The 72,089-nt window shown below is 38.1% G+C and overlaps 3 protein-coding genes across 3 annotated transcripts; 2 read left to right on the top strand and 1 right to left on the bottom strand.

Annotated features, from left to right (window-relative positions):
* The first annotated feature begins 16,413 nt into the window (after positions 1 to 16,413).
* On the top strand, positions 16,414 to 20,374 carry LOC145781720 (uncharacterized). Its single transcript, XM_082593389.1, has 4 exons — positions 16,414 to 17,056; positions 17,401 to 18,345; positions 19,002 to 19,234; positions 19,625 to 20,374. The coding sequence occupies exons 1-4, from the start codon at positions 16,414 to 16,416 to the stop codon at positions 20,372 to 20,374; spliced, it is 2,571 nt and encodes an 856-aa protein (XP_082449515.1).
* Positions 20,375 to 25,353: 4,979 nt separating this feature from the next.
* LOC145782250 (protein RER1-like) lies at positions 25,354 to 30,088 on the top strand. Its single transcript, XM_082594034.1, has 4 exons — positions 25,354 to 25,589; positions 26,139 to 26,244; positions 26,390 to 26,604; positions 27,111 to 30,088. The coding sequence occupies exons 1-4, from the start codon at positions 25,434 to 25,436 to the stop codon at positions 27,198 to 27,200; spliced, it is 567 nt and encodes a 188-aa protein (XP_082450160.1). The 5' UTR covers positions 25,354 to 25,433; the 3' UTR covers positions 27,201 to 30,088.
* A 142-nt stretch (positions 30,089 to 30,230) lies between these two features.
* On the bottom strand, positions 30,231 to 42,897 carry LOC145782152 (transmembrane protein 222-like). The gene is made up of 4 exons (XM_082593909.1): positions 42,732 to 42,897; positions 41,421 to 41,625; positions 32,838 to 32,968; positions 30,231 to 31,511 (listed from the first exon to the last, which is right to left on the bottom strand). Exons 1-4 carry the CDS (start codon positions 42,821 to 42,823, stop codon positions 31,430 to 31,432), a joined length of 510 nt encoding a protein of 169 aa, XP_082450035.1. The 5' UTR covers positions 42,824 to 42,897; the 3' UTR covers positions 30,231 to 31,429.
* Positions 42,898 to 72,089: the final 29,192 nt, after the last annotated feature.

Here is a 72,089-nt window from a genome sequence, read left to right as displayed (position 1 = left end):
TCGTTCAAAGACGTTCCTCCCTTAGCAAAGTCCTATAGCCTACGCCAGGGTTACTCAACTAATGTTAATAAAGGTCCAGTGTGACAAATTGAATGCTTTTTGCAGTCCGGTGAATAAATTATTTCACACGCAACCACGAAAGTTAAAGTATCAATGCTGGTAGCCTACCGAACCTTTTTTTAGGTAAAACGCAACTCGACTGGGATTTTTGACAAAGTGTTGGGGGCTCTGGGAAGCTTCGCCCCCAGTTACTAGGATAATCACAGAAAAAAATGCTTCCTCTCAGTAGAAATCTGTTTAAAGAAGCCCTGAAACGTGGCAATGAAATTATTCTTCCGGAAGCCCGAGGTCCACTACTATCAACACTCAGAAGGTCGGGATTCGAACCGCGGTCCGCAAGTTGAGTAGCCCTGGCCTTCGCTATTAATTAGCCTACTCAGTTAAACTTTCTTGCTAATTTCATCATTTTAATAGGTTGCTGTAGCCTACATATGTTTGATCATGCTGTCTATTAGGCCTTATAACCTATAGCTCGAAAATGGGTGTATAGGCTAAATGAGCCAAGGCCTTGCATTCCCATGCACTCGCCTTCGCCTATTATTGCTATCATAAAATAGCTAATAGCAGTAATCACGTAAGAAAACAAAACGTAGCTAAATAGCATATTGTTTCCGTACAGAGCCGTTGAAAGAACATTTCGGGCCCGATTTCAACAAAAATTACGGCTCTCTATTAGTGGAAGATCTAGGGGGCGATTGAGCGATTACCCTCCTAAAACACAGAAAGGTAGGTAACTTTATTCATGGTGTATTTGCAAGGTCAAATTAATGTAGGCTTACACAAACACATCATCGTGTTTCGTTGTAAACGCCCCTCACCACCTAAGGTTAGCCCACGTGCTGGATCCTCACTGGCTTCCATAACAACATAATAAAACGGCACCTCTAAAAAAATAAATTATACTTTTTTTAGTTCCTGCGTCCCTTAGAATAAAATTATCCCAAGTATGGATACAAAAGCACCTTGGATCACCTAGTCAGCGCAACTGATTCTGCAGGAAGCTCAACCTACCATAAAGCCTACGTACGCTACTCTGTCCGCTATTCAACTTGAATCTTTGGTAAATTTAAAAAACTTTATTGCTCTAACTTAGGCTACTCGAATTTGTTGAGACACTGATAGTAAATCTACCGTGAGGAACACAGAAACTACTTTTTGGTAGCCTAAGTGGCAAAGCTCTTTTTTGTATACGAGAAACACGCGCAATTTCTGAGAATAATCATCTTAAAACTCTCCATTTCGAGGAAGAATAATTAGATTTCTTACATTCGTGAAAACGTCTGTTCATATTATGAGCTTAAATTAAAATAGAATATTTCAGAACGTTTATAAACTGTTTTTAATTTTCTGTAGTTTTTTTAGTGTGTAGGCTAAGCTAATATTTTAGTTGGCTGATTTTAGGTTATATGACACAAATAGGCCTGCCTAATCAATTTTTTTCACTTGCAGGCAGCTGCGTTGCAGCAATATTTAAAACAAAAAAGCTCTAAACTTTGAGTTGAAAGCTTTGGCTTACTTCCAACCAACAAAAATTAATAGTCTAATATTGCAGCTCTATCTGTTATTCATTGTTTAATTAACAAAAAGCTTTTTACATTTAAAAACTTTTGAAATTTACTCTTGAGCTTTTAGGTTTAGGTTAAATCTAATCACAAAGCGACGTTTTTAAAATTCTATCATGAGCTTTAAAAAAATCAGAATAGCAAACAAACAAGAATCAGTTATTTGGAAGCAAAGCATGGGCTCCGTTAGAGGGGGGCCGCGGGGGTAATTACCCCCCACCAATCGGAGTGGGGGGGTAACTAATGCAAAATTACCCCCCCACTAATGTCGAGATACAAATTTCATTTTTAATACATTTTTTACTTTTGTGTTTTATTTTCATGTTTTTATTTTGTTGCACAATTTTTGAGGTTTTTGCTTGGAAACTTCGACTCGCAAGACAACGCCAAACTATGTATTCTGTCAAAAATATACGCATCACAATATGTGTGATGTCATAGGTTCTCACTGCTACAAACTGTTTAATTTCGCTTTTACCACTCACGAACGAAACCCACTACAGTTGCATTGTTTCAATGTCTTTATATTTTTGGTTGTTGTAAAAGTTAATGCATTTTGACTTTCATTTTATTTTTTATGCTGAAACTTTTTCTTTCACTGCGGAGTGCGGATGTTATGGCACAGGTTATCGTGCTGTATTCATGCAATTGTAAATGGAGTTATAGAAAGCTTTGACCTTAACGCTTTTGATCTTTTAAATCTAACCATTTAGCGTCTGAAGTGCAAAATTTGGAGCACTTGAGTCAAGGAAGAATACAGAGAGGAATTTTTGCGTACGTCCCCTTTTCCAGTCAAAATTGTCTAAAAACCTCAAAAATGTGGCAAATGTTAAAGAGCTTTTGCTCGCGATTTTAGATTCGTTGAAATAATTTTTCGATTTTAAATCGTGAGGCGCAAAACATGCAGTCTGAGACGCTGTATAAGAAACTGAAGCTTTCAGTAATGCGAAGGAGAGTCTGCGAGGCGATCTCCCAGAAGTATATGTGATGCGCTAATCCAATAAGCCCCCTGTCGATGTCAAAACATCGTTTCTGCCCCTGCTTAAATTACCCCCCCCCCCCCACTTTCAGGAAGTGTCCGGAGCCCCTGAAGCAAAGTGATCATATTCTGGTACAGTATTTTGCTTGAGCGTTTAATTTCTGCTGACCTATGAAAGAATAATTGGTTGGTTGGTTTTGAATCTTTATCCTGGGACTGACAAAGCCTTGATAGGTTATTCCTGGTAGTTTCGTTATTCCTGGTTATTCCTAGGTTATTCCTGGTAACTAAGCGTCTAAGCTGGTAACAATTGAGCAAGCTATAACTTGGCATGTCACAAGCCAGCAAACTCAGTTTAGCAAGCGATGGCCAAGCAAGTCTGGCATGAGCAGTGAGCACATAAATCTGATTTGCTGACTTGGCAGTAGCTGAGATGTGATTGCTGAGTTGAAGCACTTGTTGAGTTGTCGCATGCCGAGTGGTCCGACGACCAAAATCTCACCGTCATAACACAAAATATCTTGTAGTGTTTGCAATCCATCACTTTGTCTTCGCTTCGTCATAGTAGCTGCGTGACATGACTTTTACAATAAATTATTAAAGAGCCGTTTCAAAAGGTTGTTTTAGGCTTTATTAAAATAAATGCCCTAACGGTGTAATACCTGCCTGATCGATCATTCTCAACTACTAAAAACGTAATTTTGCATAGTTTGTTTGGTAGAATTTTTAGCAGTGCACTTAGTTGTAAGAATTTTTGTTAGTCCATTCACGTCTTTTTTATATTTATTTATGTTCTTCCAAAAAGCTGAATGAGCAAGTGATGAAAAATATGCTACTGCACTAAAGTTGTATTAATGTTTACATATATAATCAAAAGAATAATTGAGACAAATTTCAAGAGCTGATTTAATATTCTAAGTAGAAAGCTGAATTTATTTAGCTGGACACTGCAGCTTTGTCTGAAATATCTATCGTCGAAATTTTATTTGGCCGAAATTTTACTATGGAATTGGCCAAACAAATTTTCCTTAAATAAAATTTATGCTTTATAAAGTTTTACTGAAACCCAGTATTGCTGAGATATGAGCAACCAAGTCACTGCGAGCTATCTTTCAAAGGTCATACATAATCATCATACGTAATCAATGCAGCTTTGCCACCCGCAGACCACGTGCTATATTGCTGCATCTAAGTAAATATTTCTTTCTTTAACCTTTTCAAACGTTGATTACAGAAAAGCTACAACAATACAAAGTCAAGCAAGATTATAGGGTCGAAAGTTTCTTTAAGTCTATTCGTGTAATGAACGGTTCACTAACTGTCTGGTTTTTTTAAACGTTTTCATATAAGGTTAGTAAATGTAAAAATATAGCCTAACAAGTAAAATGTGGGGGAGGTTTATTTCTCGCGTCTATGACGTAAGCTTTCTCGCAACGTGCTGTGAATACAGCGACATAACAACCAGACTGCAGATCAGTCGTTTTTTACATTGATTCAACGTCTCAGACGTTGAGACGTTGAATCAATGTAAAAATGGACTGATTTGATGTTTGGGAAGCAGTTCCTGCCATTATTTGCAAGCTGTAACTGCTTTGGGATGCTCAAACTTGATTACTGTTCATACCAAAATTACCGAAACTTCGTCAACATTACTTGATCACATTTATACTAACAACAGTGAAATTGCACAAACTAATGTATTGACTTATGATATATCTGATCACCAACATTTTTATTAATCAAAACTGTGCCACACAAAACAAAAAAACGTCAGTATTTAACAAGAAAAATTGAAGAAAATAAAATTGATGTTTTTTTAAGTGATCTTTCGGATCAGCTTGAAAACCTACAATTGACAACAAGCCATGAAAATGTTAACGACAGCACTAATAAATTCATACTTATTATGCAAACACTAATCAACTCTCATTTCCCATTAAAAAAAACTCAGTGGAAAAAAGTCTGGATTGTACAACAAACCATGGATCACAAAAGGAATTCTGGTTTCAATCAAACACCAAAATAAATTATTCAAACTTTGCTACAAAAAAAATTGTCCTGAAAAAATAATTTTTTACAAAAAATATAGAAACAAATTAACTCACATTAAACAAATGTCAAAACAAAACTACTTCAAGCATCGCTTCAATGAATCGAGACACAACTCATCAAAAACATAGAAATCTATCAATGAACTTCTTCAAAACAGGAAAACTAAAACGAATACTCTTCCCAATGAACTTATTGCAAAAAACATTTCATGCAAAAATCGTGAACAAATATGCAACCAACTTAACTACCACTTTACACATATTGGCGAAAAACTAATTTTACACTTAAAGCAAAAGTCAGACTTTGATTCATTCATGGGGCCTCCTTTAAAACAAACATGTGCGGTATATGAAATTGATGAAAGTGAAGTCGAATGTCTAATAAACAAACTAGATGTTAAAAAATCAGATGGACCAGATGACATCTCTTCTCGAATGTTAAAGTTATCAAAAAGTATTATTGCACCTCATTTAACTAAACTTTTTAATGCATGCTTGAAACAAAGAATATTTCCTGAAACTCTAAAAATTGCAAAAGTTATTCCTGTTTTCAAGAAAAACGCAAAAACAGATCCAAATAATTACTGTCCTATTTCCTTGCTTTCAAATATCAGCAAACTTCTAGAAAAAATCATTTACAAACGCTGATAAGCTTTCTTGACAAATTCAATGTGATTAATGATCAACAATTTGGATTTAGGGAAGGTCATTCTACAACGTTAGCAATAAGTAATCTTTATGAAAGACTAATTGAACTCAAAGAAAAAAATCATTGCGTTTACCTGTTGTTTCTTGACTTAGCAAAAGCGTTTGACACCGTTAACCACCAAATACTTCTAAAAAAGCTGGAGTGTTACGGCTTGAGAGGCTTAATTGGAGACCTTATAAAATCTTACTTACACAACCGTAAATAATATGTTTTTGCTGATGGCTTCAAATCAAAACATGAAAATATCACATGTGGTGTTCCGCAAGGATCTGTACTTGGACCATTGTTTTTTCTGCTTTACATAAATGATTTGCCTCTTATAACAACTTTCCATTCTCAGCTATTTGCTGATGACACTGTTTTATTTACTTCAGCAACATCTATTTTACAATTGCAACAAAACATTGAAATTGAGATGCAACGTATCACTGATTGGTTCAATGCAAACAAATTATGCATCAACTACTCCAAGACGTTTTACATGTTACTTGAACGAAAAGGGAGATCCACTTCTAAACTAAATGTAGTCTTAAACAATACAAAAATTCAAAAAACAAACAACATCAAATATCTTGGCATATTTCTTGATGACAAACTAAGTTGGAATCATCACATTGAAGATCTATCTGGGAGATTGGCGAAAATATCTGGAATATTTTATAAAATTAGAAACTACACAAACAAACAAAGCATGTTAACGCTGTACTATGCTCTTGCACGCTCAATAATACAATATGGCATTTTATGTTGGGGTTCAAGCACACAAAAAATGCTCAAGAAAATTTCAACAATGCAAAATCGAATCATTCGCACAATAACCTTTTATAGCAACAGAAGAGCAAAACTTTCACCATTGTACCAAGATTTCGACATACTTCCTATCAGTAATTTGCATAAACTAGAGATTTCTAAATTTGTCTTTAAATTTAAAAATATGCTATTACCTGGCTACTTTGAACCTTACTTTCAGAAAATTACTGAGGTGCATTGCCATGGCACGAGGGCTTCTCAAAAAAATAACTTTCACTTACGTAGTGTCAGCTCAAGGAAGGATCAAGGCAGTTTGAAATTCTTAGGCCCAAAAATATGGAATGATTTACCTTCAGAAATAGCTGGGGCTACGAGTTAGTTATTAAAACTTTTACGAAAAAAATAAAAATTTATTATATGAATGAACTTGGTCCGTGACTGTTTTTATTGTCACAACATTGACGATTATTTCGGATTGAACATTGTTAGTACTATATGTAATTATAGGCTTACTACTCACGAACTTGTGCTACGTACTACTTATTAACGACTGCAATCTTATTAACTGTACTCAAGTCGGCCTATAAACTGACTGATTTTGTTAAAGTATGAATTTATAAAGATAGGCCTACTTTTAGTGTTTTTGCTTCGTCCTTTATACTAGCAGTTAACAGTTGTTGTTTTTGCATAGGTGTTTTTTTTCTCATACTAACTTACTTTTGTTGGGCATGATATTTTTTGATGTTACAATGAAACCACAGGAATCCACTTTTTTGTTTACATTTTTGCAGAACTTATGCTAATCTTGTTTGCAACGTAATGCCGATGCTTTACATTTGTCACGTTAAAAACACGGGAAGCAGCTGACTCGATGACTAATATAGTCTTTCGCTGCTTCCTGTCTGTTGTTGAATATATTTGTACTGATTTATATTTGTACCGTATACTATTTTTCAGAGCAGACAAAATAAAAGGTTTCTCTCTCTCTCCAACTTTGCAAAGATGATGTTGCGAATTCTATATTTTGTTTGATGTGGTTTGACTTAAAAATTTTCAAGCAACTAAAGAAGGAAAAGTTTTCTGAATGAGTTACAATGTCAGAAATAAAAGTTTTTAATATCGTAATTTAATTAAGTTCTTATTAATTAGCGTAATATCCTGTCATGACAGTTTACAGTAAGTATTTAGTCTCTAAACATAAAGAGCTTAAATATTTTTTACATCTCGTGTCGTCTATCCCTGGCGGAGTAGGCTGGGCTGCGTCTGTTTGTCATTGCTGTTTTTTAGTTACTAATTGTAGCCTACTGTTACTACTAAATGGAAAAAGTGTTGTTTGCGGTTTGCCAGTATTGCAGATTAGAAATTCTTGATGAGAGTTCCGTAGAAGCCGAAAACGTTTGATTTGTTTCTTTGAATTGTTTATGTCTGAATTAAAACAATGTCACGTTGTGTGATGTCACAAAGTTGTGTGTGTATAGTATAACAAAGTATTGTTTCAGTTTCATGTTTTATTTCCGACCACCAAAGCAAAAAATGTTACTTGCCAAAACACAGCAGGAGTATGAAAAAAGATAGGCTAAATGCGAACGTTGAAGCGTGTTCGGGACTGAAAGGATTTACTAAATACACAAGTTTGGCACGTTCGCAACCTATAACAGTATAACACTCAGTTTTGCCACGAAATTGTCTACCAAAGCTCTGTTTCAGAGTTTTGCAGAAAAAAAAGTGATTGTAATCTTCACGTGAATTCTAAATAATGATGTTTTATTTAATCATCAATGTATTATTTAAATATCTGCAAAAACTTAATGACTCAAAAAACAATTTTAGAAAACACAATGTAATATTTCAAAACGATCTTGCTCAAGCGTTTAGTTTGACTTTTCTGCTTTCTCTGTTGAGCTCGCTAGGATAATCTAACAAATTCGAACTAAAATTAGTTTTCAACTCAATAAGAATAGAATGGAACTTGGAGGTGTTATGATATATGCTACTAATAAGTCTTTTTAAACCGCTACCATAGTTTTCAAAAGCAAATTCAAACTATGTACAACTTTTCAATCGAATATGTCGAATTCGACAGCTTGAACAACTTACACAACTCGCTGTACCTTTCTGGATCTAATGAAAGAGTCCATGCTTTGTGATAACTAAAAGGAAAGCGGAAGTTGAGGTCAGATTGGCCTACCCGGTGTACATACATTCAATAGTAGGAATTGTTTAGTTGTTTTATGTCACTTCAGCCAAAAGCGAAACAGGATTGGGCTTTGTCTTGTATCGAATTCGGTATCCCAATTGTTTCGTTTCCATACAAAAAAACTCTACCACAATTGAATCAAATATAGGCTACGTTTGATAACATCGAATCAATGTTTTGTTGTTGAGAGTAAATGAACGTAAAAGTAAATAAACTCTTCAAATACAAACTTCGGAATTCACAATCGAAAATACTAGGAAAACGAAATGTTTGATCATACCCAATTAACTTAAATTTCTGTGAGTTTTTTGTCGTTTTTTTTTCTCAATTCAAGCAACAATCATTTTTTATTCCCAAACAAAGGTTTCTTTTTTGAGGCTTCTAGCCCGCTTGTTTGCAACAATTTTTAACAAAAAATAAACATAAACAAAGGCTGACACTCCAAAATAAACACCGATAGCACTGTTGCTGAGATACTTCTGAAACAATTTACTACATTATCGTTTCAGCCTATGTTTACAGAGGTAAATAAACGCTATCTCTTGATTGTTTACCAAACCTCTTATGCATGCATCTGTGTCAGTGCATGGAACTGTGTCAGTGTCACCTTGCAATCCTATGCAGCAGAGCTAAACCGTCTGCATTACCAAGCCCCAGTTTGTTTATTTATAGACTACTTGTTCAATACTATTTTCACACCCACTCAAACACGAGGTGTTACATGAACAGAAGCTCAAACGACCGAAATTTCTCATTGGTCAGTAACCAATTATTTTCAGCCACTAAAAGCAACAATATCTTCTGTAAACATCACTGCGCACCAGCTGTGAAAATACATAGTTTTTAAAGTTAAGATAAATCATCGATGGAAGTTCCCACCAAATACTGTAGGTTTCCTGCGTGTTCAAATTTACGTCAAACATCGTTAAAGCAATTTCAACAGAATTCCCTTAGCCTACTGAAAGGCTAGTTACAATGTTTTTTACTTGATTCTGATGACAATTGCACATTGTTTGAAAAATATGCGAAAAAAGTTTCTTTTAAGCAAGCAGTTGCTAAATAGACGTAGCTATTTGTTCAATGTATAGCCTACAAACCACTGCATAATTAGAGACAAGGCTTCTTTCCTCCATTGATTAGTGACTCAATACACGAAAAGTGTAAGCAAATACTTTTTCTACAATGGCTCTCTTTGTCAACGCAAATGATGTACCGGTGACTGTAAAATTGTTTATTATTGTGCTGAGTAGCCTCCTCTACACAAGATAGCACTTATAGATCTCTTGTAAAATGAAACGTAGATAATAAATTCTGTTTGTGCGCTCGCGAAAATTTAAACTAAAACAGTCTGAATGATTTGAAGTTATGCGACTTCTATGGATGATGAATCATCGCCTGACTGTAGGCACGACTTGAAATTTTATGAAACACTTACAACAAGTTTATCAAGAACGGGAAAAGATTTTTTTGTTCAGCATGTTTGACGATGCAAGCTGCTGCTGTTTTTAATTTTACACAGCATCACTCTAAATAGCGCCCACTGCCGGTAATAAAACTAAAAATTTATGACTAAATTTGTTTATCTTCAATCAAAAAATGTTTCGTTAGGTATTTTTTCTGCTAAATCGACAGTTTAGTTTTTCAACTGAACCAACCAGCTGACTTTTGACTCTAGGTTTTCAAAATTTTTTTACAAATCTTTTCACCCATTAATTGACTCGATTCCGTTTGTGTTCTCTTGAAATAAAAAGTAGCTTTCAAACAAAGGCATAATAGACTTATTGCAGGGTTGCAAGTCGATATTGAAAAAAGTAGGGGATAAATCGATATCGATAGTCAAACAAAAAAGTAGAGAAATATTCGATTTCGATAACCTCTCAAAAAAGTAGAGAATACAGAACAGGCTAATCGAAACGCAGTTCAAAAAAATAAAAATCAAGTACCGTACTGTATCTGATTTTATACTGCCTACCAGTTCCCTCTAAAAATTTAGCCAGGGGGGCAATCACCTGGCTGGGTTTATTTCCCAACTCCTCCAAATTTGAGTTTTCTGCATGCAGTGCCGCAGCGGCTCCGTAGATATCGCGGTTCAAAGTGAACCCTTTTACCCACACTATTTAAGTGGTAAAATGATTTAATGAATGTTTTGTATTGAACAGTGTTGCCACAAAAATATTGTGGGTAAAAGAGTTCACTTCAAGATCAAAATCTTACTACGCGATCAAAATATCCTACACGATATTCAGTGCGGAGCAACAAGATTTGCAGCAAAAAACAGACAATTCACACCGTAGGCAAAAGAATGAATCAGCTATTTTCAATTTTAGTGCCTTAATTCTGCTCAATCATGCATAACTTCAAACAAAATGCTTATCCTTTCAACTCCGCTTGATCGGTATTGCTCAATTATCGTTTTTCTCGCATTAGCGTCAAAATATGCAAAATATGATATCTTTGTCCGTAGTAGGCTATGTTATTAAGTAGAATTAAAAGAAAAACCATAAACGATATTAGCGGAAAAAAGAAAAGACTTGGACGTAATCGATATGGAAAAGTAGAGAATAGCGCTATCGAATAGCGATTTGGAACCGATAGTAGGGCCCCTTCCTAGTTCAAATTGGTGTTGTTATATCTTAACCGTCATCAACAGATTTACACGCAGGCCCGAAGCCATTCCCCTGTCAGACGTCAACGAGAAGAGCTGCGCAGACGCATTCATACTGCATTGGGTCTCAAGATTCGTAGCTCCCGCGTAATATCATCGGATCGTGGCAGGCAATTCACCTTTATCCTATGGCACGATATGGCCACATTCATTCACGAGATGGCCAAAAATAACTCCGAGAATTGATAACTTATGCAATAAGAAGCTATCCCATCCGTCCCATTGATGTTGTCAGTTTTTTAAATAAATAAAATTCGGTTTTATTTATTTTTACTTTTGTATTGGGGGTCCGTGAATAAACAGATTCACAAATAGTGGTCCGTGGCCCAAAAAAGTTTGGGAAATCCTGGCTTATAGAAGCTAATTGTTATCAAGCTGGACAAGCTAACTCAAAGAAGGAGAATTTGTCGAATTTGAACTAATCAATTGTTTACAGTTTGTAAAAGATAGCCTACTTGGACTCAGTCAAAAGCGGATCTAGAAAAAGCATTTTTGGGCCACCTTAGTTCCAGCAAATACTAATTTTTTGGAAACAATAAACAATGTAAATCTGGAATTGTGAAGAAGCTGAAGTGATAGCAGGGCCAGGGGCGTTGACAGGGGGGTCTAGGTGGTACTTTTGGACCCGGGCCCGGAATATTTAAGGGGCCCGGATTTAAAAAATTATCCGCGACTTTAAACATTATCAAGATCTTAATATCATCATCAACAGTATCATAGCCGATGCGGCCTTTGATGAACTAGATGCTCAGTTCGTAAATTTCTCCAGTGTTCCCTTTGTCGCGCAGTGTCCCAAAGTGTTCTTGGTTGGCTGATTGATGTATTGAAATTGGATATAAATGTTGTTCTTTGTCTGCCACGAGCACGTTTCCCGAGAAGGCGGCCGCTAAGACAGAGATTTTCGAAATCTTCCTTTCTGATAATGTGACCGAGAAATTTGAGTTGCCTTTGAGTTATGTTGTTCAATAGTTCCTTATCTTGATGTACTTGGTTCAAAACTTCTGCATTTGTGATGTGATCCGTATATGAAATCCTGAGCATTCTTCTGTAAAACCACATTTCAGCTGCTTCAATGTTACGCCTAGTTTCTGTGTTGAAGGTCCATGTTTCACAACCATACTGGAGAACAGACCACACTAACACTTTGAGAAGTCGCACCTTCAGAAGAATAGAAAGCTTGCGATCCAATAGAATAGGTCGTAGTCTATTAAAAGCGTCTTTAGCTAGGCCTATTCTTCTTCGTATCTCCTTCTTACATCGTGCGTCCGCTGTTAAGAGAGAACCAAGATAGTTGAAAGAAGACACTTGTTCAATTGTGTTGCCTCCCTGGTGAAGTACAAAGTGGGGTTCAGGACTTTGTTTGGAGATAGTCATGCATTTTGTTTTTTTGTCATTAATTTCAATTCCATATTTTGCACTGATGTCTGAAGTTTTGTTAATTAGTGTTTGTAAACCATCCGGGGATGTCGCTATGAGCACAGTGTCATCAGCATAGCGAATATTAATATATTCAGATCTAAAGGAATTGCTGTCAGAGGTTAAAACAGCCCTTTCAGCCGTCAGATGGTAAAGTACCGGGCCCCTTCTGGGTACCGGGCCCACTTCAGCTATCTGGTGGTAAAATAACCACTTCTGCCACCAAACAGTAAAATAAGAATTTAATCTAGTATATATAGTGATTTCCCTAACCACGAATATTACCCGAAACACGAATTTCAAAATAAACAGACTAATATTTGTTCAAACTCAAAAACTGAAATGGCACAGGTAAGAAAATTACTATTCCTATTTCTGCACTAAAAATTAGACCAAAACCGCTTTTCCGATTGCAGCAATCAGCAAATGTTTGACCTAGGCCCAAACACCTTTCCGAAATCAAATTGAAAACTTTCTGACTGTCTGCAGTGCTGTAAATTCTCTTCTGGTGAGCCTAGAATGACCAGTGGAACATCAATGGAATCGGGAAGTAATACTCTAGCGCCATATGAGAAATAAAAGTTTAAAAAAGCAACCGCTAGATAGAGATAGTAAGTTTTACGGTTCAAGAAATTTTAAGATTGACCAAGATTTGTTAAATGACTATGCTTAAACGACATCAATAAAAGTTTGCACACAACCTTTATATTCATAACTTTGTCGATGAAGGGGGCCCGAAAATAAGTTGGTACCGGGCCCAAGAAGTCCTGTCAACGGCCCTGAGCAGGGTGTTCCAGACAATGGTTCACCTAATCAAACGTCATATAAAAACCGTTCAAGTCTACTGAATATTACGTCATGCAAGTTGCTAGAAAATGTGCCAAAATTGCACCATCGTTCATAAGACTTGTGTCAAACCTGTTTGGGCCTGTTTGGGCCTGTTTAAACAGGAAATATTACATCAGCTTTAAACACCTGTTGGAATGACTTCATAATTGTCTTTCATTATTGCGTCACAGTACTGCATACGTGAATTTGAGATATTGCTATCTATTCTGGTCATTCGTAAAATGATTGTTTGAAAGTTGGCCGCACATTTAACTGTTGGCTTAGTGCTTGCTAGCTGGACAAAGGTTCCGTCTTTTATCCAAGTAATCTGTATCGTAGTGACAGTTTTTAGAGGTGTACGGCGTTGCATCTCGATTTCGATAGCCGCGGGCTAATTTTACAGGAATACACTTATTGAATAGACGTTTCAAGGAGTGTTTCTTTTTCGGTCGATACATACAGACGAACGGATTCGGGAATCTTATGTTACAATTTTCCCACGAAGAGATTATGGTTTACCGCTGTGACCACAGGGCTGCGATAGGTCTTTCCACTAAAGGCTCTTTCCACGTAGGCCTGTTTTTCTACGTCCCCCCGTTAGCTCAGTGGATAAGCTCCTGACTTAAGAACACGCGGCGCTGGTTCGGCTCTCGAGGTGTGCGCTTGAGCAACGCATTTTGGCAATGACCCAATCGCAGCCTTTCACCAGTGATTCTGCTCCATAGGGATTGATCGCTCAAGTTTCTCCCTTGTAGCACAACGTTGCATTATGACGTCAAATCGTGTGATTTCATCAACAATAACTTTAAAAAATAGCTTCATTTTCAAGTTGTTGGCTTGTTGCTGTGGAATAACAATTATTCAATATCTCCGCAATTTACCTCCATGACGAGATCTTAACACTTTCACTGCCGGCGTTTTGAAAAAATAGGAGAAGTTTTCCTCCTCCTCTTGTTACCATAGTAATGAAAAAATATGTTGCCAAACGATTGAAACGCACTTTGTAACTTTGGAGCAAAATCGGTGTTGCAATTGATCGTTGAAATGACTATTGCATTTACAAGCACGCCAGTCAGCTAAACAGTTTTTTTTTTGCATTGAATCAACCTGTTCAGACGTGAAATCACTGTAAAGAAAAACAAAAGGCCAACTGAGTGATTCAACGTATTCAAACATTGAATCAATGTAGGCTAAATACGAACTGCTAGGCTAATTCGGTTCTTTGAACAAATTGAATGGCTTTTGTAAATGTTTTTCAGTTGCAACCTATACCTAGTCAGCAAAAGTTACCTTTTTACACGATTTCAACGTCTGGCGACGTTGAAACGATGTAAAAATGACAAGTTTAGCTAGCTGGTAGCTAGGCTACTGTACCAAAGTTTAACTTAACCAATTAGGCGGTTGCAAACATATTTCCTTTCGATGAAACCTATAGGCTACCACGTTTGGTTAGCCTTTACATTACATTCAAAAGTTTTGTTGACAGACATAGCATGGTCATGGCCTATGTTCATAAGAAAATGTTTGCTTGGATTTTTTTAGCTACTAGGTTTAGGTAGCCTACAGGACTTCTAGCTAGTACCGGTAAGCAGTTTAGTGACCCTAAATGAATAGGTAAATTAGTCTAAACCTTAAAATATAATAGAATATTTCAATTACCTTGCTAGATAAAAAGTAAGCTCTTTTACATGACCTATGTGCATTGATCAATACACTTTTTTTGACTAGTAGCCTGGCATCATAGCTCTGGCATCAGACTTAGAAGTTATTGCTGAATTTCAAGCTTCACACTGATTGGTGTTTTGATTTCTATTTAATTTTTAAAGATTTGACGGGGAAATGGGTTAAAAAACGTTTTTTTTTAGTTTAAAATTGAAGCAACCTGTCAGGCCCCAGGATTGGCAACACATTAGGATTTTTGGGGCATTATGATGTCATGGGGTGAACAATTACATCACAAATGACTAGATATCTAGTCATTTGGCAGTGAAAGTGTTAACATGATTTCACCTTTGCTGTTCTACAATCGCAAACATATTGTTGGAATTTGCCAATTTTAAATTAGCTTTCGACTACCGGTACGTAATTGGTTGCTTTTTCTTTTATTTTGAAAGTGCTTTATATAGGCTACCTCCGAACAAACAAGTTTTACAGATAATTACAATAATTCTTACTTACGAATTCAAAAATTCTACTCATTCTAAAAAACGCTACCGGTAGTTAAAAAATTGGTGTTCTAAATTCAGCAATTCGAACTCACAAATAAAGCAATTCTTGAGACTCATTGCGTTACTTCTGTGCGATCGAAGCTTTGTTACACCAGCAGCGTAGGCTATCTGCTGTCGTTCAGGAAAAATAAACAACAAAATAAAACCGTATAAACCCCTGCAGAATAAACAAGTTGGAACAAGATAACACATTATCAATTGTGTCATATAGGCCTAGGCAAGTAGGCTAACTGTTTTTAGCTGGGTGTGTGGCGCTCCCCTTTACAATTCTGCCTGCGTCTGAATAGTTCTGTCCGCTAGAGGTCGCCAAGGCTGGAACGTGGCTCGCGCCGCGGATGAATACTAAACAGAGACTTTTGAAAACAACAACTCAGCGATCGGACGTGAAATGAAGTGAAGGAAAGCGATGCACAAAAGACAATAAAGAAATGACATTCGGAAATCGGAACATGGCTACAAGGTTGAACCCGGACTATTGATTAAGGACATTTATTCTATTAAGTAATATTACTGTGTGTGTAACCTGGTCTGCCCTGGTGACCTTCATTTGTATTAGCTTCTACCATTGTTAATTAATGTTAAATTGTGTGTACTTTGAATTATTATACTACTTCTACAATGCTTGCTTTTGTGTGGTATTAATAGACAGTGCACTCTAGAAGAGATAAGGTTAGAACATCGCCCCTTCTGAGCTAGGAGTCGCATGTCGGTAGTGCTTAGCGTACACTATTCGACCACCTACAACCCATACGCCAAACTGGTGACCCCCGACAAAGCCTTCTTCTAGCAGTGCATTGCCTGTTAGTGTTTTGTGTAAATTTATATACCATAATGTGTGTAGACTAACTTAATTTTTTTTTCTAATCATTTTTTGTTATCATTGTGGCTACACACACCTACAATACACGCCACCAATCACGCATCACACAAAATAACTCTCATACCTCACCAACACTAGTAACAGCGTGATGACAGAGCACAACCCAACAACTTCCATTTTAAAACCGGGTAAACGAGTCACCCAAGAATTTTGCAAATCTGCCCCTAAGGCATGGTTTGCTAATTTCAATAGAGTGTGCCAGAAGTGGAGCATAGTTGAGGATTCAGACAAGATTGAAGCTTTAATGTCTTGTCTGGATTCATCAACTATGATTGCAGTGCAACCACTTTTGGCAAGACAAAAACAATTCCCGGACATTCAAAGTTTTCTGATAAGCAAGTTCACAGAACCTTTATGTGACCAAATTCAAAAGTTAGTTTCTGTCAAGCAGTTAGGTGATGTAAAACCTTCGGAGTTTGTGGCTAACATGAGAGTAAATATCTCGAAGTCAGACATGTCCGACTCTGTGGTTAAGTCCATGTTGGTCGACAAACTTCCTCAAGAAGTTAAAATTGCATTGGCACCACTTCATGAGGCTTCACTAGAGGAGTATGCAATAGCAGCAGACCATGCTATGAAGCATACTGCCCCTTTATCTTTTGTGGGTGCTGTAAACAAAGAGCCCCAGCAGTCTGAAATGGTTAGGGTAAATTTACAGCTGGAGTCATTGACTAAGTCAGTGCAAGAATTAATGAGGACTCTTCCAAGCCAAGCTTTTTCCCAGAACACAGGTCCATCACATGCTAGGTTTGCACCAAAACCACAAGCTCCACCCTCAAATTACTCTCGCGTGGCTAGAACACACAATACAATGTGTTTCTATCACCAACGGTTTGGTGCAAATGCTCGCAAATGTAACCCTCCTTGCTCTTTCCAGGGAAACTGGTAGGTTGCACTGCGAGATCGACTGTGCCCAGTGCAACAAAACTTCCATTTCATAAAAGTCACAGTCCACTTCTTCACATTAGGGATCACAAGTCAGGTTTATGCTTCATGATAGACAGTGGTGCTGAAATAAGCTTGGTTAGGCCGTATAAGTCTGAAAAACATTTAAAAACACATAGTCATTCTTTAGTGGGGGTGAATGGAACTTCCATTGCCACTTTTGGACATCGAACCATGAACTTGCAGTTTGGTGATAAAACTTCAAGGTTTCGGTGGATTTTTGTAGTGGCCGAAGTGTCTCAAAATATTCTTGGTGCTGATTTTCTCAAACATTTTAATTTATGCGTCGACTTCAGTCAATCTTGTCTGAGAAGTGTCAACCAGTCAATTGCATGGCCACTTTACCCAAAAATGGTAGCACATGTAGGTGCACCCAAAGCATTTGTAGCCACCAATTCCTTCTTACAAATTTTAGAAAAATATCCTGATTTAACGCGTCCACCAAACAAAGACAAACCAATCAAGCACAATATCACCCACACCATTGAAACCACTGGCTATCCTTGTTCTGCACGCGTTCGCCCTTTGTCACCTGAAAAATTAAAAGCGGCCAAAGAAGAAATTGACATGCTCCTGGAAGCAGGCATAATTAGTAGGTCCAACTCTAACTTTTTCTCAGCCCTGCATATGGTACCTAAAGGAAACTCTGGTGTTTTTCGTCTATGTGGAGACTATCGTTCCTTAAACGTCCAAACAGTGCCTGATATGTATCCTACACCTTCGATCAATCAGTTGTTGCACATATTGCAAGGTTCTTCTATCTTTAGTAAAATAGACTTAGTTCGAGCTTACCACCAAATCCCTTTGTCGTCCGAGTCAAGACATAAGACTGCCATCACATGTCCTTTAGGTCTGTTTGAATATAATTTTATGCCTTTCGGATTAAGAAATGCTTCCAGCACCTTTCAACGCTTCATTGATCATGTCTGTCATGGTTTAACCAACGTAATGGCATATGTAGATGACATAATTATATTTTCTGAAAATGAGGAAGACCACAAAATGCATTTACATAAGTTATTCCGCAGGTTGGATGAGTATGGAATAATCATCAATCCTACAAAATCTGAATTTGGTAAGAGTGAATTACTGTTTTTAGGGCATCTGGTGTCTAAGGATGGTGTGCGACCCACCCCTGACAAGGTCAAGGCAATTTCTGAATTTCCCTTGCCTGAAACAACAAAACAATTAAGACGTTATCTGGGTATGGTAAACTACTACCACAGATTCATACCACATGCAGCTCAATGCTTAGCACCCCTCAATGACTTGATTTCTGGTAAAACACGTGCGGATAAAAAGATTGTTTGGACTAAATGTGCAGAAAAAGCTTTTTTCGACAGCAAAGTAGTTTTGGCTGAAGCATCAATTTTGGTGTATCCACTGGAAAATGCTCCTTTAAGTATGATGGTTGATGCCAGTGACACAGCAATAGGTGGTGTGTTGCAAGTGAAAATTGATGGGTCCTGGTCTCCTGTAGCTTTCTTTTCGAGACGACTGGATAAGACACAGAAATCTTATTCTGCCTTTGATAGGGAGTTATTAGCGGCCTACAGTAGGCTACTCTTAAACATTTCCATCATTATGTAGAAGGAAAGGATTTTACTCTTTTCACTGATCACAAACCTTTAGTAAGTGCATTCCTTTCCAAATCTAATCAATCTATCTTGAGGCGAGTCAGACAGATGAGCTACATCACAGAATTTACTTCAAACATCAAACACATTCAAGGGTCTGCAAATTTTACTGCTGATGCTCTTTCTCGAATTGAAATTAATGGTGTGCTACATGTGCAAAGTGGCATTAATTTCTCCGAAGTGGCTGCAGCCCAAGAGTGTGATGAAGCTGTTCAGAGCATGCTCAACAATCCACAGGCATCTGGGCTGTTCTTAGACCAGTATGCTATTCCAGGTGTTCAAGATAAACTCATATGGTGTGACACTTCAACTGCTGTGGTTCGACCGGTAATTCCACTAAAATATAGAAAGATGGTCTTTGACCAGTTGCATTCATTAAGTCACCCTGGAGTAAGGGCTACTCATGATCTTATTTCGCGGCGTTTTGTGTGGCCAGGCATGCGAAAAGAGATTGCCAGCTGGGTAAAAGAGTGTCAGTCTTGTCAACGAAGCAAAGTCATTCGCCACAACATTGCTCCATTAAAGGATTTCAAAATGCCTCAGTCACGGTTTGAACACATTCACATTGACTTGGTAGGTCCCTTACCGGAATCAAGCGGCTATAAATACCTATTTACAGCAGTAGATCGTTTTACTCGTTGGCCAGTGGCAGTACCCTTGAAGAACATTTCTACAGAATCCGTAATAGATGCCTTTATGTATGGTTTTGTTTCACAGATGGGAGTGCCCAAAACTGTCACTTCTGACAGAGGAGCTCAGTTTGAATCAAATTTGTGGGGTCAGCTCATGAATTTCCTTGGTTGTCGTCGAAATAGAACTACTAGCTACCATCCGCAATGCAATGGCTTAGTAGAGAACATGCATAGACGACTGAAAGATGCTCTACGTAGTTGTAACAACCCAGGTGATTGGTACCATAATCTACCCCTTGTGCTACTCTTTATGCGCAATACAGTCAAACAAGAGTTGAAATGTTCTCCAGCAGAGCTTCTTTATGGTGCCTCCGTGGCCATGCCAGGAGATTTTCAGGTTGAAGGGACTGCTGCTGCTGTTCCTCAGCATGAGTTTGTAAAGACGCTGAAAAATCATTTTAAAGACATTCAGCCTTCACCAACTCGACCCCACCCACAACACAAAAGCCATATTGAACCAGAGCTTATGTTATGTGAGTATGTGTGGATTAGAAGAGATGCAACTGCATTTCCTCTGCAATCACGTTACACAGGTCCTTACCGGGTGATCTCTAGAAATGAAAAATATTTTACTTTAGACATTAAAGACAATAGGAAAACTGTATCCATTGATCGCTTAAAAGCTGCACATATGCCAGAGCTGAACAATCAGCCTACACCTAAATCTTCACCACCTCTGACTCCAGTGACACCGACTGCAACGACAGTTCGTCGCACAAGGTGTGGTCGTAATGTAACTCTTCCTGCACACCTCAATGATTATGTGCAAGTGTAAAGTCTGTCCTCTCACTGTATGTTCTTACATACCATAGTTTCTTTGCTTGTAGTAGGAACTAGATTAGGACCAGTGCGAGGAAATATATCAGCTCTTTTCTTTTCAGGCAGTTGTAGATTCTCTTTCAGCAGGTATTTATTCTGGATGACCAATTCTCTAAAGACTCAACATGTGTTGTATATAACAGGACTGCATACACAGTTCACTTGTTTTATATACACTTTGTGTCTGATAGCTGCATGTTATTTCTAGTTTTCTTTGCAGAGGATTGTGGCCAACCCAGCCATGACATCTGTCTGTGGGCTAAGTCAAGCATGTAACTTTCCTAAACTCTTTAACGGTGCACACAATGCATTCAACCATTCGTAGTGATGATATCATTATGTCCTCTGTTGTACTCACTCATGTACTTGAGCATAATTGTACCACTCTGCATGTCTGTGGTGTTGTTTGGTACATCCGGAGTACCATTCGACGTTTGGAGAGTACTAAGATCTGCAATAGGCATCAAGTTCTCCCTCCCACATTGTTTTCTTCCATTTTTTTCGTATACAAGCCATAGGCCTACTCCATTTTGACGATTGTTTGAGAACCGTTCATCCAGAAGTATCTTGACTGAGTAACCTCATCTTGACAGAATCTTGCCTTGTTTTTCTTTTGTCTATTCGCACGTACAATTACCGAATCATTGTACACATACTACATTTCATTGACATGGAACACACACTGTCACGCATCATGTTGTAGCAGTTGATTCGTTTATTTTTTTGTATGTTTGCAACACTTCTGTGTTGGAGTAGTTTTCACTCTAAGCAACCGCAATTATTGTTAACCCAGCAGCCGTCATGCTGTTATGTTTTGAGTAAGTTTGTGAGCATCATTTTTATTATTGTATGATAAGTCATTGTTTTATGTTTGAACCATTCGAAGTTAACTACTACGTCATTACCAGGGTAGACTTGGGCAGCAACCCCGTCGATAATTGCATTTGTTTACCTATCTTGTGCACGTTTAATGATCAACCGACAACACATAGTTTTGGCCGCATAATTTGAAAGAAAACTAGTGCTACAAACAAGACTGTTATAAAGATTCCTGCAAACGCATCAGTCCGAGCCACCAGCATCTTCATCGAGAAGTCACGCCAAGAAGCATGTCGATGTTTGATCATTTCATCAACTCATGATCTAATCATCTGGCGCCAAGTGATGTGGCGTTCCCCTTTACAATTCTGCCTGCGTCTGAATAGTTCTGTCCGCTAGAGGTCGCCAAGGCTGGAACGTGGCTCGCGCCGCGGATGAATACTAAACAGAGACTTTTGAAAATAACAACTCAGCGATCGGACGTGAAATGAAGTGAAGGAAAGCGATGCACAAAAGACAATAAAGAAATGACATTCGGAAATCGGAACATGGCTACAAGGTTGAACCCGGACTATTGATTAAGGACATTTATTCTATTAAGTAATATTACTGTGTGTGTAACCTGGTCTGCCCTGGTGACCTTCATTTGTATTAGCTTCTACCATTGTTAATTAATGTTAAATTGTGTGTACTTTGAATTATTATACTACTTCTACAATGCTTGCTTTTGTGTGGTATTAATAGACAGTGCACTCTAGAAGAGATAAGGTTAGAACATCGCCCCTTCTGAGCTAGGAGTCGCATGTCGGTAGTGCTTAGCGTACACTATTCGACCACCTACAACCCATACGCCAAAGGTGAAAGAAAATTCATTACTCCATCTGTGCTTCTCTTTGTCTTATCGACTATTGTAGTTATAGTATCTTTTTCGTCTCGGACGCGTTAATAATGAAAAATAAAATGATTGATTGAAATTAGTCGAGCAACTGCACTGCACTATGAAACACAGAATTCCAATCGAAAACTGTCTTTCCTGACGGAAAAGACTATAACATCACACGCCCAGGGCGAAAGAGAAAATTGAATTGAGTCCTGTTTTTGTCATGAGTTACCAAGGGGAGTGGGAGGGGGGGGACTTATATACCAGTCCCAGGTATAACCTGTCCCCCCCACTCCCCATGGTAACTCATGAAAAAGAGAAGACTCAATTCAATTTTCTCTTTCGCCCTGGGCGTGTGATGTCATAGTCGTTACCTTCCCTGACAAACGTTTTATTAGCTTCATTATTACAGAGATGCAAGATGTTTTACATTGGAGCAATTGCTCCTCCTTAGTTACGTCACTGGCTCAATGTAAGCTTTTAATTGTCAAAAGAAATCAAGATTCATCTTGCCATCAATAAAAAAGTGAATCGTTGTGACAACAACAGCTTGGACGTGGAACACTAGAACGGAGTTGCCAGATGAAGGATGCTGACCAAACTTTTGGAAGTTGTTTAGCTTGCAGTGGACAAGAAATCATAATCAGAAAAACTTTGATTTTTGAGGAAGAAAAAGCAAAAAAGAAACTTGGGCCTGGAAACGTAGAAATAGGTTGGTTGGTTTTAAATCTTTATCCTTGGACTGACAAATCTTTGATAAGTTATTCCTGGCAGTTTCGCATACTTGTAGAAGTAAAGGCTTTTGACGCAGGGCCGGTTACTGAGATTGACAGAGTGAAGTTTTCACATTGTTGATGTGTTGTTGCGAATAAATTATTCCATCCATGAGATGCCGCTGAATGGAGAGCAGTCCTTAGAATGCGTTGCCCAAGTGCACACCCCGAGAGCAGGGCCGGATTTAGCTGATGGGGGCCCGGGGCACTTTTAGATCGAGAGGGCCCCGTGCAAAAATTTTTTTGCGCCTACGGCGTGAAAAACCACCTCTACGTCTACAGTATCATTAATCTAGCACTGCACTGCACAGCATTTTGCAGAAACTTTAAAGGCTAAAAGAAAGAAAAAAATAATAACACAAAATCACATTTTTTCCACGTAGAGGGCCCTTGAAAAGTCGGGGGGCCCGGTGCACCTGCACCTTCTGCCTCTCCCTAAATCCGGCCCTGCCCGAGAGTCGAACCAGCGCCGCTTGATCTTGAAGCTTCTTCATTCACAAAGTCACATGCCGACCGATTCAGCTATCAGGGCTGACAATACTTGCGTTTTGAAGGACGATAGCCGTTTTTGTTTTCAAATTACCTTGATATTAGTAAAACAAAATCATGATAACTAAATATGAAGATTTACTTTTTTTCGTAAACTATTTGTAAAGGTAAAAGTTGGTGAAATGAGAGTGTGATTGGGGAATTTTAGAAGTAGCAATTGATTTTTTTTCCGCAAGGTTTGGCAACACTAATTGAAAAAACAAAAAAGCTATTTTCTGGTGTAGTCCCAGTCTCACTCTCAGAGCAAGTCTATCTTGTTGAATGAATTGGATGTGGGCTCAGTGGTTCCTCTTTTTCAGGAAGTTTAAGCATTTGACCGGTGTTGATTTGTTGTTGCTTGGCCAGTTTGTCACACTGAAAGACGGCAATACATGGAAGTTTTTAGGTTGTGACAATTTTATGAGCAATTTTGAGTCTATTTACGGTATGCAATGGTCTGTGCAAATTGTAGTTTATAACCTGATAAGAAATTAATGTTTTGTTACTTCACAATGTAGATGACCTGTTTCAGCCTGATGCTGCGAGTTTGTTGTAGTAATAGTGAATTGCACTAGCTTTCATAACACAGATCCCTAGTATAGTAGTCATGTGCTATGACAAATGGTGTTGAAGTCAGCGAGTCATTGTTTTATGTGGCTCTTTTGTTTGGCTTGAGGTTGTTGTCTGTTGAGTTTCTGTGTTGTTAGGCGTACAGCGTAATTTGAAAACCAAAAAACAAGTTACGTAGTTAGAGTAAAAGGATGAAACTTATGTGTGAAAAAGTCAAGGTAAAATTCATTTGAGTCCTGCGGGAAACATCAAGCCATGTTGTTACTGACATGAATGACACCAAATCAGTTATGACTCTGAGGATAAGTTTTTTGGTGTGTTGGTGCCATCTCATCAAATGTTGGTACGGAAAGAAAAGTCACTTGTGGCCCGGGCCTTTTTTTCAGACGAAAGCAAGTCCTTGAGCTTTCCCCATTGTAAGTTAAAACGTCTTTATTAAATACAACATCCCCATTTATTCCAGTGCTGTGATAGGGAGACTCCTCTTGATTGGAAAAGACGTGCTGAAGCCAATTTGGGCAGGTCTCAATGACCTACATTTTTGAATGCTTGTGTTTTTGAAAGATGAGTAGCCTAATACATTTCACCTCTGAGAGCATTTTATTTATAATGTTAAATGGCAGTGTAAATGAATGTAAAAGAATGAATGAAATCTTTCATCTTCAGAAATCAAGTTGTTTTTACTTTACAAAGTACTTAAATCATCTATTCTAGTGTCAGTTTAAGAGTAGCAGTAGCGTATGCTACGTTACCCACCTCTGCATGCAACCGCAGGTTAAGCCGTTCCATTTCTTGACATTTTTTCAAAATACGGTTAATATTTTTGAAGGTTTTCACCAAAAGTCTTGTGGTATAGCATAGGTACTTCCTTGTCAGTTTTAACAACACATTTGTCACAGTTTGAAATAACTTTGAAAGAATATGGCCTTGACCTCTATGAGTCTTGGAAAATTAAACTATCTAGTACCGGTATCTAGTTTAAAAAAATATTTTCTTTGCTGGTCATTGATTGTGAGACTCTCTACTCTCATAGCAAAGTTTCTTTGAAATCTTTTCAAGCAGTTTTGCATACAATACTAGTATACCGAAAAGTACTGACATACCTATCTTACAAACATGTGTTGATCAGAGTAGAGATTGCAGTTAGATTTATCCAAGTTTTTTGTCTGTCAATGTTTCTGGTCCAAGTTTTGTAGAAATGCTACTTTTTTATTTTGTTAGCACAGTAAGCAAGTAAAAGCAATCTACTCTGTATTATTCCAATAACTTGAAACTAATAAAGCTTTGTAATTTGTATCTTTGATTATATTGATTGTTTAATGTTTGTAAAGCAACTATTAACATTATGGTAACTTTTAGATATACACAAGTACCGAAGTACAGTATATATATAACATGTTATTTATCTCAAGTGCATTACATCAAGATTATTAGACAATATAGACATGGATGAAGATGTAAGCAGCACCCCTTCTTATGGAACACGATTGGCACGTAGATATCAAACATATTTGGACAAGACAGTTCCTCATATAATTCCAAGATGGATTATGGCTGTAGTTCTGTATATCCTGTATTTTGTTAGAGTATTTTTGTTGCAGGTATGAAAAATAAATACAATCTAAACGACTGTAATAGCATGAATTTAATATAAAACTGCATTTTGATATTAATTTTTATCCATAAGTGTGCATGGTTTAAATTGTTGAAAAAATGCTGATTAGGGTATGATATGCTATTGTTGAAAATTTGAGAACCGGGACTAGCACAGTGCTGCAGTTGATGTACCGTACTACTAGTATATATGTGTGATCTCAAGATGTACAGACTAACTACTGAAATGTAGATTACAAGGAATAATACATAAGAACTTTGATAGATCACACACAACATTGACTCCCAAAACTGAATGTCACTTTAGAACCAATGTTCTGATGCTAAAGTTGGTACTTAGTTTCAGAAGCGGTGTCAGATAAAATGTAAGACTGTTTGCCTGAGCGATTATTATAAATATATACACAGTTTAATGTTAATGATGAAGTTTTCTCTAAAAAAATTGACTTAAAATTTTATTTGATTCATAGTTTCCAAAAATAATCTGATAATGCATTAAAATGTTTTTGTTTGACACTATTAACATTATGTTGCAGGGATGGTACATAATCACATATGCATTAGCAATTTATCATCTCAATCTCTTCATTGCATTTCTTTCACCAAAAGTTGAACCCTCAATATATGGAGAAGACTCTGATGGTTAGTATAGTTTTACAATAAAATAGCCAAAATATTTTTATTGCAAGAAATAATAGAACATCTAGTGAGGTGCATAACAGTTTGAAATGATAAAGTTTATTGTGTACATACTGAATACTGATACTAACACTATATATTGTAACAGATGAAGGTCCAAAACTTCCTACAAATAACACTGAAGAGTTTCGACCATTCATCAGAAGACTTCCTGAGTTTAAGTTCTGGTATTCTGCAACAAAAGCCATCTTGATCGCCACAATTTGTACATTTTTTGATGCTTTCAATGTTCCAGTCTTCTGGCCCATTTTAGTCATGTATTTCTTCGTCTTGTTTTGCGTGACAATGAAAAGACAAATAAAGGTAATACTTGAAGCCAAAGCATTGAATACATTGTGATCAAAGTTTTTATCTTTTATAGTTTGAAAAACGTAGAGTTTGACAGTGTTTGGTTGGTTATTAAAGTTTGAGTCTTCTAAATTTCCAGAATCATTTACTTACACCTTTTTTATTTCCCCTTGGCACAAAACACATTAACACTTGCAGAAATGTTTCGACATTATATTATCTTGCTTAAGGGCAAAAACAAACTCAGACAGAGAATCTACTCGGTGATCCCCAACATGGTGGTTCTCCAAGCTTGTCACTAATTGACATTCATGACTGCACCTTTTAAAATTGATGCTGCAGGTTTATTTTACAAGTGATATGCATATATATGCGTGCAATACAGGTTATATTTACAAGTGATATGCAACTGAAAGTGTTGTCGAAACTTTATTACCACATCAAAAATAACCTGGGTTTATTAGTTTGCGGCATAGAAAATAATGTAATAATAAAAGTAAAACGTAATTTTGTTTTTGCAGCATATGATCAAATACCGGTATCTTCCGTTTACACATGGCAAAACAAAATATAAAGGAAAAGAAGACACTGGAAAAGTGATTGGTTCCTAATATCACTTTTTACCTCCTTGTACGGCAATATTTAATTAACGTGTTGTGCTACTACTGTAGTTGTGTAAAGCAGAGTATGAAGATCAGAAAGTTTCTATGTTAGGTAATCAATGTGCAAGTATTTCATGTGCTGATGTCGACTCAGGTCTCTCACTTCGCATTAAAAACTAGTCACTCTGCGGATGGTGTAGAACGGTATTGAAACCTAGATCTTGCGTATCGGTATGTCAAAAATAGCAGGGTACTATTTCTGACGGTTCAAATGAACACGTTTCAGCAATTGTGAAATTCCATCACTTGCTGCATGTAGACTTTGTTTTTATGCCATGATACAAGCTCTGGGTTTCTTACATATAATATTTTAATCATATTAACTGCAATAGTTTGTGTGTATTGGAAACATTGAGACAAGTTTTCTATTCATTGGTTTTGTGCACTGTTGCTTGTTATTAAAAAAGTCGAGTATGAGCGTCTGCCATACGAATTTTCAAATGTATTTCGCTGTTTGGCATGGCGCCAATTACACTTTGTCGTGTTATCGATGCGCATTGCTTGTAGCTGTATCAAGAACATTCATCACCGCATGCAATGAAGAACATAAGAATTGTTTATGCTGACTATTAAACTCAGTTAGATGTTGTGACTCATTGCTTTAAAACCTGAGTGAAATCCAGAGGTGGGCAGTAGCGACGTTATTTTTTTTTTTCAATGTAGCGGAGACAAGCCCGCAACCAGGGGGGGGCATTGGGGGCATTTGCCCCCCCCGAAATTTTTTGAAAATTTTTTAAGCGTTTTATGCAGTATGAAATGTAGGCCCTACTATGCGTCGTACACGTACAGCCATACTGTAGGGTACCCGGACATTTTGTCGAAAGGACATTTTGCCGAAAGGACATTTTGCCGAAAGACATTTTGCCGAATAGACATTTTTTCGAAACTCATTTTGCCGAAAGGACTAAATGCCGATTAGACAAATTGGCGAAATTATAGAATTCGGTAATTAGTCCTGTCGGCAAAATGAGTTTCGGCAAAATGTCCTTTCGGCAAAATGTCTTTCTGCAAAATGTCTTTCGGCAAAATGTCCGTGCACGTACTGTGGAGTGTAGACTACCGTATCGAAACCGAAAGTAGGCTACGCTGGTTGGAAGCTATGCTAACAATTTTGTTCGATAAATTAGGCTGGCATCCTCATTATCTGCTTCGTTAGCGTATACATAATGTCAGCATCCATCATCACCATAAAAAGCGTTTAAAAACAACTAAATAATTCGAGATCAAAAGCAGCTGCGATAGCTTGGTGAATAAGCTGCTCAGTTGGGCTTAGGCATTTGTAAATCTGATTTTAAATGAATTCTTGAAAGTGAAAGGCCAGCAAGTGCGATTGATGCGGTGTCAGCAATAGAATCCCAAAAAGAGTTTTATCCAAACATTTACAAACTCTTGATAATTTTGGCTACACTTCCAGTCACAATTGCTTCTGCAGAAAGAACATTTAGCTGTCTACGACGCTTGAAAAGTTACCTTAGAAGCACTATGGGGCAGGACAGGCTTTCTGGACTAGCTCTCATGCAAATCCATCGTAGCCTACTCGAATTCCAAGCGCGGAATTGGTGTTAAACGAACTTGCCAAATCAAGTAGAAAGTTAGACATTATGCTCTAAATTAAAATGTCATTTTTGCATTTGCAAAGTCAACTTCTGTGGGCCTACAAACATAAAAACTTGTTGAGCCAACAAAATGTTTCAGGATTGTAATTTGTAATTACCGTGTTGAGTTTATTCATATGTATCTGTTCGTTTATGTTGATGTAAATATATGTTATTGATTAATTTATGACTCCAGTCGTGCCAATGCAGTTCGTAGCCTACAGATGTTGTATTTTATTTGTAACCGACTGAACACATTACTGTGATATCGTAATTTTCTTCCTTGGGTAGTCATAGCTAAATGAGAAAAGGTTACAAAGGCTAGTTTCCTTTAATGCTGTACTAAACAAAAACGTGATTGACATAAGCTATGACCACTGAACCGTAGCATGGTAGTGCCACACACTCTATCAATGGGCGTGGACATTAACATAAAAATGTCACAATGCATCATTTTAATGTTTGTTCTTTGATAAAAATTAAATGCCCCCCCCGAAAATATTTGCTGGTTGCGGGCCTGAGCGGAGAGGTGCTACTTTTGCTTGTCTCACTTCCACTGCTTTCCAATTTAAATCAGAAAAAATGAGTCGTTATAAAGATTTTTGATGGAAATACTGGAGCATCAGAATAAATTTTCACTTTGAAGATGTTTTTCATGACGACGACGATACGTAAACGAATGTGGTACTGAAAGGTGATATTCGTTTACAAGGTCATTTCACTTTAAGGTACCGTACGTACTTCAATATAGCTTTCCAGGGTCAGTTTAATACAAAAGAAGCGCGCGCTACTTTTGGTCCGGGTGGTACGTTAATTAGTTTCATCGACTGGTAGCGCCTCTCTTTTTTCAAATTGTAGCGGATACTTTCAAAGTAGCGGATGCCCAGTTGCCCACCTCTGATGAAAGCGTTATGCAACAATGACAGTGCAATTAGCAATGGACGTCATGTGCAAAGTCTTTCTGGTTTGTATATACGTAAATAGAAGTTAATTTTACTAAAGAAGTAATATTTTGTATGTTCTTTTATTCTTGCTACTAGTTGAGGAATGGATACCCTATCATAAACTTTTCTAGCAGCCCCTATGACAGTGATCCGAGGAAAGTATTCTTATCTGCCCGAACTACGGCATCTACTGCCCTAACTGTCGCACGTCGGCAATTTTTTTATGAAGATGCGCATTGTCATGGTGCTTAAAATTTGTAGTGGTACTGTAGACTGTAGAGAAGCAATAAAAAGCAGATTACATGTTTCACTTTCCAATTCACCGAAAGATTACTAAAATGTTGTAGTAGTCAGAAGAATGTAGGCTATGTAGTGAGGGAAAATGTGGCCCCCTTTATCGCGATGAAATGATCTTGAGAAACCAAATGATATAACAATCAGACGATAAACTGCAATTTATTATACACAACAATGATTTTCAGCTATAGTGACCAAATACAGCGGGCCTACGACCCTGAAAAGCGTCAAGCTAACAAAATAGCAAAACTATCCCAGACAGCAAATCAGTCGTTTTTACGAGTAACTCAGGTAGAAAAATCCATTATTTTACGTTTGATTTACGTCTGCACACTTTGGTAGCTGGAAACAGTTTACATCTTCCTGCGCATTTTCGTTCGTCATATACACTATAATTCGATCAATATTTCGCAATACGTAATAACGTAACCCATGCAGATGAAGCAAGTAATAGAACATGCACAAAAATAGGATACGGGCCTCATCTTGTAGGATTTGTGGTGATTCAAGAACAAGCTAAATCTACTGCCACATTATTTCACAGTGAAATTGATAAACTGATGTTTTGACTATCAGGGTGTGCCCTTGAGAAACACATTTAAAGGACAGCTCTCCATTCAGCGGCACCTAATGAAGGAGTAGGCCTAATTCAGACAACATTTCAAAAACAAACGAAAACTTTACTCTGTCAAAACTCGGTGACCGGACCTGCATTAGTAGTTTGAAACCTGTGTCTACAATACAAGCATACGAAACTGCCAGGATTTAAACTCTGAAAGAAGCTTTCTCAGTTCGAGGACAAAGATTCTCACAATCAATAGTTTTGGCTTGAGGATGCATTTCTGCACGTTAAAAAAGTAATCCAAATTCAAGTGCAGATTACACAGCAGAGTATGAATGTTCCTCACACAGAAAGGGATAAGTTGACAACGAAAAAATTCCAAGGTGTAATAGCCACGTGATACCGTTTCCATTAAAAATGTCAACAATATATTATACTATATTCGTTTGCTTTAACTCCCTTCTTTAGATTGAAACACAAAAAAACAAGCTAAAAATACTTTTCTTATTTACAAAAAGGTTTTAAAAGAAAAACACTTCAAAAGTAAATTGGCAGGCTAATGCCACAGCCATGTCATAATTTTATACTTTAATGTAAGAAAATTAAGCTTTAGTTTGCATTTTTCTCACGGATTACACATACAAAGGTTGCTTTGTGTTGGATGAACACGAAAATGTGTAACTACCGTAGGATGTGAAGTCAGGTCTTTTAGTCCGACTGCTCAGTTCTGTTTGAAACTCACCCACGCCAGTGATATAACTGCCAAACGCGCATTAACTTTTAGCTGACAAATACAACAATAACAACCACAATAGCGACTAGGATAAGAAACGGTAGCCAAGTTTTCAAGAATGCTCCAACACTGTAAGAAAAAAGTAGGTAATAAAGTAAACGCTGATGTCTCTAAACCTCCAGCGATTACTCGGTGTTACAGAAAATTATAGGGTGTAGGCTACTGTAGTGTACAAGGCACCACCAACTGGGGTTGCAAGAAACCCATGATATGTAATGTGTAAATGAAACTAACTATGATTGAATTGAAGAGCTGATTGAGTTTCAGTGATAGAAATCCTACTTAGTTATACTGTATGTATGTTTGATTAAAATTCTTCCTATAAACTTGAAAGATGACAATGTGAAATTGTCTTTGTTAAAACGTATCAGCATTCAACATGATATTGCTTCTATTCAAGGTTTGGTTGATTTTGAATCTTTATCCACGGACTGACAAAGCCTTTGATAGATTATTCCTGGCAATTTCGCATACTTGTGGAGGGTTTGACGCAGGGCCGGTTACCGACATTGGCAGAGTGAAGTTTTCCTATTGTTGTTGCCGGGAAATTATTCCATTCAGCGGCAGCAGGTGCCGCTGAATGGAGAGCAGTCCTGAAATGCGTTGTTCAAGCACACACCCCGAGAGTCGAACCAGCGCTGCGTGATCTTGAGTCCGGCGTATAATCACTGAGATAACGGGGCGCGAAATTTTTTTCCCACGAACTTTCTGTCTCATTGATTCTAGTCACTCTAAAGTAAGATTTTCCGAAAGTGTTTTGAGAGATTGGTTGATTCAGATTGCGAAATAACTATTTGCCAATGAAATTCTGCAATGATAATAAAATATAAGCTTTCCCTAACCCTACTTTTTTTAAAAGCTCTTGTACAGCGCAAAAATTAATTTAAAGAAAAAAAAAGTTTCACTTCGTCGGGCGTCGAACCCTCGTTCTCATGAATACTAGGCAGAGAATGAAATCACTGAACCAACCGTGCCAACGAGAAACTGTTGCATTCACACGGTTTTAATACAAACTTTTACCAAAATATGTAAATGAGACAAAAAGTACGTGGGAAAAAAAATTTCGCTAACGGGGCAGACTGTTACCTTCAGACACATCTTAAGGTCTTATTGATTTTTGAAAGTTTGTAGTTACTGCTGGTAGTTTACAGCTGAGCGCTTTGGCGTCAATGTGCCTGCTTAATTGTAGGTTAATAATGTACCGCTACTATTGTAGGCTACTAATTATATACCAATAACCTTGAATGCTCAGACTACCCCGTGTGATCTTGACGACAAAATGTCGAACTCAACTATCCTGTGTCACATGGTATCGATGTTTGACATGCTTAGTTGCATGTTCTTCAGTCAGGATAGTCAATTAATGTCAAAAATGATACGTCAAAACACTCCTACCTCACATATTTTCCATAAAGTAACATTAAAAACCAAACTTTAACCATATTCCATTTTGTCGACCCATCATACTGCATAATATTCAAGGCAAGAGCGACGTGGGAGTGGCAGTTGTCACAGCAAAGATTGTGCTTTAAAAATAAAAAGATGTTTGATTAGACAGTGCATGATTTTGACAGATGCGCTTGTGCCTTACTATTCTGGAAACAGTGTCAACGATTTGAGACTGGTAATGCGAGAAAAGATCACTCTCATTAAACTATTCTGGGTAGTGAGATATACATTTTGCATCCCATTTTTTTACTAAACAGGAAACACCATGCATTTTTATAAAAAAATGTTTGTGATTTTCTTACGTAACCTTTTTTTGATTTTTAAATAAAGGCATGGACTGTAAACAGTCTGGAAAACAATACAAATGGTGAAATTGTCGACTCCAGCCACTCGCACTTGCTGTTGTTTCTCTGGGCAAGAAACTTTACGACAATTGCCTCTACCTAGTGATCGATTTCGAGTAATGGGTAGTACCAAATTTAAGTCATAAGTAAAGTAGACAACCGGAAACAGACATTGCCGTCGGCTGCAGCGTGGGTCAGGTGTATGTCGGAAGGCGTACACCGATGCATAGCGCTCAAGTCCGCTTTCCCGCAATGCAGGATAAAGATAAACAAACAAACAAACAGAGTTTTTCAGTCCTAAAATTTTTTTTCTGAAATAAACAAACATATTTAAAGTGCAACTGCACGATGACTTTGACCGCACTTTATCTGAAAGAGCATGTTTCAATCTATAAATACCAACCTCGCCCTTACTTTTTAAGGCTATATTTATCTCAATAAAAATTATCAAAACTATGGTTTTCCACGCGCTTGCATTTTTGGCCACGTTCCTGCAATAGAAGATGGCATTGCGCAACACGCGGATTATGACATCAGTTGGAGTCAGTCAGATCGAAGCGACAATTGGTTTTGCAAGTCTTTTAGTTGTGTTTGTCCTAGAGCAGTGGTTCCCAACCTTTTTATGGCTGTTACCCTAATCTCCACTCTGAAGTGAGGCAATTACCCCCACGATCAATTTTCAAAAACAAAAGTGTTTATTGCTATCAGGGATTTTCTATGTGTTTCAAAGAGCTAACTATGACAATCAAAATGCAATACAATACTGAATACATGGCAAGGTTGGGCCTGGACTTCAGCCGCCAGCTTTGTGATCCTGGGCTTTGTGGTACTGAGGGCGATTCTTGCGTCACTTTCGACATCCAGGCGATTGCGCTTCTTTGTCTTCATTCCCAAGACAGTTAAAAATCTTTGTTCATAACCATAGCCTACGTTGTTGAAAAAGATGTCAGAATATTTAATGCCTGTGTCGCTAATGTTGGTGTGTCCTGGAGTTTGGGGTTCCAACCTTTCCCCCTTGAAATCAAGTTTCAACTCCTCGTTCATTCGGAGAGTGATAAATTCTTCTTTAGTCGGAAAGTCGTCATCATCCACCTGGCTGTCATCACATGTGAAGGGCTCAGTGCACCATTGGAGACTAGCCGTGTCCAAATTTGGAAAGGAGTTGTCCATCTTCTTGGCTAGCTGGCCTAAGTGGTCAGCTATGTCCTCCTTCATTGCCGCTGTCAAATCAAGTTCATAGCCTTCGAGGTAGGCTACATGTCAAGCGTGTGAAACTGTGCCTCTTCCAACTTGCTTGTTCCACAATTTAACCTTTGAGATAAATGCTGCTACGGTTACTGTGGTGTCGATCACAATTAGCTACATTCTTGCCTTGAATTAAAAGATTGCCTTTGTTCAATTCACCAAAGATATCAGCCAGATAGCACAGCTGGGAAATCCACTGTTGGTTAGAGAAGTATTCACTGAATACTATTCAGCCAAGTCGGACTTCTTTTTTACCAAAAAACATGGGCAGCCTCACGAAGTTCTACCAGATGGGTTATCACTTTGCCATGAGACAGCCATCGTACTTGTGGTACAGTAATCGGTAAGGCGATCTGTGTGGTACAGTAATGCTTCGTATCTTTCTTCCATCTTCTTGCACAGTTCTTTGAAAAGACGGCTGTTCAATTCCTTCGCTTTTATAAAGTTCACAACTTTCACTTGCTTCACTGCTTTTAAGTCGAGTCTCGTTACCCCCCAAAAACAGGCAAATTACCCCCTGGGGATAATTTACCCCCAGGTTGGGAACCACTGTCCTAGAGGAAGTTGTTTTTTTTTCACTGCTTTGATCTTGTTGCACGTGCTTTTTATGTGAAGGCAGGTAGCATAGGCTCTTTGCAATCTCGAGTTTGAAAAAAATAAGCCAGGTCTGTTGACTTATCCATTGAAATTGTTGGTTAAGGAACAGACCAAAGCTGTCATAGGCCATGCGAGGTAAGGTACGGTACATCTTAACCAATGTTATGTGACATTCTTGTAAGCTTCAAGTCTTTCGTTCAAATATATAAAACTTTTAAAACAAAACATTTCTCTTGCAACTTCGTTTTTTAGATTATTCTAATTCTAAGCCAAACATTTAAAATGGTGAAAATTTGCTCTATCTGTCACACAAAATTTGTTTCTGGTGCAAAGGTGACATTTTTTGCCTTCCCTAACAATGAACGTTTGCGAATTAACTGGTGCAAGTTTGCTCATCAAGTCCGCAAATGAGGACGCGATGGAAAGTTGTCAAATGAGTGAGTTCACTTGAGCTTGTTTACTGTTCAACAGCCTTTCAAAAGCTGGTTGCGTAATTGTTCCATTCATTATTAAACGACTTGCTGTTACATCTCCCAGGCAATTCAGGCTGGTCGCCTATAGGCACGTGCTGGAGTGGCTGTTGGATGGAGAAGTTCTGGGCAAGTCCAACACAGTCGTGCTGCCATCCTGCATTGTCTCTTTTATCCGCAGAAAGTATCCCAGCGACGATGGAGACTATGCTGCGTTCCGAAGACCAGTGTTAACATTTTAGTCTTTTTAAAACGAAATCTGGTTTTATTTGCAACCAGTTAATTTGGTTTATTTTTATTTTTCGATTTGGTGTTTTTTTGGTTTGGTTTGTTTTCGATTTGTGTGTCGTAATGCGATTTGTCATCAGTGTTGTATGTTGGTTTATTCTTATACTTTATTTCTGCTTCAATTTGGCTTATTCTGGTCTTTTTTATTTAGCTTCATGTGTTGTAATGCGATTTGTCATTAGTATTGTATGTTGGTTTATTTTTTAGTTCATTTCTGCTTCAATTTGGTTTATTCTGGTCTTTTTTTTAGCTTCATCTAGATTATTTTTAAAGAACGTAGATGTCAACACCGCCGAAGACAGTCCCAATGAATGCTAAAGCGTTATCGCATGATAGTCGACTGTACTATGTCCTACAATACAAAATATTTTCGATATAACCAAGCTTGGCTGTTGTAATCTACGAAACTAGCCTTCGCAAACCACTCCTGGCACACAGGCATAAACAACTAAATTTGTATAATGCTGGCTGAAAGATGCGTCTTCACTATGGATGCCTTATAAATTTGCGCATTCACTAGCAACCAAGCCTATCTCAGCTAGTTTGGTCTCCACTAACCTCGACTCCAACTGACGTCATATCGCTAGGTGGCGTTGACGAGTTTGCTACTTCCAGGTAGCGTGAGAGAGAAGCGCTAGAGAGCGTGGGAAAAGGGTCAGTTTCTCGGCTGTGGGCCTCAATTGTAAGGAAGTAAGTTTTTCAACAGGTTCCCGATGTCTTGGCAATGGATTTTAGCCAATGCTAATTCGATCGTGCAGTTGCACTTTAAGTCATCCTGTATCGGGTAACTCCACTCCACTAGCTTAGAACATTCACACATTATATGATCCAGAAAATTAAATTGAACTTAATCTAATTGACAAGAACCTTAATTAGCAGCCAGGACTTTGCCTTTCAACTGCTTGTTGCACTTTCACAGTTCTTTATAATCATTATTCTAAACCATTGCTACTTGAAAATGCATAATAAGATTGCAAATAATACAAAAAACCTACAATAATTAGTTAAAGCATTTAACACCTCTAATTTTAAGAAATTTGAATTATACAAACAAATTGTAAATATGCAACAACACATTGGTATACAAAGTCTGGGCTTCCAATCCAATAGTCCAATTTTAGTTTAAAACAAAACGCTGCAACTACGCACTTATATATAACTACAAGTTGTTATGACAAAATAAAACTAACAACTACCGCATATTATATGTAAGAAATGCAATGAAAACTAAAATAATTTACTACAATACATCACAGTCAGAGAATTCGTTTTCGACCAGCCAATGATCGAAAAAAACACACTCCTCACACACGTTACATTACATTCAAATGCATATCTGAGTATCCCAGCTAGTTTTTTCACAGACATGGCATAAAAACAAAATTGAAACTTAAAACTCATTCATTAAAAATACAGTAGAATTCGCCTATAGCGGCACCTCTAGGGCAGTGGTTCTTAAACTTGGGGGCGTGTGAGGCTCACAAGGGGGGCGCAAGAAATTGAAAAACTCTGCATGAATTATGACTAAACATGTCTTCACAACTACGCTGGACAGTCGATTGTTGAAGATGAAACTTTGTTTTACAGCAGTAGCCTACCAGTGTTTGTAGAACGTGTTGTTGTCACATCTCGCATTCTTTGTGATGTTTTAGACGTTGCAAAATGTTTCTGCGACACCTTAACTCTCGTAACATAACGGTTTTCTGAGCTCTAATTGTAATAATGGCAACGACTGACTAACAAGTGACAGCGACTAGAAGTGCAGCAGTATCCACAACTCTACAACAGTAGGCTACCATGGGTAAACTTTTTTTTTAAATTTTAGCATTGATTTAATTAGGTTTATTGTTAATTAATCAATTCTATTCACATAAAATGAGTGGAAAAAAGAGAAAGTATGACAAAGATTATCTGAATTTTGACTTTATAGATGCCATACTAAATGACCAAGTTGTACCACAATGCAACATATGTTTTCAAAATCTGAGCAACGACGCTTTGAGACCAACTCGTTCGCAGAGTCATCTTGAAAAAAAAAACACCTTGACCATCAAAGTAAACTTTCAGCTTTTTTTCCAATGCAAGAAAGACTCTTTTAAAAAAAAAGATTGTAAGTAGTGAGTGCTTTCGCCAATCGTCGTCGGCGGAAGTCGTAGAAACGTCTTTCGGAATTGCTCACATGATAGCTCGGAAGAAGAAACCCCACAGACAATTTACAAGAGGAATTCTTGGAGCTAAAATGAAATTCTACTGAAAGGGACGACTTTGAAGCAATGCCACTAACTGAGTTCTGGATGAAATAAGTACAAACATTTACAAGAGTGTGGGTGCTGTGGCTGTACGCACACTTCTTCCATTTTCATCCACTTACTTGTGCGGAAATGTTTTTTGTACTCCCGTAAACATAAAGACAAAATCTAGACGCAAACTTGACTGTGAAGCCGATCTGAGATGTGCATTATCTGCTACTAATCATCGAATTAAACAATTGGTAACCAAAAAACAGTTACATCCTTTGCATTAATGCAACTTACCTGGAAACAAATTGCTGTTCTGCGTAATGTTGTTTTATTTTGAAACAAGGTGGGGCGCGAATTTTGTTAAAATTGTAAAAGGGAGGCATGTCTCAAAAAGTTTAAGAACCACTGCTGTAGGGGATTGCAGAAATTGACGTTATAGACGAACTACCGCAAACTATTCCAAAACTGTATTTTGATTAAAGAAAGAGGTGTATAATCCAGTCAGGTTTACTGTGTACGACCAAACTGACAAAAGTCACGCAGAAAATACAGCAAACAAAGAAATTGTTTAAAAAAAAAACCTACAGCGAAAGGTACAGGAAATTTGCGCTGTAGAGCTGCTTTTTACACGTGATAGTTTTTCATGAGGGAAAAAAGTTAATTCAGTTAATTAAAGTCCCTGCTGCGAACGACGTAGCAAATAAAGGGAAGACGTTTTGCAAGCAGCAGCGCTAACTGGATTAACCTGTTAAGCGTCACTCCTGGGAAATGAAGTTGTTTTCGTATTGTCGCCTTTTTTGCCAATTATCGCGCACCGCGTCAGGGTTACCAGATGGCCTAAATTTAGGACTAAAATCGATAAATTGGCCTCATTTCATTTACTGTGTGTCTGACAGCTATCAAATCATTCGGACATTTAGCTTGTGTCCTAATTTGGCTGAATTTTTATGACCTCTGAAAAGTTTTTTGGTTCAGTTCGTATTCCTAGCACCAGTTCCGTGCAGATTGTTTTCTGGGTATCAGCAAATCAAAGGATGCAACGAAAGACTATTCTGAGTTTTATGTTTTTTCTTGCCTGTCTGTCCCTGCATTAATTGCTACAATCGTGCGGCTTTTCTTTATGCTGTCATTCACATTTTACAAAGACAAACACCAGAAACTAAATGAAATCGACCTTACTTTATTTATTTTGCCAAAAAATGCTCTTGACTAAATGCTAAAGAGATGAATGAAAGGTTCTCTGCACATGAGAGATGTAGGCTACTCAACCCAAGAAGCAGGGGCTCTATCCACTTTTAGAATTTGGGGAGGTGATTTTTGAACAGTAGGCTAAAATCGTCATAGTCATTTCAACTTGACTCCAATGAGTAGGGGGGTGATCAGTGATCACCCCCCCTTGGATATAGCCAAGCTTTGATATAGCCCGTGCTAAGAAGAAATTGAAAATTTAGCAATAAACATCGAAAGTGTGCAATAGGAATTGGAGTTCTGCCATGTCTTGTGTTCTATAAAGCCTATGTCAGTTTTATGCAGTTTATGCAACGCAACTTTTATGCACAACAACGTAGTTTTGTGCGTTGTTGCGTAAATTGCTAAAGGGTGTAGGCTAATAATCGATTTTTGCTTTCTCTGTTTTGTCACATTCTGGATGTGCTTGATGGTTATGTGCAAACGTTTCATTTTTCTGCGAGAACAGTGAAGTGCTGGATGATAAATAAAACAATTTTTATCATTTTTTCTAAAATGTCCGAATTTCAGACTGCTACTGTCTGAATTCCTTCAGAATTACTTGGCAACCCTGCATCGCGCAGAGACTGGCTTGTGTGCTTACAATAGCAGTTTTTTCTTGCAGATAGACTAATTGTTGTTGTTTTATGTTAAACAATCATAAATAAATAAAAACGTTGAACATTGTTGTGGCACAGTTTATTATTAGTCTAAAAACGGATCAACAGTGTACACTATGGCCTACTAATGGCAGATCCAGGGGGAGCGATCGTCCCCTCCCCCCCTAAAACACAGAAGAGTAACTTCATTCAAGGTGTATTTGCAAAGCCGGAATAATGTAGAGCTACACATTATTGTTTTTGTTGAAATCTCCCATCAAAGGTTGCTGGATCCACCCCTGCTATGTAGGCCGTACAAGTAGGCCTACCTCTTCCAAACCAACAAACTGCACTTGCAGTTGCGTTGTTGCTATGACGCTTTTTCGCGTTTGATTGATCACAGAGTTTCCAGAGAGTTTCCTTTTTTCATCACTTCTCTTTTCTTTGCGAGAAACGTAATATGTCGTGGCTGACAAATCAATGTAAACAGCTCAAGTCTGAAAACGGCATATGCCGTTGGTGTCAGTTCTAAGTGAACAACTGTAAACGACTTATGCAGTTGGTGACGCTTAACAGGTTAAAAGACTGACTGTTCGTGGTGAAGGTGATGGCTTAAAGTGACGTTATAAACGAACAAAAGACGTCTGGGGTTGGTTTTTTTTTTTCACTGAGACTTTTCGATCATTTGTCCGAAAAGACTTGAAAAAATTTGGTCATTTTTTATTTATTTCGGTCATTTTTTCTGATGAAAATATTTCCTTTCAAGTAGCTGATACAAACCAAAATTTGCACTTCCTGGCTAGCTACAACATTCAGTTTCGCTGAGAAACGTTGTCGTGTTTTATCTCTAAAGGTACATTTTGACCGAATTGACTATATATTTTTTCGGACATTTTGACCGTTCGGTCTTGTTCAATTTGACTTTTTTTTGGCTTTTTAATTTTCAGATTGTCAATTTCATCTCTTTGAGTGGCCTGTCATTCATTGCAGTAAGATGTTCACTCATCAAACTGAGTTGCTCGTTGTAGTTTCTTCTTGTTACAGAAAGCTGATCCTGTAATTGTGCCACCCGCTGACTACTTTTGTCAACTTCATCATGAAGATTCTGTTTCGGTCTTGTTCATTTTGACCGTTCAATTCGAATTGACTATATTTGTTTTGGACATTTTGCTAAAAAATCGGTCAATGACCGATAAATGAGCGAAAAAAAAACCCCCAGGTCTGGGGACCAATAAAGGGTGCTGTTACATGTGAATTGACGTTATAGGCGATGCTGTTGTAGCCGAACTACAATGTATGTAAAAGATAGGAATTCTGCCGGGACTGAGCGAAATGTGACGTAATAGGCGACTTGACGTTATAAACGAAGCCGTTCTAGGCGAATTCTAAGCTGTAAAATAAAAACTTGAAACAGTACAACAAAAGTTCTTTTAACTACCGTACAGTAAGGTTTATTTCATGAACGGATAATTTGTTTAGAATCATGTTAACATGGTATAAACATATGTTGTTGACTTACCATGCGTTGTTTATACTCCTCAGAGGCTTCATGAATTGCTTGGTCCCACGTTGAATAACGAACTTTGTTTTGATTAAGCTGCCAGTACTTAGTTGGTTGGCCAAAAGCCATGTCATCTTCAGAAACATAGTAGGGACCAGCAAAATCTCTTATGACACCACTCGTGGTCCCAATACCCATATGGCCAATTACGGGAAACAGCCAGCTGCAAGTAACATGGTCATTAAAAACTTTACGTCCACCTCCCCTACTGCGCCGAACCCACCTACCTCGGCGTAACCCTGGACAGGTCACTCACGTACCGACGACACGTGGAGTCACTGCGCAAAAAACTATCTGCGCGCGTTGCACTTTTGAGGTGGCTGGCGGGTTCCGGTTGGGGAGCTGATGCGAAAACCCTTTGCACAGCTACCTTGGCCCTTGTCCATTCTACCGCTGAGTACTGCGCACCAGTGTGGTGCCGCAGCTCTCACACCCGCCACATTGACACCGCCATCAATGACGCACTACGCACTGTGACTGGATGCCTGCGTCCCACTCCAACGGACTGCCTTCCCATCCTTGCAGGCATCCAACCTGCTGAGCTTCGCCGTAAAGGAGCCATGATTTCCCTTGCTCGTCGCGCAGTGGACCCGACCACCTCCTCCACAGTACATTCCAGCGCCTACCTGGAGGACAGCAGCGACTGAAATCAAGACGCCCATTTGTGCCCGCCGCACGACAGCTTCTGAACAACGTTGAAGATCTTGGAATAAGTGCGGCACACTGGACGAACTACACATGGAACATGGAGTGGCAAAACAACACTTCCCAACTCCGTGATTTCCTACCCGACGTCGATCCCCACCCTCCGGGAATGTCCCTCGCAAGACTTGCGTGGGTCCGGCTTAACCGCCTACGAACCGGCGTCGGTCGCTTTCGTTCAGACATGTGCAAATGGGGCCTGGCTCCCTCACCGGGATGCGAGTGTGGCGCCACAGACCAGACAGTAGATCATGTCGTCCATGACTGCCCAATCCATCAACCACCACATGGAGCGCCTGGACTGAAGGCCCTGGATGACGAGACTGTCGAGTGGCTGATGACATCATGCCCAAACATATAGTCCAGAAGAACAGCTCATACGACGAAGAAGATTAAAAACTTTATTGAAATTGTGAACAACGCAACAACCGGAGTAGAGGTTTTAAGATTTAACATGCAATATCACATATATTATCCTTTTTGTAGCTACAAAATGGGTATTTTAATACCATGGATAACCTAATCTATTCTAGATACCATAAAAAAACAAGCCATAGCATATCCTACCTCAACATTGGTATTGGTGTCCAAACAATACATATTGGAAATCGAGCAATTTTTGGATTAATTTCCATGCCTTTGTTGTTTGGCATTTCCATAGATTAGTCCTACGACAAGCTAACAATATATTTAGCCAGAAATAAGGCTTAATTTTGAATATTAATTTCACCACGAGTCTGTAAATTAATCACTTGTAAATGACTTAAACATTATTTAAATCAGCACATAATAAAAAACACTTAGTGAAACATAATGCCATGAGTAAAAATGTTAAATGCCTTGGTGTTTCAAGTGAAGATTGTAGGCCCAGAACTTAATTGTCAACGGTTGTGAAAACATCATCAACTGTGTATATAATACACAATACAGACGAAATTGGTTAAGCACATGCTGCTTAAACGTAGCCTATCAATTGTCTTATTCTTTTGCATATCAATTCATCTTATTCTTTTGCATATCAATTCTTTACAAAGCTACAGTGCATCGTAAGTGAAATGTTATGGAAACCAACTTGCCAGTTTCATGATTATGCAATACAACATGTTCAGTCGGAAACTTGATTAATCTCTGCTTGCTTCTTGGAATTTTGTGTTTAGGCCTACCGGTACTCTTAAATATGTTTTTTTTTTTTGGTGCGTTTGTTGAAGCGCGGGAACGTTGTTAACGTTTTATTTTTCTCTTGTAAGCTTATTTTAAATGGCAAAATCGTCATTTCCGTAGGGTGGCAATTGACTAGTAGACCGTATGGTCGTCTTGTTGTCTCCCTGTCGGTATGGGAACTTGTGTAACTTTGCATTGTGTATATTAATTGCATATTTCAAACATGTACCTATGTTCCTGTTACTGACAAATAAAACATTGATTGATTGCATACTTCATTTATTAAATTGTATCTACATTTGCTTGCAAACATCTGGACAAAACCAATGAGTCATGTGACAAACGTTTCCCAGTAAGCGTAAGAAAATAAGGTCAACAGACAGATGCGTCCAATTAAAAGAAAAACATGCGCAAGATCTCATGCGCAAGACGTCGCGTTGTTCACAGAGATCTAATCTTTCCATAGCTGGACTTTGTCAAAGCAAAAGAACTGACAAAGGAAATAACCACACTGTGGGATTCATGTCGTCTACCTCCGCGTGGTGAATCCTGGTAACTGAAAAATTTTCAGGCTAATGAGGACAATCAGAAACAGAAACTGCAAAAATTGCAGGTCACAGACAAAGAAGTCTGATAAGCGTGACGCCTCCCCTGAGCATGTGCCCTTGTTAGGGCAGGTATATTCTAACACCGTAAGGGAAGGCATCACGCTGTTACAGCTAAATGGAGAAGGCCTAACATCAGCCAAAATTTCGGTCAAAAATTCATATGAACAACGACGACCACACTGTAACAGATTTAAAAATAGTGTGCTTAAAACAAAGAGGCATGCGGTCAAAGTTCGTCTTGTGACGTCACAGGGATCCTAAAAGTTTGCTAAAAAGGAAAAGGTGGCAAAAATTTTGTTTCAATTTGAAAAAGTTCGTTTCGAACAACCCTAATTTCTACCTACCGGTTGTACATTTAAATGGACAAAAAAAGTTGAACATCTGGCAACACTTCTTTCAAGGGACGACATCGAGGAGACGACATGTTCAGGGGATGACATTGGTGGCATCCCTGTTTTTGTATGTTTTAAATACCGGTAACCTAATATTTGTTGGGCAGTGGCTATTTGACCGGCACCGGTCTTTGAATCTGAAACACTATTTGACCGGTCATGATGTCACTATATAGGCATTTTTTTCTTTTTCTCTTTTAAAGCAAAAGACGAGAAGAGTGCCTATATAAGTTATAAATTCAACACCTATGTTCAACTGATTCTGTGGCGCGTAGGATACATATCGGTCTGGTGCTCCAGAGGGAATGAGTTTGATACTACGCGGAAGCGTTTTTTTTAAAATTTTTAACTAAATTTTGACCCGAAGTGACTCAATCGTTAGGCTTCTGCAATTTTGTGGTCAATTTTTAATTTGAGTAGCCTACAAAACGCAAAAATGTAATGACGAACGGAAAATTATGACGAACGGAAAATTATGACAAACGGAAAATTATGACAAACGGAAAATTACCCAGAGAAATTCTCAAATTCCAGAAAATTAAAAACTCTAACTTTATTACTTAATTTTATTTTTTAATTTTCTTGAATTTAAGAATTTCTCTGGATAACTTTCCGTTCGTCATAAGAGGATGTGACTGTGTTTGCCGAACGACGCAAAAATGTAATGCGTCATTCGGCAAACACGGTCACATCCTCTTATGACAAACGAAAAATTACCCAGAGAAATTCTCAAATTCCAGAAAATTAAAAACTCTAACTTTATTAGCCTACTCATAGTTGAAAAGAGATAAAAAATTGGGCTGTAGGCTACTCAAATTAAAAATTGACCACAAAAATGCAGCAGCCTAACGATTGAGTCAATTCGGGTCAAAATTTAGTGAAAAATTAAAAATAAAAGAACGCTTCCGCGTAGTATCGAACTCATTCCCTCTGGAGCACCAGACCGATATGTATCCTACGCGCCACAGATTCAGTTGAACATAGGTGTTGAATTTAGAACTTATACAGGCACTTTTCTCGTCTTTTGCTTTGAAAGAGAAGAAGAAAAAATGCCCATATAGTGACGTCATGACCGGTCAAATAGTGTTTCAGATTCAAAGACCGGCGCCGGTCAAATAGCCACTGTCTATTTGTTGCAATTCGGTGGTGGTATTTCCCAGTTATTTCAGGTATTTCCCAGTTATTTCAGGATAATTTTCACAAGTGCTGTAGCCTATTCTATCACACAATCACATAGGCTATTGGTCGTTGGTTAATTCTTGATCGCTGGTTTCAATCTTCATCTTACCCAATCTAAGAATGGAGATACAAACCAACAGCAGTTGTTTCTCAATCTCAGTGACGAACCCTTTGTATTCATTGAAGTAGTGTGTCTGCCTCTGCACACCTGTGTGTATGAATGTGTACTTAGATTTACTGTTATGGGGTGGTGGCTGAGTAGATGACTGTTTAATGGTATTTCGGAGCTGGTATACAAGCCCCACCCCCCTTGGCAACTCATGACAAAGACGAATTGACCAAAACATGTAGATTGAAGTGTGTGAACAGTAAAGCAAAGGTAAAGTAGTTTCACCCTATATGTTTGGTTGAGTCCTGTCTTTGTCATGAGTTACCAAGGGGGGAGGGGGGGACTTGCATACCAGCTCCGGTATATCGCTACCATCCTGATTGCGCCATAATCTAACCAACAGTTGTACAATGCATTGTTTTAACAATTACATTTACTCTGCTTGTTTGTTAATATATGGCACTGTTGGAACAAAATAAATTGACTTGACTTGTCAAGGTTAACAGAATCTGTGAAGTGTGAATCCTTGCCAAATGCCAACTTGTATCCCTGCCACAGGGTCGTCAGATAGCTTTTGAGAAAAAGAGCCAAACAATGACGAAAAAAGGGCCAAACTGGGGAAAAAACAGCCAAATTTTTCAATAACGTTAATAACGTTGTTAATAATGCATATTTAATAACATTAACAACGTCAATAACGTTACAACAACACAGTCCACATTCTACAGCAGTGGTTCCCAACCGGGGTGCCGCGGCACCCTGGGGTGCCAATTGCAATGCTCAAGGGTGCCGCGAGATATTGAGATATTGCAATACTGCGGCCCATTCTTTATTTTAACTTTAACCCGTTAAGTGCGGAATTTATTTATTTCAAACCGTTTCAGTGCGTATTAAGTTTCGCGTCTCACAGTTATTCCCGGCTCCTTTCTGGAGAGTCGCTTGGTGGAGAAGTTGCTGGCGATAAGCCTTTGTTTTCTCGCCCAGGAAAAACAGCAAGAAAGAGATTTTGACTCTTGCTGTGTTTTCCATAAAAACGTTTGAAACGCATCATTATTGCCAGGTTTCCTGATTTTATTTTGCGTTTCACGGCGCACAAAGTCAAATTGCAGTGATGGATTATCGAATTGTGTGACCCAGCACGATTATAAAATTGCACGATTGTTTGCGAACCATTGTAAACCAATCTATTCACATGCCAGCACTGCTGGGGTGTTTAACGCATGGGTAAGAAATCCATATTGACTCTCACATTGTTTTGAAATCAAGAAGAAGACAAATTAATTGACATTCGTAAGTAACGATGGAAATTTTAAGCTTATGCACAAGCAGATGCCTCTAGACGAGTTCTGGATGAAAATTCAAAATGAATACCCTTGCGTTGGAAAGACAGCTATTGTGCTTTTGCTGCAGTTTTCCACGTCATACCTATGTGAGAGTGGATTTTCCGTATTAACGAACATAAAAACTAAAAAACGGGAACGACTGCTTGTAGTTGAGGAAGAAATGTGAGTGGCTCTATCGAATGTGCCTCTGTGTTATTTCATTCAGTTATTTGAAATACAGAAACCTCATAAAATTGATCCAGTTTTGCCAGGGTGCCGCAAACTATTTATCTCTTTGATAAGGTGCCGCAAGGTCAAAAAGGTTGGGAACCACTGCAGTTAGAGTGCATCAGTTGCCCCGATGTTGGAATTTTTGATCGGCCCTTGGTAATTTTGTTCCAAATAATGAAAAAACACAGGATGTGAAATATTTTGTCAATCGGAGTTGGTTAAGGGGGTCAACATCTAAGTCAAAGTTTGATGTTTAAAGCTATTTTGTGAATATCCGTCGGTCACGTTGTGGAGTTTCCCTGCAATCTGGCCATTGTACGTCACAATGGTTTATTGTCTTTGAACAATCAACAAACTAGTCGTTGTATAATATGCAGTTGAAATAACCGTTGTTTGATAATTTGATTCGTTTGCTGTTTAGTTAGAGTTATGCTTGCTTAATGGTTTGTCGAAGCTAGCTAGATAGAAGATAGATAGAAGCTAGAAGCTTGAAGATAGATAACAGCAATGTAAATTAACTTTTATGAGACAGTCTTAACTTTTACATCGATTCAGTTGAGAGAAGTGACCATAGTTGCACAAATTCAACGTTTGACAATGTTGAATCGTTGTATAAATGATGAATTTGGTATATAACTACGTTGGTGTGAACTTTTAAGTTTGCTTTGAAATATGTGCATGTCTGAGCTTAGTTAACAACTTTACTAAAACTTAATTTGGTCTATGTAACGCGTTCACAGGCCTGGAGCATAGTCAGTAGTCAAATGCTTCACTGACGTCCAATTCTCTAATTTTAATGACATCACTTCAACATTTCCACCTCTTATATTTTGTTTTATGTACACACTGATTTACGATTTAAACAGCCTGAGAAGCTGCTCTTACACATATCCATAATATGGAAGTTACAGTGTAACTGTGTATTTATTCCACTTTTCTTTCCTTACCTTGCTGTACATACTGTGATAAGGGTGCCAGATGTTTCGTCCCTGAGATCTTTCGTCCCGACGTTTCGGCCCTACAACACATCGGCTACTTTGGTGGAAAGTGCGAGATTAACAGTGGCAAAACACCGCGACCGAAAAAAAGTTTTATTCGAAGTCGGCAAGAGGCCGAAACATTTCTTGAGCTGGCGAACACCGCGGCCGAAAAAAAGTTTAATTCCGCGGGCGAAAAAAAGTTTAATTCGAAGTCGGCAAGAGGCCGAAACATCTCTTAAGTTTTCAATTTAACAACCTTTGGGCTACGGCCGTGTGACACACGATGAAGAAAATCAATAACTATTGCCTTATATGCCTACAATACAGCCACTGCAGGATTCAATGTAAAGTCTATGATTCAACATAACAGCATTTGATTATATTCGTCAGAGGTAGATGAAGACATGACTTTTAATTTCAACTGTCAGATAGTGGAAACGAACTAATAGTAGGCCTATCTAAATACAATTGTGATTAAAAAAGCTATAGCCTAATTATCATATCATATATTCATTGATTTAGACTAGAAAAAGAAACGCATGTGGTTTTTTTATTTATTCACAAACGTATTGTAGCCTATAGTATAGAACATTGCTTGAAAAAGTAGGCTAAAACAGCCACAGTAGGCTACATCATGTCTATTCGTCTTTCCATTGTTGGCCAGAACAATCAAGCAGCGACGATCGCTCCCCGCGGAGCAGCTGGATAGTGCAATCATTTGTAGGTAGCCTACCGCGGTAGCCTACTGTGTAATTTTTTCAAAACGAAGTTGTATAGAATAAATATGCCAATGGTGTGTTTAGGAAAAAAAGACAATTGTTACGGTATTTCGAAATAATTATTTTATAATTTTTCCCATCATCAAAACAAGAATTCGAACGCCCAAAATTACTAGGCTACATGGACGTAGACTTCCTTATGAGGTCACTCAGAACAAATAAGTTAAACGTAAGTTTTGAAAATGAATAAATCAAAACATAGGCTAATATATCTATTCGATCATGTGCATGTTTAGTTTTCTTAAATGTGTGACAAGCCATTTACAAGCTAAGTTATGAGTCTGACTTATTAATCAAGATGGGCTTTTAAACTCTGCGCCTCTCATTTTCTAAGCAGTCGAGGAACAAGTAGGCCAGATTATAATAGGGAAGATTAGGCTACTTGAAGAAAAAAATGTTTTTGAATGTAGCTTCATAGATGGGTGGATGAGCTGAGGGATAGGCATATAGGTACTAATTTTCCTCAGCGATCCCCATTGAGATACGTTCCTAGAACAAACACGATGTAGACGGATTATCGAGACCACAAAATCTTGCGGTTGTGACAGCAGACGTGCCATTTAACTTGGTATAAGCTTTATTCTGGCATACTTTTTTATTCTTCCTGACAGGATGTTTGCATTAAAGTATTTGTTGAACAGCTGGAATTCGTAGATAATTGGCCACATTGTCTTGTTTTGATTCGATTTCTAGGCCAACAACAAACATTTTGTAGGCCGACAATTGCATTAGTAGATAATTGGAAACCTTAGTAGAGGAAATCATTGATTAACTTATATTTCTTTTTTTATTTACTCGTACTGTTGTTACCTATTTTCTGGTCTTCATTCCATCACGCTTTGCACAATAGCCTACTTTATATAAAGCCAAAGTTGTATTCATCTGCGGTTTCAGTTTCACAACTTCTTAGAGATGAACGTATCAAAAAAAAGCTCCTGCTCTTACTGCAGAAAAGTGGTTCGAAAACGACAAGAAGCGATACAGTGTGATAAATGTGCAGGTTGGCAGCATCGCATCTGCAATACAGGCTTATCGCGAACATTGTACAGAAAAATGGTCAAGCATGAGTGGGAACTGGAGAATTGGCTATGTTTCCAATGTTCGTCTGAACAAGTAAGTTAATAGCTTACAGTGATATTTTATTAACATACTAGCCTTCATCTATCTCGAACCAGCCGATTTTTGATAGGCTAATAACATGCGGTAATTGCAAATGCTAAGGCTATTGCCAGTTTTTATGAAAACCTACACTGTTAATCAAAAGGGTGGAAACCTTGGGGTGGAAATTTCCATGGGTGGAAATCTCTCGCGGCAAGGGTGGAAAGCGAAAAGAATGGTGGATATTTCCACCGTTTAGTATTCAATCCACCCTAAACTGTGGAAATACACACGCTGTTAACAACGAGGGTGGATAGGCTGAGTTGGAAATTATTGAGGGTGGTTATTTCTCGCGGCAAGGGTGGAATGAAGGAAAGGGTGGATTGTTCCACCCATCTGAAATTTGTTCACATCACAAAATAGAGACAATTAACGTATAGCATCAGTAGCTTTGCGGTAATCATTCTTTTTTTTAATTTAAATTAAATTTTAATGCAACGTTATATGATTTCTTGCGAATATGAATAATTTGGAATAATTTTTTTTGCAAATTAAGCTTGATAGAGTTCCTATTTCTGTTAGCGTTCAGCGTTCCTAGCAATTGAATTTGAACCACGAATCTATCGGAAAATATTCTAACTTATTTTTCATGTGTAGAGTACGATCATATTTTGTCGGTGGTTCAGGTTTTTGACGATGCTGACTGCACGTTTGGCTCACCATCGGAAACAACAAACACAGTGATGCAAAACAATATAAGGATTGTGAATTTATGTAAATATCGAATGACTAACTTTGAACTTACAGAATCAAGACCAAAACAAATATTGATTGCCAAAGCCTATTGCTCACCATCCCTATGGAAAACCATGTTCTGCTGACACATAAAGTGTTCCGTGGCTCAAAGAAGGTTGAAAAACACTTGTGCAAGGAACACTTTTCACGCAACCTGGCGGATTGGGAGGTAGAAATACAACGAAAAAATACAGCAACACGGAATTTTTGCGATAAACAAACGGTCTGAATTATAGAGTGGACATTTCCACTTCAAGCAAAAGGAATAAGGTAAAAATAGGACCATCCTAAAGGGTGGAGCACCGGTGGCTCAGTGGTTATCGCCTTCGGCTCTGGTGCTGGTAGCCCTGGGTTCGATTCCAGGTCGGGTCATACCAAAGACTTCAAAAATGGTACCGATTGTGTTCTTTCTTGCATAAGGCAGTGAGGATAAATCGGGTAATAATCTAGTGACATATCATCCTCTTCCAATCTGCCTTGAGCCAGCATGGAAGCAGTACGGCTCATAAAATCACATGGAACCCTGTCAAGTAACCCATGTTGATGCGCAATCTGCTGCAAGCGGAGATAGAGAATGATTATTAAAGGGTGGAAATTTAGACAGCCTGAGAGTGGATGCTGCTGAGGTGGAAATTTCCACCTCAGATGAAGGGTGGAATTTTACAGCTTTTGTGATGGAAATATCCACCCTATAAGTGTATAGGGTGGGTGGAAGTTTCCACAGTTTAGGGTGGATTTTGTTGGGGGTGGAAATCTCCACCATTGGTCAAAGGTGGAAATATCCACCATTTTTGGTGGAACGATCCACCCTACAAACGCATAGGGTGGAAAACAGAGACCACCCCTAGGGGTGGAAATTTATACACCTTTCACTTAACAGTGTAGTCTTTAGAAATGTGCAACGAGATCAATTGGTGAGATTAACCAGGGATGGAGGAACCACGTGGGCCTCGTGGGCCTGTGCCCACCTACTTTATTTTCTAAGTGGGCCTGGCCCACCCACTTTTGAAAGCCAATTTCTTTGAAAAGGTAGCGAAAACGGCAAATTAGAGAAGGAGTTCCAAAAAAAGCTCTTCACTCATTTTATACACACTAGTTTGATTACACAGGCCAACAAAAACATTTTGGCACAAAAGGTGAGAGTCAATTTAGAGTGTTTTAGGGCCCCTGATTCCAAACATGCGCTTTGTTTTTTCGAATTTTCGAAACTACCAGGAATTGAATTTCGAACCAAGATTACGTTCTTCCGTAACAAGGATAAAATTTTAAGCAGCTACTTTATTGAAGAACACAACTTTGTATTCTGTAATTATATAAATGGCCTTCGTACCTTGATGGGTGTTGCTCGGGATAGTAGGCCTACCATAATAAAGAATTGCGTTTGTTCATCGATGGCTTGGAAAGTTTGTTCCCCCAGAAGTTTGATTAACTTTGACTCCTACGCCTTTGGGCCCACCTACTTTTAAAATGGTTTCTCCACCCCTGGGATTAACCTCTGTAATGCCTTTTTGCTTTGAAGCAGGGATGCCCAAAGCGCGGCCCGCGTTAACAATGTCTGCGCTTATAATTTGATAATATCCGGCCCCAGTCTAGGCTTGTGAATTCAGTTTATTTTTATTTCTGACCATCACAACGAAAAACAATAGGTACCGGTATGCCAAACATAGCAGAAGTCAAGAAAAAGGTAGAAGCGACAAAACGCGAACGTTATAACGTGATTGATACTAAAACAGTACAATAAGTTAAAAACATGGCATGATCGCAACACCTTAGTAGAATTTCAAAATTTAAAAGAAAAAAAAGTGATTTTCAACATTTTTATGAGTAGCCTAAACAAAACAAAAGAAGACAAAAAAATAGACAGTCGCAAGGTTGATCGGCCTTGGTGCGTTATCAAAAGTGCTGATGGTCTTGAAGAGCAATACAATTTCCCTAAGTTATACAATAGCTTACAGTCAGCCCCGCTTAATCGAGACCAAGCCAAACTGGTCTTATTAAGTGGGGAGAGCAAATTCCAATGTTTTTGCGTGTTATAACGTCGTCGTTTTGTGCCATTTTTCCTGTCCCGTGTTTCTCTGTGTTGTTTAATCCGCACAAGATAAAGTGAAATAAACACTAAACTAAATTTAAATTTTTTTTATCAGTCGGGAAAATTTTGCAATTACAGGTTGTGCGGTGGTTGGTTTCTTGAACCATTTTATTTGAACCATTTTAAAAGTAGGTGGGCCCAAAGGCGTAGGAGTCAAAGTTAATCAAACTTCTGGGGGGCTTCGCCCCCCAGACCCCCCATAATATTGCCGCATTAGCCTAATACTTCAAATCGTTTATGCATTGTGTTTTCATGATTGCCTTTTGTGTCAACCAGCAAAAAATTTCCGTTTTAGCCAAACAAATTACAAAATTGTTAAATTGCTCGATAGCACTGTACAAAATATGGCGATGTGCACACAAATAAAAAGGCAAAATACACGCACAGTTATAATACCAATCTGGGAGATATAATCTGCAGCATTATATAGTAGGCCTACGTGCATGCACTGCATAATAGGCTATGTAATGTTATCATTGTTTTTACCTTAGAGAAGAATTAGATTGATTTATAGATTACTCCACCAATCACACGCAACCACACCCACATGTGCTGCCCATCAACAGTTGGGCTCAACAGAAAAGTTTGAAGATTAGATTTCATCATTCACAGGCCAACAAAATGTTTTTTTTTAAAAAGCACGGGATGTGAGAGTCATTTTAGGGTATTTCGGGGCCCCTGATACCGAAAATGCACTTGTTTTTTTCGAATTGGTTCTAGTTTTTGAGATAGCCTACAGCAAAAACATTTTTTTTTGCAATTTTGATCCCCTATAGATTTAACGTCGTGACGTTTATTACATAGACAAAACTGGAAGTAATCCCAGGCACATTTCTGAGTTTTATAAACGCTATTTGGAACCGATCACGTTGATTACAACCCAAGCAAACGGCTATTTAACGTTTACTGGCCTAGTAGGCTAACAATCAAAATACGAAGCAAGCCTTAGGATACAATTAAGATGTAAAATATATAACTTGTGCTTTGCGTTAATATATTTGTTGACTTCAACAGTATCAGACTTACTAACTAAGCTACTAAGCACAAACAACAAAATACGGTACATAGCCTACATTGTTTTGCTTAACAAACTAGACGAATAAGCAAAACAAAGCCATCGATGAACAAACGCAATTCTTTATTATGGTAGGCCTACTATCCCGAGCAACACCCATCAAGGTACGAAGGCCATTTATATAATTACAGAATACAAAGTTGTGTTCTTCAATAAAGTAGCTGCTTAAAATTTTATCCTTGTTACGGAAGAACGTAATCTTGGTTCGAAATTCAATTCCTGGTAGTTTCGAAAATTCGAAAAAACAAAGCGCATGTTTGGAATCAGGGGCCCTAAAACACTCTAAATTGACTCTCACCTTTTGTGCCAAAATGTTTTTGTTGGCCTGTGTAATCAAACTAGTGTGTATAAAATGAGTGAAGAGCTTTTTTTGGAACTCCTTCTCTAATTTGCCGTTTTCGCTACCTTTTCAAAGAAATTGGCTTTCAAAAGTGGGTGGGCCAGGCCCACTCAGAAAATAAAGTAGGTGGGCCCAGGCCCACGTGGTTCCTCCATCCCTGCTGGTAACCTTTGCCACTAATATAGCATAGCGCCATGCCCAACATTAACTCTGGACGTGTAATCTCGCTAAACAATACAGTGTGGAAAACGCAAAAACCGTTAACCATTTTTACCACCAACCTATTTTTGGTGGGAGAGTGGTCCGTTTAAGCGGCGTAGTGGTCTAAATAAACGGGAAAAATTGTACAGAACATTTGATTTAGATACAGAACCAGCGAAAAACGGTTGATTGAAGGGGTAGTCTGAATTATTGTGGGCCATAACAAGCAGGTTGATTGAATAACTAAATACGTTTCGTAACTGCTTACCTGACGATATAGCCTACATAGGCCGAACTTCAGGGAAAAGACTCACAAACAGCGAAATAAGGCCCGTGCCTACCAAACTTTGGGCATAGCCTACTTGTTTTAATGCAATAACTGGTTTTAAACTATTTGTTTGGGTAAATGCTTGTTCTTAAGCAAATGTTGCTACTTACACATTAAAGTAATATTCAAATTAGCAGAACTCCAAATTCATATCTAATTCCGGCTTTAAAATAGCTCAAGGCCGGATTTAAATCCACATCAACGGAGGACTTATTATTTTATACTAGCGGTAGGCTAACCCTGTGGGCTAACCTAACCCAAAACATGCCCATAAAAGAACTATGCTACACTTAATCTAAAGTACTTTTATTATCCACATCAAATCATCATAATGCTTGCAAATTACACCGAGCTGATAACATGAAAACAAATTCAACATTTGAAACATGATGGTTTATGTTTTTGCAGTCTACCCTTCTTTAACAGTACAATTTTGGTAAAGAGGTCACCTTCTTCAACCACAGACATATACAACCCTTCTTTAAGTTTTCTGTCTTTAAATGCTCGGTAATATATTTTCTAAACCTGAAAATTCTTTTCAATTTAAGTTTTTAAAATAAATTTACAACATCACTGCAAGATAACATAATTGTAAATTGCTTGAAATCAATTTTGTGTAACTTGAAGTTAGTAAGCGGGCAAGATTTGGGCGAACGCTAGCCTACTCTAAAAATAAAAGATAAAAAAAAGCTATCTGTTTCGTAAGATGTTATAGGTCGAAACAATTTTTATTCAGCCAATCCATGAGGACGTTGTTACATTGGTGGGCGGTGAGGTATCCTTGAAGCTGGGTTACTGGGTTAAATCTAGCAGCACTGTTGTACGCATTGTAGTTGGCCATCCCATAGCGTTATGGGTCCCGGGAGTATGGATAAGCCTACGTTCTATTATTTTGTTTGCAGAAAAGTATACTTTCTTATGTTTGTCTTTTCAGACAGAAGAAACAAGGTTACCGCACACGGTCAGCCCCTCATCACAAACTGCGGATGAACAAACTTTCCAAGGTTTCGATGCAACTTCCAGTTTGGTTGCCATAACAGGAATCGAGTCAGAGGTAAAAGATAAACTGATTTCATGCACACCTAAGGCCAGGGCCGGATTAAGGTTTTGATGGACCTGGGGCTATATGGTAATCTGAGGCCTATATTATAGCCTATTTCATTCCCTTTATTGTACCAATCACAATTAAAATGAAATAACAAAAATTATACCCGAACTGCAGTATTTACTTATTGAACACATTCAAATGACATGTTTTCTGGATTTAAACAAAGCAAAGCTGGTAATAACATCATGGGTGTCTATTTTTTTCCAAAATTTTGTTTTCAATGCAGAGTAGAGCTAAGGAATGTAACCTTTTCTGGCCCATAGATAAACGCAGTTGATTCTTTACTCTTTTGAGCACTGAAAATGAGCGCTCACCTGAACAATTAGAAATCATCAGACAAAGATACATTCTTAGTAGGCTACAACAGATACGTTAGGAAATGCATACATAAACTCATTTTCATTGATAAATCTAAACATTTGAGTTTCTTTCCTGCATTCGCTGTTAAAATGGTGTTGTTTTAGCAGTGAAGAAAAATGAATCATCTCTCCAGGCAGTGATTCTTCTAGATCATCTGGATAATTGTGAAGCAATGTTTTTGCACTCTCTTCAATGTTTCAGTTAGACATGGTGTTTAATTCCGCCAGAAACGAAAATATTGTTTGAAGACGATCGTATGCTGCAATTCGGGATTTCATACACAAAATAATTTGGGCAATGATTGGCAAATATGAGTTAACTTTGAATCTGCTCGATGGATTAAGTAATGTGTCTTCAGATCCACCTCCGCTATCCAAGCATACTTTTCTTCTCTCCTTTCTTGAAATTTCTTCAATATAATGATGACAACCACTTAATACTCTACCTTTTTCTTCGAATTCTTGAAATTGGGATCTTGATGTTAGAACAAAGTCATGTAGATCATGAAGAAAATGTGTTGCCTTATTCAAAGTAGTTTTGCCATCCTGCAGTGCCCGACTAGTTTTATGAAACCGTTCCATTATACACGACCATAACTTAATTAAATTAACGATTAGGTCTCGCACCTCCCTTGGAAATTAGCTGACGCCCACTGGGGAGGCATGCCCCCTGGTTAAGAACCACTGGTTTACACAGTTAGCATTCGTTCTATGATTCTCGTCCTTTATTCTTTAGATCATGACAATAAGCATGTCAGTTGCTCTTAGTAAGTTGCTATCGGTGGGCCTATTTTTTTGGTGGGCCTGGGGCTGCAGCCCCATCAGCCCCCGCCTTAATCCGGCCCTGCCTAAGGCTGGTGTTTGGAATTCAGGATTTGCGTCAATCTGAAAATTGGGCGATGGTAGTTTACGTAGCATAATGTTAATTAAGCATGGTTTAAGTTTCGGTTCACGTCTTCAGCCTAAGTATTAAATTCTCTAATTTCAATACAATACTGCTTCCAAAAATAAAACGTTGTTCATTGGCTACTTGGCAGAACTTCTGATTGTTGACCTTTGCATTTTTTGTTTTTTCGTTTGCATTTTCGTTTTTTTTTCGTTTTCGTTTGCATTTTTTGTTTTTTGTTTGTTTCGAGGTTTTTTGCTGTCAATAACCTCATACGAAGGCTATAGCCTACAGTAGACAAGGCACTGCAACCTCCTCATTTCAAAAGGTGGTCGCTGCATTTGAAATACAATTTGCATGCTAAAGTTTCGAAACAGCTCGGAACATCTTAGTAGACTACAGATGTAGGTTTCAACAAAGTTGCAAAAATTGCCCTCACATGCCAACTTAAATTTTACTTGTTTTATTTTCAGCTGGTACAAACGAGTACACCGAGAAACAGCATTGAAGCAACGCAAGGCGAACTACCAATACTTGATGGTGTATCAGTAATTGATGATAATGCATCCCCACTCGAAACATCCTCTGTTGCACCTCTTCACACCAAAATGCGTGTAGGCGCATCCTATTTGGACGAGTCATCTTTGTCTTACTCGAATCCTGAATATGAGGAAGTACTTGAATGTGATCAAGTGATGTACAATGTGATTCAAGGAGGATCTAAAAGAGGTAAAGATAAATTGTTTGATTCATTTGGATTCAGTTATACATTGAAGAGAGAAACTGCTTCCACAAAGCAGTGGCGCTGTTCAATCAGAAGCAGTAATATAACATGCTGTGCAACAGTGGTAGAAAAAAACGGCAATTTAAACGTGGAGCAGCCTGTCACAACCATCCACCAAAACATGGCGCTGAGAAGGTCACCACAATAACATTAGCTGCGAAACGAAAGGCAACCGCTAAACCATTTGAACCAGCGACTAAAATTATACGAGAAGAAATTCGAAAAGAAATCTCAAATCCTTCGGATTTGGAAAGATTACCTCCGATAGACAACATGTCCCGATATGTGAACAAGTTTCGGCAGCAGCACCGCCCCCAAGAACCAACAACTAAGGATTTCGAATTGGATTACTCGAATGTGCCCCATGACTTCATATTTGAAGATATCTGTAGCGTCCCTGAAGCTGGTAGGAGCATAGTCTTTGCCACTAAATTGCAACTGAAAATTTTAGCGCAAGCTAAAACGTGGTTTATGGACGGTACATTTAAAATAGTCCATAAACCTTTTCAGCAATTGTACACAATTCACGCATTTGTTAAAAAAAATGAACAGTTTTTCCAAGTTCCACTTGTTTACGTCTTTATGACTGGAAAGAAGACAGAAGACTATATGGCTGTATTTGAAGCTGTTACGACCGGCTTCGTCACACCGCCTGCAGTTACACGCGTGATCTTGGATTTCGAAGTGGCTGTGTGGAAGGCGATCACAAACGTTTTCCCTGCTGTTGAAATTAGAGGTTGCTCGTTTCATTTTACCCAAGCCATTTACAGACACGTGCAATCTTTGGGATTATCGGCATCCTATCGCAATAATGTTGACATAAGAAATTTTATCAAAAAGCTAATGGCGTTATGCTATCTTCCTTCCCTTCATATTGGACCAATGTTCGAAGCTCTGGAGCAAGAAGCAAATGCGTCTGCTTCCCTGTCTGAACTGACAAACTATGTGCAATCAACTTGGATGGAAAATTGTGTGTGGAAAAAAGAAAATTGGAGCGTTTACGGCCTTCCCTTTCGTACAAACAACGACGTTGAAGGATGGCATCACAAAATGATCAAGAAGGCCCGTCCAAACACTCCATTTTATTTGTTAGTAACTCTACTTCGTGAAGAAGCTGGCGACATTCCAATAAATGTCCAGCTCCTTGATATGGGATGCTTGAAGCGTCGCCAAAGAAAGAAATATGTTGCACTCCATAAGAAGGTATTTCGTTATTGGCGTCAGTATGAAAATGGCGAAAGAAGTGCGAACAAACTGTTAAACGCAGTGCCGGATTAACCATTAGGCAAAGTAGGCACGTGCCTACAGGCCAGTCAAAAATCCAGGCCACTTCAAAATCAATAGAAATTTAGTCATGTTTTCAAAATAATTATTTTCTAATGGCTACGAATTGCTCCGGGAACTCTCGCTTCACAACTGAAACGAATTAAAGACGTTAAACGATCAACAATGTGTCAACAACGTCTTGGTACACTGGCACTTTTGTGTATTGAACGCGATCTACTCCGTAAGACTGACCTCCAAAAACTAGTCAACGCGTTTTCAATCGCAAAAAAGCGCAAAGTTGTTATTTAGTTAGGCCATGGCTACCTAAAGATACGGCTTGATTTGTCACATTTTGCAGAAATTTCCAGATTTTGCTAACATTGGGGGAATGTAAATAAATTTTTCTAAAAATTATATTTTTACGCTTTCTTTACTGTTTTCCCCAGACGATCCTTAGGTTTTAACATCCTCACATGTTGAAAAACAAAGAAAATTTGATTTCGAAGATTTTAGCCAAACTGTTAATTTTTCAATAACAGTCTGATTCAGCGTTTTTCAACTTACTATTTCTCACTTGCTATTGCTTCTCCAAGACAACAAAAAGCTTTTATATAATTAGGAGACAGCAAAAAGTAAAAAAATCTTAGAAAATGTCAGTCAAACACTAGCAGTACGGTAGCTGTAATCAAAATCTGCAAAATGTGACAAATCAGGCCGCATCTCCAGGTGGCCATGGTTAGGCATATAAGTTTTTGCACGGTACCCTGTGTTATAGTTGCAACAACGATCTTTGTGACAAGGATTTGACAACACTGATAATTCTAATTTTTTGGTTGGCAACCCTGATTTTCGGGCCTTTTATAAAATGTGCCTACAGGCCAGCAGATCCTTAATCCGGCACTGGTTAAACGCCTGTGCAAAACTAGTCAGTCCGGTGGTTGAATAGCCCATCTTATCTACTGAACAGCAGACAAACTGCTTTACCCTTATTTGGGATCATCAGAAGATCATGAAAAATAATAAATTGGTAAAATACGGTAGCCTACTTGAAAAGGGTGTCCGACGTTTTTTTCGTAAACAGTTGTTCGTAAAGCAATTGTTCGTAAAAGTAATTCTTCGTAAAACAATTCTTCCTAAAGCATTTTTTTGTGCGTGCAGTAATTTGATGTATACGAAGAAATGCTTTACGAAGAATTGTTTTCCGGATTTCATTTTACGAAAAACAGTTTACGAACAATGGTTTTACGAACAATTGGTTTACGAACAATTGCTTTACGAACAATTGCTTACGAACAATTTGCCTATAACCGCAAGTATTAAACATTACAACCTTAAACCTGCCTGCAAAAAAACTCAGAGTTATTGAAGGACCACTACCAGAGTTTTTCGCACAAGACTCCGATAAAAACGTGAACTGATGTTAAATAACAACGTGTATGACGTCATACAGAAGCAAAATACGATGCAGGCTGACGTAACATGTAGAAATGAAAATAAATTTATGTTCAAAATTAATGAATGAAAACGTCCAATTTCAATTATTATGTTATTTTAAATTATTTGAGTTTAAATTTATTGCGGTGACGACATTTACTCACCAATTCAGAACGAAGTTACAATCGGCCTTCAGAATAGCAAGCTCCTCAGCAAGACAAAGACCACAATTGTTACGGCCACCCCCACTATTAGGACGAGAATAACTGTGGGCCATAATATTTTAGGACCCACACCCTTGTCTTTGAATAACTCTGAATTTTCTTTTTGCAGGCAGGTTTAAGGTTGTAATGTTTAATACCTTTTCAAGTAGGCTACAGTATAAAACCGATTTATTATTTTTGCATATTTTTCATGACCTTCTGTGACCCCAAATAAAGGTGAAACAGTTTGTAGAGGTTTTTAGAGAATCTCTTCAAACAGATTGACCATGTTAGATCATCTATGATCTCCCATACGAACTGCCTCCATTTTGTTCTGTCTTTTGTTTTTATTAGTACATCTGGCATGCTTTTTATTCCCGTAATTTGCTTGCTGATATTGTCAAAATATTTCATTTTTTGTCGTCCTTTTGTTCGTTTGCCTTGCACCATCCAGTGCCGGTCTTAGGGTATTTCGGGCCCTGTGCGGAATATGCGTTTGCGGGCCCCAATGACAATGATCCAATTCAGTAGCGTAGCTAGGTATTTTAAAAGGGAGGGGGTGATTTGACGGTCGGCGGGCGAAGTCTGACGGCGTGATCGCTGAAGGCGACACCTAGCAGAGGGGGGTCTGGGGGGACTCCCCTAGAAAATTTTGAAAAATTACTTTGAATTTGGGGCATTCTGAGAGCATGTTCAACAAAAATTTGGGTATAAATATTCCTGTAAAATGGTGCTGTCTAGTGGCATAGCAAAAGGATAAGATCATGCTTTCTTTGGCATTTTTCGGAAATAAAGCTATATGTCTCTATGTTGAGTATGAATGCAACCTATTTCGTCTCCTGAAAAATTCGTAGGCTACCCCGATTTCGTACCCTGAATCGTGTAATAAAAAAAAATTGACCTATTTCGTTCCTTGAAAAGATCGAGAAATTTTGAAATGTTTGCAGCAACTCCGATCAGCGACTTCGGCTCTGTTGTTTTTTTTCTCGATCTTTTCAGGGTACGAAATAGGTTGCACCTGTTGAGTCTCTATGTTTTTATGTTGCTAATTCCTTGTTTGTTGAATTCACTTGTTGAATTTTTCCATTGGAAATGACAAAATTACTGCAGTTTCTGAGTAAATTGCCGGCCCCCTAATTTGCGGGCCCTGTGCGATCGCACGGTTTGCACACCCCAAAGACCAGCACTGCACCATCCCAGTCATTACAGTGGCGTACGCAGGGGGGGGGCCATTGGGCCATGGCCCCCCCCCCCCCCTTAAAAATGTTTTAGTAGTTAACGACGTAGATTAAGGCATTTAATTTGTTTTGCATTGCTCTGTCAAAGCAATTACTGTAACAATGTTGTTTTATAGACTAAGCCAATACGAAATGCATGGCCCACTCCACCTACCCCACCCCAGGTATGCCAATGCAGCATAGTGTTCTGTAAGCCTATTACAGTGATTACTGATTAGTGAGAGAGAAATGGATATAGTTTAAACTAAAACCATACTGGGATATCATGAAGACATCTGGGATATCAATGGCCAGTGGCGTAGCCAAGGGGGGGGGAGGGTGGTTACAACCCCACTTGGCACGCGTGTGACGTCACGATATTGAGAATGATGCTTTCAGTCTCTTTATGCTTGGGAATGATGCTTTCAGTCTAAAAAAACTAGCCTAATTTTAAACAAAACTGCATTAAAAGAGCGAGTTTTGCCAATACCAAACATTCAAACATCTCAGCCAGGAAACATCTCAGCTTCGATTGAATTTAACACATTGAACAGTAACTTGCTACTGGCACAGCTTTTTCAAATGTATTAATCACTTTAAAAAATTTAGTTTGATGATGTAAAACTGTTTTAAATCTATTACTTTTGTTCTCTCAAAAGTGATAGTTTATACAAATGTTCTAATTCAGTCAGTGGCGTAGCCAAGTGGGGGTTTTGGGGGTTGCAACCCCCCTTTTGGCACGCGTGTGACGTCACGATATTGAGAATCATGCTTTCAGTTTAAAAAAAATTGCCTAATTATATACAAAACTGCATGAAAAAAGCGAGTTTTGCCAATACCAAACATTCAAAGATCTCAGCCAGGAATTAGCAACAAGAAAACATTGAGACTTGGCTTTATTTCCGAAAAATGCCGAAGAAAACATGATCTTATCCTTTTGCTATGCCACCTGACAGCACCATTTTACAGGAATATTCATACCCACATTTTTGTTGAAAATGCTCTCAGAATGCCCCAAATTCAAAGTAATTTTTCAAAATTTTCTGGGGGAGGCCCCCCAGACCCCCCGCCGCTGGATGTCCTTAAGCAAAAACGCCGTCGGGCTTCGCCCGCCGGTCGTCAAAACCCCCCTTTCAAAATTCCTGGCTACGCTACTCTCAATGGCCCCCCCCCCCCCCTTGAGAAAATCCTGCGTACGCCACTGCCAGTCAACATTGCATTTTCCAACGCGTTGCTTCTTGCAATATGTCCGAAGTAGCCTATCTCAATTTTCTGAGCCTGATGTTGTTAATCAGACTCCATTTATCGTCTAGCCTATTTGATGGGAAACAAATTCTTTGTCTTTCTTTAGAGAATAGTAATTGTATTTGATGTAATTCGCTCTGCTTGGCCTTTTGCTTGGCATTGAGCACTTTTTGTAGTAGGCTACAAGCATTTATTGTTGAACAGTAGACAAATGTATTGTAGATCTGCAAACCAGCAGTGCCAAGCGATTACTTGGCTACGAAATAGACTAATAAAAGGATGCATTTGAAAAGTTACTAACAAGCGTTGTATTTGAATACATCTGTGAATCACTGTAGGCTATAAACTTCAAGCTTTCGGAAATAAATATTTTTGACTTAGACCTAGCTAGCTATTTTTTTAAACGTATCGTAGTCTAGTTTATTTTGCAATTTGCATGTGTGTCACCCAAGTAGCCCATGCTTGTGTTTATTGTAAATCAATACACACGCTTTACGCTACCAGAGTCTGCATGGTTGTCAACTTTACTAACCCAGCTATTGGTTTCTTACCATCTAGGCGTCACTTTTTGCTCAAGCTAATAAACTGGTTTGTCATCCCCCATTTTGTCACATTGGCTTACTTTACCTATTAGGACCTCCCTGGCAACATCCACTATGTTTCTTACAGAAAATATTAGTGACTCAAAAAAGAAACCTTTAACCTACATAGTGGGTCATGCAAAATTCTTTTGATGTGGTTCTAAGCAAGGATCGTCTTGCATAGAAGAAAAGCAGCTTTATGGCGTCACACCAGCCCACGGTTAACAGGCACACCCGCTTATTAAAGTCAATTCCAAGGTAGATTACACCAGGGTTGCCAGATTGGCCTTTTTACGGCCAAATTTCAGAAATTTGGCCTTTTTGAAAAGTGTTTGGCTGGACAATTTTTGTTTGGCCGCTTGGCCTTTTTTTGGTCTTTTTTAGTTTCCCGATTGGCATTTGTTTGGCCTTTTTTTCTTTTGGTTTTCATAGTTCTTTTGGTTATCCCTAGCAACAGTGAAAAGTTTTGGTGTAGCGTTTTACATCATGCCCATTTCAAAGACCTTGCTAGCTATGCTTTAACATGTCTCTGCATCCCTGTCAGTAATGCAGTAGTAGAGAGGATTTTTTTTATTACTTACTGCAGTGAAAATAAACACGAAACAAAATGCAGACTGAGCTTTTGGAAACGATTTTGCGAATACAAACGGACATAGGCTGCTGAATGGAAAATGTTGCACAAACTTTGATGGCAGTGCCATAATGATAAGGCGTTTCACATCTGATATTGTTTATGGTGAAACTAGCAGTAACGAAATGGCAGAGGCGCTAGCTTTCCTATAATAAGGAGTGTTCATTGTGGAAAGATGTTGGACATAAATGCAATTGATTTCTTTGATTTTGCAGTGTTGGGTGTTTAATGTAGCCTACAAGTAATTATATTGGGTATAAATATTGTATATATATACTATTTCATATTGCATTAAGTGATATGCCAATATTAACTCCTTCTCACTAGTCACCTAGGTCTCACTGGTGGACGTTAATGGCTTTTTAGTTTACAGGATGACGCTTAGCCTAATGTTGTATGCATATTTCAGTTGTATTGTAATTGTTTCCATACCTATCTGTTTGTATTTAATGGATTGCATTTTTTCAGGAATTTTACTACGCGATTCTTCTTTAACAGATAACATGTAGAACAATAGAAACTTGGTAAATATTATCTAATTTGTTGTTGAAAGTAAGTGCAAAAACACCACTGATTTCAACAAAGAGAACAAAACCTCAGGTTTGGCCTTTTTTTCTATAATTTGGCCTTTTTTGGGTATGCATTTGGCCTTTTTTGTTATATCAATCTGGCAACCCTGGATTACACTTGAAATTGCCCGCAACAGCTTGACAGGAAGCCAGAAACAAAACCATTACGAGTCACTGCCCAAGATGTTTCGGCCCTTGCCAACTTCGAATAAAACTTGTTTTCGGTCGCGGTGTTTTGAAACTCTCAATCTTGCACTTTCCACCAAAGTAGCCGATGTGTTGTAGGGCCGAAACGTCGGGACGAAAGATCTCAGGGACGAAACATCTCGCAAGCCTAGGGCCGAAACGTCGGGACGAAAGATCTCAGGGACGAAACATCTGGCAAGCTGTGATAACGGATGCGTTAATTTTCCAAAATTTTGAGTTTACTGTTGACCCCTTTAATGAAGTTCAAATTCAATAAAATTTTGGCTATGACGTTTTTTGGTGAATAGGAACAAAACGGGCGTCTTTAAATGTCGCAAACCTAGCAAACCTCGCAAACCTAGCAAACGTAGCAAACGTAGCAAACCTAGCAAACCTAGCAAACCTCGCAAACCTAGCAAACGTAGCAAACCTCGCAAACCACAAGTTGCCAGATGGTATTTTAGTAATTGTATTTTTTTAATTTCTTGGCGTTTTATTTGTCTGGTGGATCTATAAAAAGATATCAAAATCTCTGCTTTGTTGTTTATGGTTAGTTTTGATATAAATACGTTTAAAGCAATGCCTTTGCGATCAACATTTTTGAGATGTTGAAAGTTAATATTAACGCAATATTTGGTAGTCAGACATTCGGGAATCAGTATTCCCTCCCTTAAACCATGGTTGGGTGAGTTCACTAATCACTGGTTCTCTAAAAACCGAGCTGCAGACGATAAATAAAACTTAACTTTTGCAGGCAACCGTAGTTCCTGCCCTTGGCTACGCCGTGTGACACACAACGAAGAAGTTCCTAATGACAAGTTTTTGTGGGTGTTTAGAAAGTAAGGGATAGTTTGTGAATGAAACCGGTTTTTCCAAAATTCTTTGTTATTTCAAGTGTGTTTAAAATACCTATATGCTTTGGCTCCTTTTTGGGCTACTTGCAAAAAAAATTGGCTTGTTTTTGGGATTGGTTTGAAACGTGTTTTTGGCTGGGTAATTTTTTAGTATCTGGCAACTCTGCATGGCTTGCTTCTTTAAATGTAGCAAACCTAGCAAACCTTGCAAATCTTGAGAAAGGTTTCTACAATTGATGGCCGATGAGGTTTTCAACTGTTTATAGTTTGCATAAATAGATAGGCCTAGACTACAGACAACCTTACCATTACTTGCTGCTAATCTAAATCTATCTTCTTTTGAGAGACTATGAAAACCTACTGGGGTAAGCTTTCAAATGCAGAAACCTTCTCAAGCTTTACGAGGAATTCGGAGATCGCGACATTTAAAGACACCCGCTGAGAAAACCTCATTACTATCAATTGACAAATGCACAAACCTTTCTAAAGTCATAGCCTAGATAGTAAAACCTTGTCGGGTTTGCGAGGTTTGCTACATTTAAAGAAGCAAGCCTTGCAGAGTTGCCAGATTCTACAAAATTACCCAGCCAAAAACACGTTTCAAACCAATCCCAAAAACAAACCAATATTTTTGCAAGTAGCCCAAAAAGGAGCCAAAGCATATAGGTATTTTAAACACACTTGAAATAACAAAGACTTTTGGAAAAACCGGTTTCGTTCACAAACTATCCCTTACTCTCTAAACACCCACAAAAACTTGTCATTAGGAACTTCTTCGTTGTGTGTCACACGGCGTAGCCAAGAGCAGGAACTACGGTTGCCTGCAAAAGTTAAGTTTTATTTATCGTCTGCAGCTCGGTTTTTAGAGAACCAGTGATTAGTGAACTCACCCAACCATGGTTTAAGGGAGGGAATACTGATTCCCGAATGTCTGACTACCAAATATTGCGTTAATATTAACTTTCAACATCTCACAAATGTTGATCACAAAGGCATTGCTTTAAACGTATTTATATCAAAACTAACCATAAACAACAAAGCAGAGATTTTGATATCATTTTATAGATGATAATAGCACATCAATACTAAACAAATAACATATTTAAAAGGGTTTTAAAAAACAGGCACCAGACAAATTAAACGCCAAGAAATTAAAAAAAATACAATTAATAAAATACCATCTGGCAACTTGTGGTTTGCGAGGTTTGCTAGGTTTGCGAGGTTTGCTAGGTTTGCTACGTTTGCTAGGTTTGCGAGGTTTGCTAGGTTTGCGACATTTAAAGACGCCCGAACAAAACTACCAAGGGCCGAGTTGAATTTCCAATTTTTTAAAAATAAAGGGGCAACTGATGCACTCTAACTGCAGTGCTTCCACTTTTGATAATTGATAAATCCTCTTCAGTTTCCTTTTTTATCCTGAAAAATCCCTTTTTTCTCAGTCAGAAATCCTTCAAAATTTCCTTCATAGGCGAGGTTATTTTTGACGTTATTTAAGTTACCTACCGTAAAAAAGTGCCAATACAACTTTAAAGTTATTTTAATCTCACCTAAGTTATGTTTTAACCTGAAAGAACAGAAAATCAGTAAATTGAAGAAGTGGTACAGTATTCAAATCGCTACAAAAAAACAAAACCTTGCAGGCAGTACCTAGCATGGCTGATTTAGTTGACAAACCCAATCTGATAAGATGAAGTTGCTGAATAAATTACAAAGGTTAGCTTGATTTTTTTCAGTAGCAACGGTATGTCGAAGCAACGTTGTTTAATTAGAACAGTAGGCTACACAAAAGCAGCACATATTTTACAATAACATGGTTTACTTCCTTTGTTCACTGTCTAGCCAAACAACCGCTTGTCAGTTAGCCGGTTCTGGGATACTTATCACCTGGAGTCCTGGACATCATTTACCAATTACCACTCTCATCTTTCCCACACGGACTCTTTAACTTATCCCTAACACCGAAAATATACAGGTGGTAAATGTGCAGTAACGAATTATTATCCATCGATTAACAAATTTAATTTTGTGTTTAGTTCGGTTTTCCTTGATGCGCTAAATTGTTCAACTTTATAAGGCGAGGCTATCTCTTTTTTCTCCTTGTCAGTAACGTCTTCACAATCATCTGAGACTGATGAAAAACTTTAAGATACTAGGCCTATTCATGATACTGACTCAGTCTGACTGTGTACACTGTACACCATACGGTACAGTTATACGTGTCGTATACACAGCCTAGCTAGCCCTATTATGGGTGCAACCTAATTCTTACACTTGGTTTAGGTACCCTAATTTCGTACCCTGAAAACTAACTCACTCACGTCCAATTACCAAAATGGCAAGAATAAAAATCAAGTGACGGAAAGGCGAGAATGGGAAAAAGAGTGAGAGGAGGTTTCGGATGGCGAGTGGCGACGGAACCAGCTGATCATCGTTATTCTAGTCGTTTTGAGAACTTTTGAATGAAAATATTAATAAAATTTTCTTTAATATTACTAAAAACTACAACTCCCTTTTTAAGACAAAATTTCCTTGTAAAATTGTCAAAAATCCCTAAAAAATCCTTCCGATCTTCATTTCCTTTTTTTATCCTTCAAAGCGTTGAAAAATCCCTTTTTCGGGATAAAATCCTTCTAAGTGGAAGCACTGAACCACTGTTCTACAAGAACAATTATTCCAAATCTTCATCTTCTACAGTGTTTCCACTCGAATCTTTGACATTGGCATAAACATTGTCAGCTAAACACTGTCTAAAAATCGTAATAACACTTTTCAGTCTCAATTTCTGTAAGACATTCATTTAAATAGCTAGTTTGATAGTATGTGCCAACTGCTTCCAAAAAGAAGTCGGCAGCAGTGGCCGAGTGGTTAGCGCGTTGGGCTCGCAGTCGAGAGCCTGCATGTTCGACTCCAGCCACCCGCACTTGCTGTTGTTTCTCTGGGCAAGAAACTTTACGATAATTGCCCAGTGATCGATTTCGAGTGATCCCAGTGATCGATTTCAAGTAATGGGTAGTACAAAAGTAGACAACCGGAAACAGACATTGTCGTCGGCTGCAGCGTGGGTCAGGTGTACGTCGGAAGGCGTACACCGATGCATAGCGCTCAAGTCCGCTTTCCCGCAATGCAGGATAAAGATAACAAAACAAACCAGAGCCAAATATTGAAAACAAAGGGCCAAGGGGCCAAACATTTTTTTTGCGCCAACTACCTCTAAAAAGGGACAAATTTGTGAAATTTGGCCCCAAAAGGGCCAATCTGGCAAGCTTGCCCTGCCAAATAGCAGAATTACTCAAATCTATTTTTTTAAAGGTGTTGCCAGATATTTTTTAAAGTTTTAGAAAACATATCATTTTTGCATTTTCAATTCAATTCAATTCAATTTATTTTTCTTTGTCAGAATGCAAAAGAAATAATATTGTGAAAAAGAAATACAGTAACAAAACCAACAAAAGGAAAAGGTGGCAAAACCTTAATGGTTTAAGACGTGTATGAAAGGATCTAATATTGCGGTATATGCATCAAAGTATCAATCAATCAATGTTTTATTTGTCAGTAACAGGAACATAGGTACATGTTTGAAATATGCAATTAATATACACAATGCAAAAGTTACACAAATACCGACAGGGAGACAACGAGACGACCATACGGTCTACTAGTCAATTGCCACCCTACGGAAATGACAATTTTGCCATTTAAAATAAGCTTACAAGAGAAAAATAGAATAAAACGTTAAAACGTTCCCGCGCTTCAACATACGCACCAAAAAAAAAAAACATATTTAAGATAACGTATAGGCCTAAACACAAAATTCCAAGAAGCAAGCAGAGATTAATCAAGTTTCCGACTGAACATGTTGTAGGCCTATTGCATAATTAGAATTTTATTTTTCAACAAAAAGTTCCCGCGCTTTTCAAAGTAAACAGCAAAATTTCTCTCTCCAGGCCCAAATCAAAATTGGACTCATAAAAAAAAATTAAGGCCTGGAGAAAAGCTAATTCTAGAAGAAACAAGAAGAAAATTTGATTGTAGTCATATCAACACCAAAATAATCAAAATCAACCAGGAAGTTGCAGAGATAATTAAACTTGAAAACACCTTCAGTTAGGCTAACTAACAAGTCAGCAGTCATTGTTTGTTTTGCATTTACGAAGATAAATCACTGCTGCCAGTGAAATCACTAAGTTTAGAAGACAAAGCATTAAAGCAAAGTAAGTTAAAAGGACTCATTTTGACATTCTTTACATTTTCTCAATCGAGCCTTTATTTTTTACCCAAGTGGGAATAAATATTAGTGGGAATAAAAATATTTGATTGAGGTAGCCTAGGTCGCATAGGTAAATGAGAAAGGTTATACTGTATTTTAGCATAATTTTACCACGCAACTCGATGCGCCCATTGTCATGCAAAAACTACTACAAGATGGAAAAAATGTGATGTCGGTCTGCATGTCAAATGCTTCAAGCAATATCATATTCCGTGTTACGTTCACTGTTAGCACCCTTATTACATCATTGTTTTTTAGTTTCGAAATCGGAAGTTGATGTCTAAGTAACTTCGGGTCATAATAAGAAAAACAAATTATTTCCTTTGTTTCGAGCATTTAAAGAGAATGTCCCCACTGATTGATATAACCCCTGTTGATAATTTGTGCCATAAACAGCGTTTTTTAGGCAACTGACCTCAACTGACTGGTTTGTTTTGATGCTAAACCCGCTACGTAATGCCCAATGTGTTGTTATTGTGAATGCTGCTTCGTTTAGCGGTTTATTTGAGCGTCAGCAAAATCTTACATTTTGTCTACTCTGTGTATCTTGACGTTGAACCAACGTAGTTAGAAGTTTGCGCCGGCAAAGGCAGCTTGTATCTTTTTGACTATGACGCTATCATTGGAATCATTTCTCTTCTCTTTTCGTACTATATATGAAGTCTGTTCTTAGCGAAACTCATAATTTTAATGTTACATTAGTTAACTACAGTACATGAACGTACCAATTCTGTTGAGAATCGATTTAGTAGTTATGAGGATCGCCCGACAAAATTTCGGTGAGTTTATGTTGCTATTTCATTATTGTTTTTTAGTTATTGATCAACAGAGCACATTTCGACAAAATGTTTAATAATTCGGTTCTTCCGACGTAACATCGATTTGTAGATTTGTTTGCCGTTTTGTAGATTCCTTTGATTCTTATATATCGTAGATTGTTTTAATTTGAACGTGTTTATAACGTCATTTTAAGCGTAATTATTTTATGTTAGTAGCCAAGGTCTTTTCGTTTACAGAAAGACCGTGATCAACGATAGAAGATAACGACACGAGGGTCGGACTGTCTTGCTATTTTCACGCGTCCACGATATACTGGGTGGTATCGTTTGTACATTAAAGTTATCATTTATTTTATACTTCTCATCTATGGGTGTGAGTTCACGGGCGGAACTAAGAATTCATTTTCAACACAACATTCCGCAATGACTTGTTTCAGTGATATTGTGTTACTTTGCTAATTTTCATCTTCATATTTTTTTGAACTTTTATTTTAATAAAATGCTCGATGACAATAATGACATGACAAGACATGAACAAGACATTTCCCATTTATCACTTTGAGCGATAAGTAAAATGTAATAACGCGCATTACGCACAAGAAACTTGTGAAATTTGATAACGGATTTGCCTAGCGTCTTGTACAGTATATAGGATGTTTTTTTTTCTCAAAAAGTACAAACACAATTAGGAAAAAAATAATTGTGATATGTTCTTTAGGTCATAATTATGCAATATTTAAATTTTCCGAAAATTTTTTTTAAGTACTTTCACTTTCGGTAGCCTACAAATGGGTTAACTTTTTAAGTTAAATGGCACTTACGAATTTGGTTATTATTTTTGGATTAAAGTTATATTGCCAAGCTAGAAA

Source organism: Aplidium turbinatum, chromosome 13, assembly GCF_918807975.1.
Source record: "Aplidium turbinatum chromosome 13, kaAplTurb1.1, whole genome shotgun sequence".
Classification (NCBI taxonomy): Eukaryota; Metazoa; Chordata; class Ascidiacea; order Aplousobranchia; family Polyclinidae; genus Aplidium; species Aplidium turbinatum.
Note: the sequence above shows the minus strand (reverse complement) of the source record. Positions and strands in the feature narration are given on the sequence as shown.

Excerpts from the sequence above, each read along its gene's own strand:
- LOC145782250 (XM_082594034.1), top strand. The coding sequence starts at position 25,434 with ATGGATGAAGATGTAAGCAGCACCCCTTCTTATGGAACACGATTGGCA. Across the intron at positions 26,245-26,389 it reads ATATGGAGAAGACTCTGATG|ATGAAGGTCCAAAACTTCCT; the intron begins GTTAGTATAGTT and ends ATATTGTAACAG. Across the intron at positions 26,605-27,110 it reads CAATGAAAAGACAAATAAAG|CATATGATCAAATACCGGTA; the intron begins GTAATACTTGAA and ends TTGTTTTTGCAG.
- LOC145781720 (XM_082593389.1), top strand. The coding sequence starts at position 16,414 with ATGACAGAGCACAACCCAACAACTTCCATTTTAAAACCGGGTAAACGA. Across the intron at positions 17,057-17,400 it reads AGCTTTTTCCCAGAACACAG|TGGGGGTGAATGGAACTTCC; the intron begins GTCCATCACATG and ends GTCATTCTTTAG. Across the intron at positions 18,346-19,001 it reads TCCTACAAAATCTGAATTTG|GGTCTGCAAATTTTACTGCT; the intron begins GTAAGAGTGAAT and ends AACACATTCAAG.
- LOC145782152 (XM_082593909.1), bottom strand. The coding sequence starts at position 42,823 with ATGGAAATGCCAAACAACAAAGGCATGGAAATTAATCCAAAAATTGCT. Across the intron at positions 32,969-41,420 it reads AGGAGTATAAACAACGCATG|CACAATCTTTGCTGTGACAA; the intron begins GTAAGTCAACAA and ends TTATTTTTAAAG. Across the intron at positions 31,512-32,837 it reads CTTTATGGAAAATATGTGAG|TGTTGGAGCATTCTTGAAAA; the intron begins GTAGGAGTGTTT and ends TTTTTCTTACAG.